Here is a 58,042-nt window from a genome sequence, read left to right on the forward strand (position 1 = left end):
TCACTAATGTTAAGTTAGTTTCTGGTGCACTTTCAAACAAATCTCACATCATTGGACTTCTGAACAGAATTGACAATCCTAAACATATTTTCCTCTCCTATGCATGATTTTTAATGTCCTGGTAAATATAACAGGACATAATTTTCATCCATCCATCCATTTTGTCCCATAGAAGGGTCAGGAGTGCCTGGTGCCTATCTTCAGCTAACGTTTCGGGCGAGAGGTGGGGTACACCCAGGACAAGTCGCCAGTCTGTCGCAGGGCGACACAGAAACAGACAGGACACAAGCCATGCACACACACCTCTAGGGAGAATTTAGAGAAACCAATTAACCTGACAGTCAAGATTTTGGACTGGGAGGAACCCACCATGCACAGGGAGAACATGCAAACTCCATGCAGAAAGACCCTGGGCCGGGAATCGAACCCAGGACCTTCTTGCTGCAAGGCAACAGTCCTCCCAACAGTGAGGGAGGGCTGTTGGACCACTTTTTTTCAGTAACGAGTAATCTAACGTTGGTATTTCAAATCTAGTAATCAGACTACAGTTACTTATCGAAGTCACTTTGCGTTACTGTACCTTACTATTTTATTTTGTAATTTAATTTTATTTCCTCTACGTGTCTTGGGGAGTGACCACCGTATTTATGCGACAATTATCAGCACCGACAAAAACATAAACAATGGAGATGTGCAGTTTGTTGCTGGAAAAATAGGAACTATTTAGAATTTCGGTGGCGGGGTGTGTCCTGCCCCAAGTGGAGGAGTTCAAGTATCTTGGGATCTTGTTCACAAATGAGGGAAGAAAGGAACGAATTGGTGCAGCGTCTGCCGTCAAGCGGGCGCTGTACCAGTCAGTCGTGGTGAAGAGAGAGCTAAACCGAGCCAAAAACCGAAGCTCTCGATTTACCGGTCGATCTACGTTCCCACCCTCATCTATGGTCGTGAGCTTTGGGTCATGACCGAAAGAACGAGATCACGGATACAAGCGGCCGAAATGGGTTTTCTCCGTAAGGTGGCTGGGCTCTCCCTTAGAGATAGGGTGAGAAGCTCAGTCATCCGGGAGGGACTCAGAGTAGAGCCGCTGCTCCTTCACATCGAGAGAAGCCAGTTGAGGTGGCTCAGGCATCTAATTTAAGGACGGATGCCTCCCTGGTGAGGTGTTCTGGGCACATCCCACCGGGAGGAGGCCCCGGGGAAGACCCAGGACACGCTGGAGGGACTATGTCTCTCGGCTGGCCTGGGAACGCCTTGGGATTCCTCCAGAGGAGCTGGAAGAGGCTGGGGAGAGGGAAGTCTGGGCCTCCCTTCTGAAGCTGCTACCCCCGCGACCTGACCCCGGATAAGTGGAAGAAGATGGATGGATGGATGGATGGATGGATGGATGGATGGATGGTCATCAAGTCCGATTATTATAAGCAGCTTTGGGCTTGTTTTTTTTTTTTTCTTTTTGTAAAGTTGCTTGCAGATTTAATAAGTCGCTGGTTTAGGTTTTTGAGCTCGGAAATAAGCAGACATAACCCCATAATTTGTTTGTCATCCAGTTCGTTTTAGTTAGACTCATGATTCGTCCAGCTGTGTCTTTGTTAATATCAAATTAATATATTTGCTGTGAATTACATATAGCTTCGCATTGCCCTCCAGAAAACTGCAAACATCGAGACAACGCAATAAACGTGAAAACACCCACGAATGAACGAGTCCGTAAAGTTGTGCAACTAAAAGCCATTATAATCAGTAATATTAAGAAAAGTGTCACAAATCTGTGCAGTGGGACATGTGAGTTGTGGAGTGCCAGGAGGACCGCTGTGCGCTGCGCTCTGACAACAAATGCAGGGCCGTAACCAGAACCTGGAGGCTGGAGCGGGGTGTGTGTGGGGGAGAGGAGGGTTTAAAATCCTTTTTATGGCTTTCCAGACCCAAAAAACTGCCACAAATTACTAAAGTTTTTTGTATTGTTGTAACCATTAAACAATCTCCCCTTCAGTTCAGCCATATAAGTGGAGATACATTGATGATGTAATTATTATAAAATAACTTGCAATTAAGTATTGGCAAAGATCAATGTAATTTTCACAGGTGGCAGAGCATTGTTGTTTTCAGCTGCTGAAAGTAACTAAAAAGTTACTTTTGATGTAACTTAGTTACTTTCCATACCAATTAATCAGTAATCTAACTAAGCTACTTTTCCAAGGAGTAATCAGTAATCCGATTAAAGTGACTTTTTCAAAGAAACTATCCCATCACTGCTCCCAACTTTGCCTTTGTGCAGCCCACATAATTTTGAAATACTGTAAATTAGTATTTACAGTAACTATCTTCAATAAGCTGGCATGTAAATTCACAGGTAGCAAATTTTATTACTAAAGTCATGCTGAAAATGGATAATATTTGAGTTCAAAATTTGATCAGAGTATGACATCTGTGTTATAACTGATCTTTGTCAAATTGTATTTGCAGAATGACAAAGTGAACGCTCTTAGAAGCAAAGTATCTTTGACGTATTTCTCTCTGGTAATCTTGGCAACAAGAATTTAGGCAGGAGAAAGCAAACGATTGAAAAGGCCCATACTTTATACTCTTTGTACCTTGGAAAGCTGTTGTCTTTGTGAGTATTTATGTGATTTTCTATAGTCCTTAAAAAGTAGAGCAGTGTACACATTCTTTGGGTGTATTTTTTAAACATGTTACAGCTAAGAATGTATTTTTTTATTTCTGTTATATTTCAGTTATACAATATTTTGAATATAGAAAAAATCTAGTAAGAACTAGGAGGAGGGTCTCAGTGTGTCAATCATGCTAGTGCAAATGCTACTTCATAGCTTATAATTGCACATTTGAAGGCGTATAAACGGGTTTTCTGTAATGGTAAATTGTTTCTCCGACATTAGCACATTTAGTTGTGCTTACATGAGTCTGACTGCCAGCACCAAGATCCTCCTCCTAGATCTAATTGGTTGTTTCTGAGTGGTGGATTTCTACAGACTACAATAGTAGGTCTGTGAGGAGGTGGAGAACAATGCTATTTTCACAGATTATTTGTCACAGCATGTGACAGTTTTGACAAATATGCACAAAGAAAAGAAAAAAAAGAACATTTTTCTACATATTACAAGTCTCTATCCTGCACATTTCTGTTAATTTTTTAAATTATTTTTTTATATAAACAATGGAGTAATGTATGACTTGTTCCTGTTTCAGGGTTGAAGATGGATTACTTCAACTACTTTGAGAATTTTAATGACAATTACCTTGACTATGACTACAATGCTGTTTTTACGGAGGTTACTCCTCTCTTCCAGCCAGCTGTCATTTTAGCTGCCTCATATTTGATTGCATGGATTGTAGTATGGATAGGCTTCCCACTCACCATGCTAGCAATTTGTGCATTTCACTCACAGGTGAATAAAGACATATCCTTTCTCTTTTGAATTGCAGAGGATTCATGTCATAGTAAAGGAGGAATAACTACTTATATTGGTCTCACTTTTAATATTTAATACACCTGGCAATGTAAAAGGGGTACACCCACTATATGGTATCTAACAGACATTCTGTTGTTTTTCTGCTGAACTGCAGATTAAAGAAGAAAAAGTTGCACCAGTCTTTGTTGTCAATCTCCTACTCTCTGAGCTCATCCAAATATGCTGCTTGTTGGTCTGGATTCTAAAACCTGACAGTTATGAGGCAATCAGTATTTCTAGACTGATCTACTATGTTGGTGTGAAGGCCAGTGTTGGCTTCATGATGAGTGTTGCCCTAGAAAGGTAGATTATGTATAGAAGAAAGTTTCACAGATTAGGCACAAAGGACAAGTATTCTAATTTAACCTGTCTGTCTTTACAGGACTCTGGTCATTGCCTGGCCATTGTGGTATCGCTTCAAACGAAGCATAAAAGTCTCTGTGGGGATCTGTGCTGCAGTTTGGGTCATAAGTCTTATTGAGTCTCCTATTGCATCGTTTCTGTCTTAAGTTTACAAGCTGGTTTTAAGATCCACCTTCTTCTTTCTCTCCATTCCACTTCTCATCATTTGTCTAGTTGGGACATTTAAAGATTTATCTGCTGCTAAGTCTGTCCCTCCAAGAAAAAGACTCAGGTTAGTTGTGATTTTGGTGCTGGTGTTGATGACTTGCACAGTGTTGCTCATGTCCTTGGTCATCCAGCTCCTACAAAGTAGATTCGGATCTTCAGAAAATGTTGCTGAAAAATATCATAATGTCTCACCTGTATCATTCATTCAGTTCATTCAACATAGAGAACTGGTGGTTGAAAACCCGATTGCTTGTAAGAGTTGATTCAACATTTTGACAAAGGAAAATGGTGAACACATGTGCTACAACTGAAAATGCATGAAATGATTTTTCCTGTAACTGACTGATTAAAAAGTTGGGTTTTACAGAATGTGGTATTTAGGAAAGCTACTTATAGTTTTGCTAGAGCTTAAATGTCAATCAAAATGATATTAAAGCTGCCCCTTTTGCCATTCCATTCATTCAGTGCAGTTCTTTGTGTATAAATTGTAACAATATGTTGAAAAAGGGCAATGTTTAACTCGGCAAAAAAAATAAAAAATAGACAATCTGTAGATTCTCAGCTCTGCATTCTTTCTTCAAACATATTAGCTATTAAATAGCCCAGAATGCTAAAAGACAACAGTTCTGGAGGTTTGAAACAAAAACAAAAACTAAATCTGGTGATTCATGAGAGCAGCTGCATAGAGGCTAAAAATTCGTTGTCTCAGAAAAAAAAGTGAAAAATGGAGAATCTGTGAAATTGCAGCTTTACATTAAATTTTAAGCCTTATTAGCTGTGGAAAAACTCAAAGAAACCATGAAAAGCAGTAGTTCAGCTTTTTTGAAACCAGAACTGACAACAGCTGGTTTCAAACAACACAAGTCTAAATATTGTGTTTCATGAGAGCTGCAGGAGAGAGGCCAAAAAAGCTTTATCTCAGCAAAAGTAGTAAAAAAAAAGTCAATATGTGAATTTTCAGCACTAAGTTCAATTTCCAGCCTTATTTGCTTTGGTACAGCATAGAAATGCTGAGAAACAGTAAATCTGGTTGTTTGAAGCTGGAAGCAGTTCAAAATTTTGAGTTTTAAGCTTTTTTACTGTTAGTGACCAAAAACGCTTTATCTCAGCGAGAGAAGCCAAAAATGGACAGTTTGTGAAATTTCAGCACCACAATCAAATTTCAGCATAATTTGCTTTAGTATAACTTGGAAATGCAGTGAAGCAGTGAGATTTCATGTCTTCCAGACTCTGTCTGAGGTTGACATACATGGGTTTCTGGCTGGCTTTTTTCTTTGTGATTTGAGACACATAATAGGAAAGATACAGTTAACAGATTGAATAACAAAACAACTCTTGATTCTATGCAGTATAATTGACTGTGGTATGTTTACCAGATAGTAGATGAAACGTTTATCATGTTTCAGGACAGCACACTGCCCCGGCATCCTCTCTATTAGGACATACATAAAAATACAAAACAGGATATGATTTAGCACTTGCTGTTGAAATCATACATTTGAACAAACTGCAAAAACATGAAACATTTTTCCAAAACAAAGACTTTTTAGTATTTGTAACCAGTGAATTATGTGGTACAGGATATTATGATCTCTTTGTAAATAAAATTTAAGATCATGATTTTGACAACAGCTTCTTCTTATTGCTTGGGATGACCTTTTACCTGCTCAGACACCAGGCAACGGTATGTAGTAAAATGCAATTGTAAAATTTTTGTTTTAATTTCTTAGTTTTCCATGAAAAGCATAGGTCATAAAACTTTGACCCTTAATCTTTGATGTACTTTCCTGCTAGGTGTCAGCTCTTATCTCCAGGCCATCTGCTCCCCAGCTCAGCACGGTTCCTGTTGCTAACATCACTTAAAGGCACACACACACACACACACATACTCTAAGAGCAGACATAATTTCTTACAGTCCTAAGTATTTATATTTGTAAATAACATAAAAACATTCGATTCCCGGCCCGGGGTCTTTCTGAATGGAGTTTGCATGTTCTCCCTGTGCATGGTGGGTTCTCTCCGGGTTCTCCGGCTTCCTCCCACAGTCCAAAAACATGACTGTCAGGTTTATTGGTTTCTCTAAATTCTCCCTAGGTGTGAGTGTGTGTGTGTGAATGGTTGTTAGGGTTAGGGTTAAGTCTTTGTGTTGTCCTGCGACAGACTGGCAACCTGTCCAGGGTGTACCCCGCCTCTCGCCCGGAACGCAGCTGGAGATAGGCACCAGCAACCCTCCCGACCCCATTAGGGAAGAAGGGTGTACAGAAAATGGATGGATGGATGAATAACATAAAAACCTGTCACTAGGAAAAACAGATTTTTTTTTTTAATGTTCATCTGTTTTCTGGGATATAAAGGTGTACATGCAGCATCTGTCCCCCAACTACCACCATCACTTTGTGGCTCATTAGCAACTTTTAACCTTGACCCCACACTTGTTGTATCCATAAAAAGGTACTGACCTAATTTAATAGGGTGGCTGTGGCTCAGTGGAAATGATTCTGAAAACCAGAAGGTTGTGAGTTTGATCCAGGATTCATATTTTCAAGGGTTGAGCTGCAGTTTTTACTGATCAGACTTGATGATTAAATATTCACTGTGATCTCTTCTTGAACCTGAAATCATCAAACCATTGATAAAATGGGTTATGCAATGTAACTTATACTTACATCGTATAAGTTTATTCATGTTAAATAGATTTTGCAGAGTGAGTTAAGTTTCAATTTTGTCAAATAATGCAGCAATGCAAGCTTGTTGTAATTTTTTAATTGTAATGGCAACATTTACATTTACGCTGTGTTTTTTTTCTCCAAAAAAATCTGGAATCATTGGGATGAAGGTGATATTTTTTATATGCTCTGGTAGTTGCTTGAATGTATATGTAAGTCTAGAACTATTCCATAGTTTTCCTCTTTAACTTTTAGTTTGAAAAGTTTTTTCTTGAATTCATTTCTCTGCAATCTGCTGTTTCTGAGCTAAACAACATACAAATTATATACACAATAATGTCAAGCATAGGCATTTATTATGCAAGATTAGTGGTAAAATGGGATGTTATTGATGCAGAAGTCAGGCTGCAGGCTCTCGAAGGTGCAGTCAGACGTGGCCATGGCACAGCCGCCACAGTGGCACCTCAAAGCAACTGGGTAGGTGACGACAGGGTCAACGCCAGGCAAACAGTCAGGAAACTCAAATGTCTTGTAGTACAATTCCCCATATGTGCACACATGCTGATACGCTTTGCTAAACAGTAACTTCCTGTTGGGATCCTGGAAAAAAGCAAATGGAAAAACAGGTGCTACACTGAGACTTTCAAAAAGGGGTCATGGAAAGTTGGTGGAAGTGATGGCCTAGTTTATGAAGTCAACTCAAACCAATTCCGAAATCTCTCCAACTGAAGTCTGTTTCTCTATGACCATGTCATGATGGTCCTGACATGATAACAGCTTGATTTCCAGGCAGCAGAGAAGATGCTTCACAGTAGCATGGCCTGAATGACACAATCAGCTGTTGGCAAGCACCTCTAATCTAAATCATTCTCATTTGCTCCTCTTTTAATCATTTACCTAACCCTGCCCTTCATTTGCCAAAGCCCCATTTCAATTGTTCTAAGATTTGGGTTATAATCTACTTCTGTTGGTAATAGTTTCTAAAAACAATACAGTACATAGTTGTTATGATTTTGCATTATAGCAACTGTCAGCTATCACTAGCTTCTTTTCCATTAACCATAGAATTGCACAAATTGAAATTACAAACATATATATATATATATATATATATATATATATATATATATATATATATATATATATATATATATATATATATAATATATATATTAAGGTTGATTGAACTATAGTAAATGAGTTGAATCAACCTTAATAAATTATATTGAGCCAACACATTTGCTGACATTTTTAATGGAAACATGTCAAGTCAGAAAAAAACTCACATTTTGGTAAAATGTGCAGACAACGATTTTCGCTCTGTTGTAAAGCAAATGCAGCTGTTGCCATGTTTTACATCACCAAACTAAACTGCCTACTCTAAAAGCATTTTGAGCTACATGTCATGATTATAAAGGACATGTAAGTTTAAAGAAATGTTCTAAATCATAGAGAACATCAGAAAGCCCACACTGAAACTGAAAGACAGCTTTAAATGACGTTTGAATTTAAATTGTACCAGCGGATGGATTATTATTTGCAGCAGTGAATAAAATGATTCACTCTCCACTGATAGCAAGATGTTTTCTCAATATCACCTGAGAAGAAATTTAGTGGTTATGAAAGAAAAGCAGGGCATTTTTTGCATGAATAATAGCTGCTAGCCAGCTACAGTCTCTTAAAGCAACATTGTCTCTGTGAACAAATTGCTCAAAATGCATTGATGACGTAATTTCTGTTTTTGAAATAAACCTAATTTATTTTAAGGCAAAAACAATGAAACCATGACTTGTTCTCATGAAAAATCCAGGACTTGTATAGATTTGTACTTTATGAATTCTGCTCATGTCATTCTAAGTTGTTTGTGCCCAACTTATATTCTTTTTATGCTGTTTTAACTTTTAAACATCTAAAAAAAAAAAAACACCAAAATACTTCCACTTTTATAGTCAGTACAGTATGCATTGACTGTAACATACTGTACATTCAGTGCATGTTTTGTGCTAGAGTAGGGTGCCAAAACGATAGTGGAAAAATTATTGTCTTGGAAAATAAAACTTTCACTTATTGACTGGGAAGAATGAGCTGATAATGAAGGTTTCTGAGCAAGTGTTATACTTACACTGTAAAAAATGAACTTAGGGGGTTATCAGATTAACTAAAGAATATTATGTACTTTTAACTAAATAATTTTATGTTTCAAACAAAACATGATACAATCATGTTGGATAAACAAAAATTTCAACAACTTCACGTTTATGAAATTGTATCATGTTGAGATAACATGATTCATTATAGTCAGACTGATATAGTGCTGAAGCCGAGTGAGATCATAGGATATCACGCGAGTTCACGTGAGACAATCATTTTGAGAAACGTATTCAAGTTGAGTTAATGTGATTCAATTTAGTCAGATTCATTTCCCTCCGAAGAGGATCTAGCGAGATCAGGCGATCGCGAGAGATTATGAGACATAACTGTTTTGCGCCTGGGAAAACTTCAAAGCTGTTTTAGTTACACATGAAACTATAGATATTAGTTTTTCTCTGCAGGATACTATTGTCATTTAAGAACTGCACTGTAACAGTTCTTAAATTTCTTTCAGCATTTAAGAACTGTAAAAAAACCTCTTTTTTGTGAAAAAAGACTTTTTTAAAGAAAAGTCTTTGAATTACCGTAATTAAATCATGGAAAGAATTTTCACACTATTAATTAGCTTTCTTTCAGCATGAAGCATGTTTGTTGAGCTAACTTAATTTTCATGAGTTGGATCAACTTAATAAGTAGTGTGAAGGTACCACTGTAACATAAGTTGGTTTCTCTAGTATGCTGTAGCTGTGCAGGTGGTTAGCACACTGCACGTTTGGAGTCCTTAGTCCTTGATGCAGATGTTGCTGGTTCGACTCCCAGTCCTTTGCCATGTCCTCACCCTGTCTGCCTACTGTCTCAAAAAAATATGAGCCACTAGCGCCGCAAAAACTCTTTGAAGAAAGAAAAAAAAAGTTGGTTTTAACTAAATTGCCATTAATCTTATTCAAGTAAATTATTTGGTCCAAAGCATTGCAAATTAGTTGGGCTGGCTCTTTTAAATTACATTGGGTCCAACTATAGTAAATGAGTTGAATCAACCTTAATAAATTATATTGAGCCAACACATTTGCTTTAAATTGGAATAACTATAATATATTAAGTTGAGTCAACACAATTGCTTTACATTGGAATAACCTTAATAAATTAAGTTGACCTAACACATTTGCTTTAAATGGGAGTAACAGAATTACATGGTGCTGAAATAAAGCAAAGTAATCAAGTGGAAAACATTTCCATGATTTTTTTATGTTCATCCAAAGAGGTATTTTTTTCAGTGTATGGAACTGATAATGAAGGGTTCAGTGAAGATGTTTTTTCTTCTTTTTCCAACCGAAACTCTTTTGAATCAAGTTTGATTTAGGGACGGAGGTATCAATTAACCAGAGACGGGAGAAATTGGGAGAAACTCTACAGGAGAGAGATGGGTGGAAGGCACTCATAAGAAATGTGACTGATAAAGAAAAGGAGAATTGTATGTGTTACGTTTCACTTCTTCTTTCTTCTTCTCTCCTACTTTTTTTTTCTCACCTGCTGATCTCTTACTGATTTTCTAAATAAAATATCTTAAGACAAATGCACATTTCTCTCATTGATTCAGTGTATCTCTCTTTATGAAAATGAAAAAGAATTTTCCTAAACAATTTCTAGTCTGAATTTTCTGTACTAATAGCTGTTGCATGTACAAATATCTTTAATAACTGATTAGATGGTATAATGAAGCTGGAGCTGCTGCATGCACCTCAAAAAGTACACAGTTTCACCCCTAAACCAGTTTATATTAGACACAGTATGTTTTCAATAATAAGAAAAATGTTCAGCTTTATAGATAAATACTATAAGAAATAGTGTACTACTTCGGCCAAGTTTGATAAACATACAGTCTTAACTTGTGTAAATTAAAGTTGGGAAAAAAAACAATAAAACATAATTCTTGTTTTCACAAAAGAACCTAAAATCTATGCACTTCATTCTGGAAGTAGATTGGTATAATTAAAAATCTCCAAAGCTAACAATGTATGCAAAGTTTTGAAAGGGAATAGAAAACTGGTTTTCAGTTTATTGTCTAAGAAAAATTGGAGCCCTCTTTTATTTTTTGGTTTACCCAACCTGTATGAATTTAAGATGAAATCCTTTCATGGATCTCCTGCAATACCACAACAGTCTCTCCAAATAGTAAATGAGCAGGCTTGACACTCTTCCATTTCATTTCAATTTCTAGTTTTTTGTTTTGAACTTCAATCACCACCCACCTTGGTGGTGCAGTATCCACTGCAGATGGTTGTTTCCACTCTGTGGCAGCGAGAGCAGCCTCTCTTCTCCAGAGATATTGTCTGGTTGATGAGCTGGCAGCGTGGAAGCTGGAAGGCTGTTGCTAACAGAAAAAAGGTCACTCACTCGTCACAGATTCTTCTTTGTGCTTTTCTCACCAAATGACATTAAACGACTGTTTAACGACCGTAGGTAACGACTGTTGCTCTAGAAATCTTCATATCAGAATACCCAGGAATGTTTTGGCCACCTTGATCCAAAACATTCCTCCACATGCAATGAGAATCTTTAGGACTAGATTTGGAGTTTAATTTATCTGGAGATTTTTCTCCTAATAATTTCAAACCATTTTCTCATTAGATTTTAAAATAAATCTAAAGGTGAACTTTAAGTGTTTTTTTTTCTCACTTTGATTTATAATACATTGTAGCATAATCAATGTTAATAAATATATGGTTGTCTTTATCTTCAGTCTTTTGAATTCACAGTAACATAGTGAATCTGAATGACCAGAAATTAACTTCTGCTGTCCTGGTGGGAATTTTCATACATGTTACAGTAACCTGAATACTCTATGTCACCACGTTAAACCTTTTATCCAAAGAAGAGCAGCCCTGCACAATTATACAAAATCTTAAGGAATAATGAGTGACAGTCTGATGACAACACACAAAAGTGTGTTTGTGTGGTAATGTGGCCTCGTTTTTCCTTTTTGAGTTAAATTTATGTTCTTTATATTTGTTGTTTATTGTTTGTTATATGTCCCACATTTGACAAAACACAAACAAACAAGCACACAATAAACAATGTCAAACAGACCACAACACACACTGTGCAACATGATGGTGGTTGCATCATAATGTGGAGTAAGATCATGATGCAGGGGTTCAGTTTTTGATTCTAGTGAGTTGTATGCAAATCAACTAAAGAATAACATCATAAAAGGAAATTCAAAGTTCTGGAATATCCCAAACTGTATTAGAAAAACAGTTTCTTCAGTCAGAGCTGCCAGGATTTTTGTGTTTTGCATGTCATCATTAAAACCATCATCATTATTGCATTGAACCTGGGTCTTCCGCTTTCATCCTCCCCATTCTACAACCGCACTTCAACATAGAAGGCCCTAACCAAACAGAGGCGAGGATTACAGTTTCTAAGGACCAGACTTATGGATACAAACCGAGAGAGGTGGATCCAGCAGCAGTTGGAGATGGCCCAGAAGGATTTAAATGAGGATGTTGAGACCTTGCCTTCTCCACTGCTGCTGGAGGAACAAGGACTGGAGTCAGATTATGATCAGCTGAAGAACGTGTTGCTCACCCCTCAACAGGATTACTTCACCCCTTCATCAATCACTATGATGGTTTCAACTGACTTTTCCCAGGTGCATCAGAACAATCCACCACACCCACAGCCTCCTTATCTTCGTCTGCTCCAGCTTCCACATGTCTCGCAGTTAAGGTCTCAGTGTCTCCTGCTGAAGTAGCAGCCCTTGCCACCCCAGTAAGAGGGTTCTTTGGCCCTTCTCACAGTGACTCCTTGGCTCCTTCCAGTGACTCCCCGGCTCCTCCTGCCGGCCCCTTTGAGCCTTTTGCCAGTTCCAGCCAGTCTTCCTTCCAAGGTCAAAGCTCCTCTGTCGTCGCCGCCTTCCAAGACCCGAGCTCCTCCATGGATCTGCCTCCTGCGCTGCCGCCATCCTCCAAACCCGCCTCCAGCACCATCGATGGTCTCCATACCCGCTTCCAAGGGTCCGCCTCCTTCATCACCGCCCATCGGACTCCTTGCAGCAGGCCCCACCCTGACCCACTTATTTGAGACTGAGTTTATTTTGTTTTGTTTTCCTTGTGCTTTTCCTTGAACTCTGGCCCCCAGTTCGGCCCAGCCTGGTTGGCTTGTTTTGTGTGTTTGGATTTTTGGGGGGGCGTCTGGTAGCCAGCCTTGGAGGGGGAATACTGTAAGGATTTGTTTTTTCTGTGTATTAATTTAAGTTTTTGTGTTCAGTTGAGTCGCTGTGTGGTCCTGTCTACACTTTGATGCTCCCAGCTGTTTTTTGTGTTCCCTGATTACTCCTTGTGTATTTAATCCCACCTAATCTGCTCCTTGTATATACTGTCATTTGTTGTGTCAGCCTGTGTCTCCCCAGTCTCTGCTTTTTTGTTATTCCAATTGCTACTAGTTCTGAGCTCCTAGCCTTCTGCTCACCTGTGCTGCCTGGATTTTGTATTTTGTATGTCATCATTAAAACCATCATCATTTTAGCATTGAACCTGGGTCCTCCGCTTTGTAATAGAAAATTTTATTTTTAGCCTTATTTCATTTTTGATGGAACTGATGATACTTTGTTATCATTTATTTTTTGTGTTTTGTAATTTCTGCAAGATGTGTTTTTTTCCATTGAAGAAGTTTCCTGATAATGTTTAGATGTTTCCAGAGCTGTGATAGCAGAAGAGATCTGAAGACATCTTGAGTAAAAATCTTGATCTCAAAATTGTCTTAAAGGACTGACCTGTGAAAATGTAGATGTACCCTTGTATGACCCTGCCCCCACGAGTAACTGACAAAGAAGAATTAGAAGTTTCTCCTACTCTCTTTCCTGCCACAAAACATCCCCTCCAAGAGGTGAGGGATAGTTCATGAGGTGGGGGTAAGGATTGTATCTGTGGTCCATTTGGAAATAGAGATCAGACTTTGGATGGGTCTTTGCTTTGCTGTGACTATATGATGATGTGATGTGTGTCAATAAGGGCTTTTCTCCTGACTGCTCTCAGTGAGATGGGTCTTTGAATGCTTTTGCCTTTGAATAAAGAAACTTAAAGACAAAGATTTATCTTTCTCTACTTATTGAAACACAATGTCATTCCTTAATAAAAAAAAATTCTATAACAGCTTCAATAATTTTGAATTTGAATGTGGACAGATAGCCTTACAGTCTGAGAGATTTTGAAAACTTTGGCAGACTGAACAAATATTATCTAGACATGGGAGGAAGATGGACTCCCGTTAAATAAGACTGAATGTTGGAAATGAATAAAAATTGTTGAGAAGATGTTAGTCTAAGTGTGTGAAAATGTTGCAAGATATTTATGTCTGACAGCTGCAGCTGATACAGAAAGCTGCTGCTGGCGTTCTCACTAAAGGTAGAGCACATTACTCCAACTCTAAAGTCCCTACACTGGCTACCTGTATCTCAGAGATACAGGTAGCCAGTTTATAAACTTTAAACTTTAAAATGTTTATAAATCACTGAGCGGTTTAGCACCACAGTACATTAAAGATCCTCTCAGGTCTTCTTCTTCTGGTTCTGCTCTGCATCCCCAGAACCAGAACCAAACATGGAGAAGCAGCATTCAGCTTCTATGCACCACAAATCTGGAACAAATTTTCAGAAAACTGCAAGACTGCTGAAACATTGAGTGCCTTTAAATCTAGACTAGAAACCCATCTGTTTAGAGTTGCCTTTAAGAATGATCAATTAAAAATTTAATGATGGTAGTTGACTATATGTAATCTTTTGATTGTTGTTTCCATGTTGCATTGTGTTTTTTGAGTTTTTATGATGTAAAGAACTTTGAAATGCCTTGTTGCTAAAATGTGCTATACAAATAAAATTTGATTGATTGATTGATTATGAATTTTTTGTTATTATTATTTGAGATGTGTTTGTTTTTCAGTTGAATTGTGCAGAATATGTGTCTCATTGCATGTAGAAAAAGTTTGGGACAAATTTCTTACGTCATAAAAACCTAGCATTTCAACAGAGATGTGTACATTTTTGAAGGCTATATCCATCACATATTCTCTCACAGTGTCTTTGAAACCCAAATGAGACCTAAACGTCATAAAACATTTTGTCTTCTACCTTCTATTAAAAAAATAATGTTCTTGTATTACAATTATTATAAAGATTACCTGTTGGGGCCAAGGACCAAATGAATAAAGAGGCTCCCAGGAACAAACACACCATCAGTGAGAACTTCACTCTCTTCTCCTGAGCCATCATCCTGAAAGAAAAAATACACTGAGTATTTAATTTTTAGTAAATATTTTCACCATCTCATTTTAAGTATTAAGCAATATCTTATTAAAATATTAATGTACATTTTTGACCCTTTACTTTCTGAAAGTACAGGGTTTGGTAACAAATGTACAAATAATTTAAAACAAAGTCCATAACCTAATCTTAAAATGAAACTTGGCATTCTCTTTTTGCCACTTCTTCACATTGTGAATTAACAGACATTAATATAAATCACTCAGCTAAGAATAGCAGCACAGACTTACCTCCTGGGTGTCTTCAGGCAGTGTGATGGGAAAAACAATCCTGATCTGATTTTATACAACAGAGATGAGTTTATCGGATCAACTCTGATTTCCTGATTTTAGGTACAAGGACGGAACATTTTTAAAACCTTTGTTCATCCCAGGGATCGATTTCTCATTTAATCATTTCTACATCCTGGTACACCAAGTATCAGGATTAAGAACTGAGCCTTGCTCAAGGACACTGGGACTGTAGCAGAGCCCCTAGGGCTTCAGATCAAACTGATGTTGATACACTGAAAAAGAATAAATTTAGGGGGTTATCATATTAACAAAAGAATATCATGTACGTTTAACTAAATAATTTCATGTTTTAAACAAAAACATGATATAATCATGTTGGATAAACAAGAAATTCAACAACTTAACATTTATGAAATTTAATCATGTTGAGATAACATGATTCATTATAGTCAGACCGATCTTGTGCTGAAGCCGAGTGAGATCACAGGATATCACACAAGACCACGCGAGAGAATCTTTTTTTTTCTCAATTTGAATAACATGTATTTAAGTTGAGATAAATTGATTCAATTTAGTCAGATTCAGTTCCCTCCGAATAGGGTCTAGCGAGATCAGGGGATCACGCAATATTATGGACAATCACGCAACATCATTTTTTTGCGCCTGGGAAAACTTCAAAGCGGTTTTAGTTACGCATTAAACTATAGATATTTGTTATTCTCTGCTGGGCACTATTGGCATTTAAGAACTGTAAAGAAAGTCTTTGACTTTGAAAAAAAAAATGCATTTGAATTAACGTAATTAAATCATGGAAAGGATTTCCACACGATTAATTAGCTTTCTTTCAGCATGAAGTATGTTTGTCGAGCTAATTTAATTTTCTTGTGTTGGATCAACTTAATAAGTAGTGTGAAGGTACCACAGTAACATAAGTTGGTGTCTCAGGCATGCTGTGGTGGCACAGGGGGTTAGCACGCTGCACGTTTGGAGGCCTTAGTCCTCGCTGGTTCAACTCCCAGTCCTGACGACCTTTGCTGTATGTCTTCACCCTGTCTGCCTACTGTCTCACAATAAACATGAGCCAATAGCGCTGCAAAAACTCTTTGGAGAAAAAAAAAAGTTGGTAATTAACCCTAAGAGTAAATTATTTGACTAATTTACTGTTAGTCAAGTAAATTATTTGGTCCAAAGCATTGCAACTTAGTTGGGCTGGCTCTTTTAAATTACATTGGGTCCAACTATAGTAAATGAATTGAACCAACCTTAATAAAGTAAATTGGAATAACCATAATAATTTAAATTGAGCCAGCAATTAATTGAATGACCATAATAAATTAAGTTGAGCCAACTCATTTGATTTCGAATCAACCATAGAATAACCATAATAACATAAGTTGACTCCCGGTTCTGGCAACCTTTGCCACATGTCCTCACCCTGTCTGCCTACTGTCTCAAATAAATACGAGCCACTAGCACCGCAAAAACTCTTCGGAGGAAAAAAAAAAGTTGGTTTCAACTTTATTGCCTTTAATCTTATTCAAGTAAATTATTTGGTCCAAAGCATTGCAAATTAGTTGGGCTGGCTCTATGAAATTGCATTGGATCCAACTATAGTCAATGAGTTGAATCAACCTTAATAAATTAGATTGAGCCAACACATTTGCTTTAAATTAGAATAACCAATATATATTAAGTTCAGCCAACACGTTTGATTTAGAATCAACCATAGAATAACCATAATAACATAAGTTGAGCCAACACAATTGCTTTATATTGGAATAACCTTAATAAATTAAGTTGACCTAACACATTTGCTTTAAATAGGAGTAACAGAATTACATGGTGCTGAAATAAAGCAAAGTAATCAGGTGGAAAACCTTCATCCAAAGAGGTATTTTTTTCAGTGTAGGTCCACTAAATCCTATGGCACAAACGTTGGCATCTTAATGTTATCTGTTGGACATCATCATCTTGTCCAGGCACGTGCAGGGGGGGGGCGAAGGGGGCTGGAGCCCCGGCCCTTTTTATCCGTGATGCCCCTAGTGCCCTTTTTGAATGTTTTTTTTTTTTATATATATTTTTTTTATTTTTAATCTGCATGTCAGAAAGCCTGTTTGTGCCCCTCAGCAATAATATTTAGCTAAATATAAGTTAGCAAAATAAACTAGACTGGCTGCCCTCAGTCTAATAATGACTCTCAGAGCCTCCATGTTGTTCACACTCTGGGTCCATGGTAAGGGAGGGGGGGGGGGGGGGGGGGCGCTGTGTCCTCTAACTATCAAATTATGGGCAAGAATATTTTTTATACATTGGTTTGTGAATAAAAACGTAGGTCTGATGTTGACGTTAAAAAAACTGTATATTTTTATAATCGTCCTTGCAATAGCGGGACAAAACCCACCTCGCCCCTAAACACAGAAATGCTTCAGGTGCAGAGAAAACTTCTGACTTTAACTTAATCATTCTGCTAAAACCCTGGTTCACTACAGGCAGCTTGAGTCGGTCCACCGCAAGTCGCAACGCAGCTCAAAGCCCCGGTACCCCCCGGTACCACCTGCTGACTGTTTGCTCTGCTTCTCCTTAATGTCATACCAGGCGGTTTAAAGCCGCTGCTGACGGGATCTGGGCTGGAGGTTCCCGGCTGAAGAAGTTATTGCAGAACCTTAAGTGTTAAAGGAAGATTCGGCCCAGAGCATTTGGGCCGAATCTCGGGGCCGAATTCACAAAATAAACATCAGAGAAAATATTGTAGCAATAAATAGAATCGCAGCAAAAAGCCAAACATGCCACAATGAAATGAATCAAAATGTCTCCAAAGCATCGGCGGACTGACAGGGGCCACCGGGGGATTCCAGGTAGATTCCAGGTAGATTCCAGAGATGTGTATCGCAGCAGCCGGTCAAAGGTAACATGGGGCCTTAGACAGAACCCCCCTCCCTCCGGAACCATCCTACTAAGAACCTCAGCATCACTAACATGTTTAAATATTAATAAGGTGAATCTGTGAGAGGGAGACCAGGTTTATTGGCCGAGTTTAAAATCCATCACTGATTATTGGTTGTTTGCTGTGATGTATTTGTGAACAAACCTAATTCAAAGACAAAGATTACACCATATTGTAGCCATGGTAACAACAATCAAACTATCAAGATGATTCTTTAAACTTCTACAAAGTAAACATCCTAATTAAATCCTAAATGTACTATTTATTTTTTTCAGCTGAATGTATTAAATAAAATTTAGTAACATTGTCATTCTCTATAAATGATGCTATAGGTTTAGATCTATGCCCTGTCTTATAATTTCTAGGGGCCCCTGAGTGTCTGGAGGCCCCTGAATGGCCCCAACCAGCAGCTACTGAGTTTTCTTTGCCTTGATATTCCAGTCTTATAATTCTAGGTCTCAGAGTTGCTAACATCAAACCCTTTGAGCTTTTTTTGATCTATAAAGCAGACTGCTGCCAGGTTGTTCTAGAGGTTAAATAGATATTATAAGGGCTTAATTAGTAAAATGGCAGCATATTTGCTTATTTCATAACTTTATAACCAGAGGCCTTCTCTTCTCTCTGGTCTGTTTAACAGCTACAGTCTCAGATCAACTCAGACCTCCAGGACTGTCAGCAGCAGAAGCAGAAACTTTATACCTGTTGGGGAAAATATAGATCATATTTGCTTTGCATTTCCCTGGATGTAGTAGCATAGTAGGATCCAATTAGATTCTTGATTAATATGGGTTGTTGCTATGTTTTTGTTCAATGTGCCCCTTTTTTAAATTTGAGCCCCTGCCCCTCCATAGGTCTCTGTTCCTGTCCCATTTGGGGAAGCGATTAGGTTTTCCTAATTTTCAACCAGGCGGACCGGGTTCGACTATCGGTATGGGAATTAAAATTTTCCGTTTCAGTTTACCCTGATCGAAGCGGGTGCCTGATCCCATTTTATAACAAACGTGCATGAGATAAATTGATTTTATAATACTGATTATGTAGTTATAGTATTCAGTATTATTAATCATTATTTCATGAACTTCAAAAACATTACACAACTGCTACTTTCGCTGCGATATTAAATAATGTTATGTTGGAAAAGAACAGGATGTAGATAGTAACGGTAATTGTTAATCACCTGGAGAGTTAATCCTCTTTTATCTTGAAACGATCGCCCTGACAGGCTTCCCGTTTGGCTTTGTTAACTTTAGATTTTGATCCTCTTGTTTAGAGCGTCCTGAATGGATGAGTGCGTTTGGAATTGGTTTTAAATAACACGTTACATGAGTTAGAGTTCTTTAAACCTTCCGCCTGAGGTTCGTCTTTATTACAAAAAATACTGTCTTTGCGGGTGAATGAAAAGAATATAGATTTTCTGTATTCGCTAGATTTTACAGAGCTATTATTTTCAAACTTACTTAGAATAGGAATATTAAAAAAAAACAAAAAAAAAAACAATTTTTGTGTTTAGGATCGCATGTAACAAACAGAAAAGTAGATCGAGAGAGAAAATTTTATTTTATTGTCCAGGATTCAAACGCACTTTTTACATACACATTTATTCCAATACATCTAATATTGTTTCAGTTTTTATGAACTCCTTTAAATGACCAAAATCGCAATCAAATAAACATTAACTAATAGTTGTTTATAAAATGTAACAGATTTGTACGTGGATATGTACGTATATTCACGTACGTATATGTCAGAAACAGAGCGTGACGTATCGGAAGTGGTGACCAAATACGTCCACGTGTCGGGTCCGGAACGAAGTATTCTCTGTACTTGTTGTTCAACGGCTACTACGATTGGGCGGACAACCTTAAACCTATTCGACCTGGTGCATGCGCAACAGCAGCTCAGTTACAAACATTATCGTTCAGTGTGGTTTTTTATCATATCAGCTTCCAAGAAGGAGAGCGAGGCTGTACACAGATGGCAGGAGAAGAAGGGGCAGACCAGGAAAAGGTCGGAGCTTGTGTTCCTTTTTGCTGGAGAAACAATGGCTTCGTAGCTTCCAGTTTTCATGAGGGTTATCAGTTGTTAACACCATTGGCTATTTTAAAATGTTATCTATTCTTATTTCATTCACGTTCTGTCTCGGTAATATTCTGTTCTTATTAATTATAAACTTAAAAACAAACGGCATTGACAGCTAAGATGAAACAACGCCAACGGGGTCAGAACCATGCAAAGTTACAAAAGTGTGGTAACCTTCATCACTTTATCTTGTCACTCCTGCTTAAAGAGACATACACGGATCTTTTAAAAGTAACACCACAACATTTTACTTCCATTACATTCATCTTTAAATAAGGGTTCTTGGAGTTAATGTGGAGCTGAAGCCAGAGACTCGGTCTGAGCCACATTAATAAAAGCTCCGGTGTTATGGACTAACTGATGACTAAATTAACGAGAAGGCCTCGTTGTAGGAAACAGAAAGGGACGGTGTCCGTCTCTTTTTTTTTTTTATAAGTTTCTTTTATTATTTATTACTGATCATCCTTGTTTCCAATTACAAAGAAAAATTGTATATGTGACAATTTAGTATATAAAGCATATTATATTATATGTTTATAATACACTTCATATAATATAAAGTTTGCCAGAGGCGTAACTTGTCTTCCCCCTTTCCTGTCAGCCTACTTTAGAATAAGGGACACTAGAGCCCACAAAAGACCCCCTGGCGGGAAAAAAAAAATACATTGGTGTGAAAAACAAAAAATAGATATTGCAGACATGAAAAATTAAAAATATTCAGAGATCTACAGCATTCATATGTGTTTACAGCTTTTTTGTTCATACTCTTGAAAATAGTAGATAAATAGAGATTGATTTCCTTATCCAAAACTGTAAAAAAAGGTGAAGATGATAAAAATTTACATTTGTGAATATGAAATTCGCCAAATATAATAATTAGATTGATTGCCAGTCTTTTGTCTGCATTAGTATGCTTACCATGAAAGCTAAAAATAATATGTTCATACCTCAGGGAACATATTGTATCAATATTGCAATTTATAAAGTTATCACACTTTCCAAATTTTTTTTGTGATACAACAATTCCAGAATATATGACTAATTGTTTCTGGATGCTCTTTGCAAAACGTACAGCATTTTTATGCTGTACCAAAGCAAATTTATTTTATTGTCCAGGGGGTTAGGCCTGTCACAATAGCAAATTTTGGTGAGCAATTAATTGTCTCAAAAATTATTGCGATAAACAATAATATTGTTTGAAGACCTTTTTACACTGAATTAATGGAAATGATGTAATAATGCATGCAATTTCCTGCCAAAGATAAATACACTTTATTTTCAAAAGAACAATTAACACTGGAACGGATAAAATAAACAAAAACAAAAATAAAATGGATTCTCAGTCTCCATTAACAAAAATGTACTTGAATAAAATCACCAAAGTGGAAATAAATTCTGCATTCAACCAAAAGAGTGAAGATTATGAAGTCTGTATCCATATTGCCCTTCAGTAATCATTAGATTTAAATAGAGAAGATGGGCACATGCAGTAGTTCACACTAAACATTAGTTCACACCTATATTTTCCCCTTGTGACAATCTTAGAACGTTGGTCGTTCTCTGATTGTGATTTTGCAACCGATCATCCTGTAGTGTGTGGTGTGTTATGGTAGATCGTTGTGGCCACTCTAAATCAGGGGTTTTCCCCCGACTGGGAGCGTTAATGCAGCCTGTTGCATTAACGCAACAGGCTTAATGCAACAGGCATTAAGCCTGTGCAAATCACTTTCTGATTTGCACAATCAGAAAGTGCAAATTCTCCTCCATGCTTTCTGAGGGGAAATTACAGAGGGGAATCCCAAACAGCTGACACTGTGCAATTAATTATGCAATAAACAATTAATTAATTTATCATTTATAAATTAATTGGGGTCGATTCCAGGTAGATTCCTAGTTGGGATCTATATTTTTAATATATTTCATCATGTATTGATTAGTAGGATAAATTTGATGTAACAATTTTAAAGAGACATCTTTCATTTTGTTGTTTATGAAAAGTTTCTGATGAAGAGTCCACACCTTTTTCCATAGTGAATCCATCCATTTTCTGAACACCCTTCGTCCCTAATGGGGTCAGGAGGGTTGCTGGTGCCTATCTCCAGCTGTGTTCCGGGCGAGAGGCGGGGTACACCCTGGACAGGTCACCAGTCTGTCGCAGGGCAACACAGAGACATACAAGACAAACAACCATGCACACACACACTCACACCGAGGGAGAATTTAGAGAAATCAATTAACCTGACAGTCATGTTTTTGGACTGTGGGGGGAAGCCGGAGAACCCGGAGAGAACCCACGCATGCACAAGAACATGCAAACTCCATGCAGAAAGACCCCCGGCTGGGAATCGAACCCAGGACCTTCTTGCTGCAAGGCAACAGCTCTACCAACTGCGCCACTGTGCAGCCCTCCATAGTGAATGAGGGACAAAATTCTTCCAATAAAAAATAGATGAAGGTACAGAAATAATATCTTGTTGAAAAAGGGCACGAATAGTTCTGTTATTCTTGCAAGTAGAAGAAAAACACCAAAACGGTGGTGTCAGTTACATTTAAGAAGGCCTTATATTCATCAAAAAGATTATTTTTAAAGAGTTCCCATATTTTATTAGTTACAGCATCAAACACAAAATCATATTCTTTAGAAGTTACAGCGAGGTTATACGTGACTTTGAACTCACTATAACTGAGCAAACACCCATTTTTGTTAAATAGCTGATCCACCAGAAGAATTTTATTGTCAAACCATTTAGAATAAAATAAAGATTTATTTTTGTGAAAGATCTATTGATTATTCCAAATAAAGAATTTAGGGGGAGAAAAATTATGTTTGTATTTAAGTGCCCATGAAAGAAGTGCTTGATTGTGAAATGCAGAAAGTTTTACTGGTATTTTCTCTACATTATAATTAAAAGAGGAGGAAATTAAGATATGTTTAATTGTAATGCAGAAAAAGACCAAATCCAAATTTATGAATTTATGACAGCTAAAGATAAAGTTGTGATTAATGGAATCAAATGCTTTATAAAAGTCTAAAAAAAAAAGTATGAAGTGTTGTGGAAAAAAACTATTTTACCAAGCACTGTCCTGGTGAAGTCCCTCAATCAGGTTTATTCATATATTGTGCACAATACAGAGAGCTTGTAGGACAATCAATAATGAAGCAGGTCTGGATGAAAAGCTCTGCCAGGCAGAGACAACACATGAATTTTATACAAAAGGGATAAGGGATCCAATCAGACACATGCAGCTGTGAAAAACAACGTCCAACCTTTTACATGTAACCCAAATAGATTTATCTTGGTGGGACTATACAGGAACTTAGAATAAACATATAGCAATACAACTAGCAGGTGTGATCTTATTGTAATTTTTCCATGTCATTTCCCCCCTTTTGATTATAAGTAAATATATAATATTTACTATTTGTCATACGTAAAATTTTATTCCATCCCACTGATTATATAAAAGGAACTTTATAATTTTTTTATGGTGAGAAGTAAAAATTATCCCATACATGTTAAGACATTACATATTCATTCAGTCTTTGAAACATTATTATGTACGATGAAACAAAAACACATACGCAAGATACAAAAGACCTACTTCCATTCATTCCTTTATTATTGTCACTTCTATTGGGTTGGAAAAGTTGTCCTGCAACATCTCCTTGGCTTTAAGAAAACTTCAAAAGGAGAAATTTGAAATAATGTGTTTGGAAGTTAAAGTACCAGTGGAATACCAAACCGTTTTCTAAGTAATATTTCTAATTAATTTACTAAGTAATTACTTTAATACCAAATTCTGACCTGCAAAATAAGTGTATGTATTTCAATCATTAGACCTCCCTAACACATAATATTTATGAATTATTTTATTCTATGTTGCTTATGTTAATGAAACTTTAGGTTTTACACTAATTTTAATAATAAATTTAAAGTTTATATAATAGTAAGTCATCCTCTTATGAATATTAATATTATTAATATTATATTAATGTTAGGGACTAAGATAAGATAAGATTTATTTGTCATTGTCATCAACAGATTACGAGATTGAGATCGTGCTTGACTTGAGTTAAAGTGCAGGTTATATACACATACACAAGACACAATATAAATATACATACATAAAAAGATAAAGAAAAAAAAACAAAACGAGAAATAAATAGACATATCAGAAGATGGTTGCAGCAACTGGAGGTGTCGCAGAGTATACTGAATTTACATTTTTAACAGAGTGGTGTCAAGAGCAGAAGTTCTTATGACTTTGAATTTAGTGCCATGATTGCCATCGGATCCCTCAACATCCTTTTGCGGATGATGTGGTCCTTTTGGCTTCATCGGGACGTGATCTGCAGCTCTCGCTGGAGCGGTTCGCAGCCGAGTGCGAAGCGGCTGGGATGGCGATCAGTGGCTCCAAATCTGAGGCCATGGTCTTGAGCTGGAAAAGGATAAAGTGCCTTCTCCGGGTCAGGGGGGGTGTCCTGCCCCAAGTGGAGCACGAATGGGATCTTGTTCACGAATGGGGGAAGAAGGGAGCGGGAGATCGACAGGCGGATTGGCGCAGCGTCTGCTGTAAGCGGGCGCTGTACCAGTCCGTCGTGGTGAAGCGAGAGCTGAGCCAAAAAGCGAGGCTTTCGATTCACCGGTCGATCTACGTTCCCACCCTCATCTATGGTCATGAGCTTTGGGTCATGACCGAAAGAACGAGATCATGGATACAAGCGGCCGAAATGGGTTTTCTCCAGAGGGTGTCTGGGCTCGCCCTTAGAGATAGGGTGAGAAGCTCAGTCATCCGGGAGAGACTCAGAGTAGAGCCGCTGCTCCTTCACGTCGAGAGGGGCCAGTTGAGGTGGCTCGGGCATCTGGTCAGGATGCCTCCATGGTTAGGTGTTCCGGGCACGTCTCACCGGGAGGAGGCCCCGGGGAAGACCCAGGACACGCTGGAGGGACTATGTCTCTTGGCTGGCCTGGGAACGCCTTGGGGTTCCTCCGGAGGAGCTGGAAGAAGTGGCTGGGGAGAGGGAAGTCTGGGCCTCCCTTCTGAAGCTGCTACCCCCGCGACCTGACCCCGGATAAGCGGAAGAAGATGGATGGATGGATTGCCATCGGGTAGAAACTATTTTTTAGGCGATTTGTCCTGGTTTTTATTGCTCTCTTGCCTGATGGCAGCAGCTGGAAGAGATCATGGCCAGGGTGTGAAGAGTCATTTAAAATGTCCATAACTTTCTTGCGGAGTCTGGAAGTGTAAATCTGTTCCTATGGTTCTCTCTGCTGCCCTGACAACCCTCTGGAGCGCCTTCTTGTCTGAGGATGTGCTACTGCCGTACCAGACACACAGACTGTACGAGAGCACACTCTCTATGGAGCAGTGATTGAAGGCCTGCAGCAGGTTTGAGGGGAGACAGTTCTTCTTGAGGATTCCCAGAAAGTACAGTCTCTGCTGTGCCTTTTTCAGCAGCTCCTTGGTGTTTGTGCTCCAGGTTAGCTTGTCCTCCAACTCCATGCCCAGAAACCTGAACACTGGGACTCTCTCCACACAGGTCCCACTGATGGTAAGGGGCTGGATGTCCGTTTTGTTCTTCCTGAAGTCGATCACCAGCTCCTTTGTTTTGGAGATGTTGAGGAGCAGGTTATTGACTTTGCACCACTCTGACAGCCGCTACTCACAATAGTTATCAGTAATAATTTTCCATGGCAGATATGGTTAATTGCTATTATGTGATCAGAAGTTCTTAGTTCAGAGTTTTAAGTTTCATTCCCCTTTGGAGCTTTTCTGTGTGATTCTAAATTGCCCACAAGTGACTTGACAGTGTAGACTGTTGCAGCCGTACAGCTGTATGAACTGTGAGATTTTCCTTTAAATAAAAAAAAGAAAAGTTATTATATTTTTTATTATCAAACCCTCTTTACTATTAAGAAAATTGTGGAGAGAAGAAAAAGATTTTGTGCCAAAACATGTAGCGCACATCCGTGTGAGTCTCTGGGGGTAAAAGTGCATGCCACAGCCTAAATCTTATTGGTCAGTTTGCTTTTTCTGTAAACTAAAAATTATGAATGGAGCTTGAATCTCCCATAGTTGTAAGAAGCCGCCTGAGCTTTTTACAGTGTGTGGTTCTGGCGGGTCGCCGGTTCATTAGTTTTTTTTTTAATGGTTTCGTGAACTTAAAAGGTGACGGGTCAGATGTCGAAAAAAAAAATGTCAGACAGATCGTAAGGTACAAAACTATCACTGCACCTGACCTGCAATAGACCACCTCTCCATCATGTGCGCGTCACAAAAAGCCGCACAAACCTAAACCACTAAACAGCGCACCCTTTTTTTACGTTTTTTTTTTTTTTTACACAAACAATGCTAAATCATACAACAGAGATGGCAACCTGTCCAGGGTGTACCCCGCCTCTCGCCCGGAACGTAGCTGGAGTTAGGCACTAGCAACTCTCCCGAGCCCACTAAGGGACAAGGATGAACAGAAAATGGATGGATGGATGGATGCTAAATCATAAAGACATGGAAGCAAAGCCTACCGTAAGATCCACGGAAAGAGGAGGATGTTGATTCCCAGGTTCAGGTTGGGTCAGAGTCCAAAGGAGGAGAAGGTGAAGCAACAATGTTTGCTTCATTCGGGAACGTTTTGACTAGATTAAATTGTTTAACCCCCAGTCTTAGCGCAACGGTCAGGAAGAACGGCAGATGTCAGTTAGCGGGTGACCCATCAGCTCTCCAGTTCAGGAAACATCAAAGAAGCTCATAAAAAGGCGACCCGCCAGAACCGCACACGGTAAAAGCTCCACCGGTATCCAAACCGCTCTTAGAACTACGGGAGGTTCAAACTCTGCTTATTCATTTTTATCTTGCAGAAAAAGTGCCAAGCCGCCAAATAAACAAAAGCAAACTGACCAATAAGATTTAAGCTTTGGCGTGCGGCCCCCCACAGACTCAGATGTGCGCTACGTACAAGATGTTTTGACACATAAGATCTTTTTTTTCCTCCACAATTTGGTTAATTGTAAAGAGGGTTCGATAATACAAATTTCAGAAATTATACTTTTCTTTTTTTACTTCAAGGAAAAATCTTAAGTTAGGCAGAGTGGGTGCAGCTGTACAGCTGCAGGCAATGCTGCCCTCCGATTAAAATCCTGCAGCCGTCTGCGCAGTTCTGAACTTTAACCATAGAAAAGTATTTTTTGCATAAAGCAATTTATTTTAAATGTTTTTATAATTAACTTTAAAACAAAATCTAAATATAAACAAATGCTATTAATTTAATGTAAAAACATTAAATTAATTAATTTCTTTGGCAGTGCTCCCTAATGACAATGGCTATTTTTAGAACTTGCTCCGCAGGTGACTGACAAGGTCCACTCGGGCGACCGGGTGCCCACGTGTTGGTGACCCCTGGTATACAGACTTCATAATCTGAACTCTTTTGGTTGAATGCAATATTTATTTACACTTTGGTGTTTTTATTCAAGTACATTTTTGTTAATGGAGACTGAGAATCCATTTTATTTTTGTTTTGGTTGTTTTGTGTACTTTATCCATTCCAGTGTTAAGTGTTCTTTTGAAAATAAAGGGTATTTATCTTTGGCAGGAAATCGCATGCATTATTACATCATTTCCTTTAAATCAGTGTAAAAAGGTCTTCAAACAATATTATCGTTTATCACAAAAATTTTGGAGACAATTAATTGTTCAGCAAAATTTGCTATCGTGACAGGCCTATTCTTATTTTAATATGGTAACGAGAACATAAATTTGTGTATTTCTGATGCTTAACTTATAATTAAATAAGTCTAAACTTTTAAACTTATCAGCTAAACTTTAATTTTTCACACATTTCAGTTATTTTAAGTTGACTTTGCTAATGCCTAGAAGAATAAATTTTAAATTCTTAAACTCTTCTGAAGTGAAACAACTAAAAATCATCATAATTGAGTTAATGAATGTCATGTGTTTCTAAGAAACCCGTCAAAAAATAAAAGAAAATAAAATTTAAAAAAAGATGACATGCAGTGAAGTTATAGATAAGTGTCAGTTCAAAACTCAACAAGTAAGTGTAGATTTACCATCCTCCGGCTTCCTGTCAGTCCAACTGGTTCTGGCGTTGGATCTTTGGTTGTCCAAATCGTCCCCAGTCAATGTCCATGTTGTCCACAGATGTAACAAGCGTCAAACAGTTCAAAGTCTTCTCTCACAGCTCTGAAGCTTTGTTTAGCTTTTCTTTCTCTACGTTGATACTGGACAGCAGACCAGCGGAGGTTGTTAAAGCTCAGTCGCACACAGTTTTCAGTCTGAATGTCCAACAGGAGACCGACAGTTGTCCCATGAATGGACAGGTGTCCCCTGAATGGACAGTTGTCCCCTGTATGGAAATGTTCCATCAGTTCTCTGGTGTCAAAAGAAAAATTAGGATCAACAGACACTTCAGTGCCTGGAGGTGATGGAGGTCTTCTTTTGTCTTCTTCATCTTCTTGATTCTCTGGATCCTCTCTGTCACTTTCATCGGCTGGTTTTGTAGGAGGGACAGCATCTGGTCCATGGGAGGACAGGTTTAAAGAGTTGAGGTCAGAGGTCAGATGCACTGCAGTGAGGCTCAGACAGAGGTAAAGAGAAGAAGCAAATAGAAATCGATTAGGGCTTGTTTTGTTTTCCTTGTTTTTTCCATACATATGTATTCATGAATATTATTTTAACCTTTTGCATGATCAAATAGTTTTAGTCATTTACTATCCATCCAGTATTATGGCTCCTGTTTATGGAATGGTTTGTCAGAGAAACCTGAGGGCTATTTGTTTGTACAGCTCGTAGTGAGAAAGGGTCCCTTATAAATAAAACTGATTGACTGATTGACTGATCCTTTTAAGAAATAAAATAATTTTGTTTATTCAAATACACAAAAACAAACAAAACAATTTTTAAAACATATTAAGGCCTGTAATTTATCGACAAAAGATTTATGTTCTGCATTTTTTCTTCTTTTTCGTTTTCCCTTGATTTTTAAAAAAAATATTTCATTATCATATAGTCAAACAATTCACCCTGAGGAGGAGATTGCAGTCTAAAGAGGATATCCCACCCAATTTAGAAAGAATGGGTCTACGTGGTTTCAGAACGCAAACTTCTTCGCAGAATCCAACAAATCAGCTTTGTGGTCACTCTGCCTCTTACTCCTCCTTTCCTTTATTTCCAATAAAGGTCTTTAGGATTCTCTAAAAGTTTGGTTACCTCAATTTAGAAAACCAAAACTCAAGAAAATACCTGCCATATTTACCGATAAGGACTTTCACTAGGACTCTAACCTAGAAAACCGTGGTTCCTTTTCTCTATGCGACTTTAACCCGATTTAGGACTCGATCCCAAACATCTGGGAGGGACTCTAACCCACCCCTCTTTTTTTGTTTATTTTATTTTATGTTTTTTTCTTTTCTTTTTTTTCTCTTAGACTAGGCCTGTCACGATAAATTTTACTGAGCAATTAATTGTCTCAAAAATTATTGCGATAAACAATAATATTGTTTGAAGACCTTTTTTGCACTGATTTAATGGAAATGACATAATAATGCATGCGATTTCCTGCCAAAGATAGATACACTTTATTTTCAAAAAAACACTTAACACTGGAACTGATAAATAAAATAAACAAAACAATCAAAAATAAAAATAAAATGGATTCTCAGTCTCCATTGACAAAAAATTTACTTGAATTAAAACTAAACAACATAAAGCCAAAGTGGAAATAAAATTCAACCAAAAGAGTGCAGATTATGAAGTTTGTATACTATATTGCCCTTCAGTAGTCATTAGATTTAAATAGAGAAGATGGGCACATCCGACTACCTGATGCAATAGTTCACACTACAAGATTTTTTACCCCTATTTCCCCCTTATGACAATATTAGAACGTCGGGTGTTACTTGCAACACCCAACCTTTACGCTAGATTGTTGAGGCCATTACGATCTAAATCAAGGGTTTTCCCCAACTGGGAGCTTTAACGCAGCCTGCTGAATGTGACAGGTAGCCAATCAGAAAGCACGGATTCCACTCCGTGCTTTCTGAGGGGAAATTACGAACAACTGACACCAAAGACCAGCGGACATTGGAGATGATATGTGGAAACAACATTAATGTTTATTCAACATTTCATGCAAGGAATATACAAATGACAAGGGGAGGAGTTGGAGCGAAATTGCTATCGCAGATGATAAACCCGATGTCTTTTGAGCTGTTCTTCGCTAACGTGACATAAATAGTTGTTGATCAAGGCCTGGTTTTAAAATTAGTTAGCCATTATTGTAGCCATTATTTTGTGCCCATTGTTGGACACCACACGGCACAATCGAACGGCACGTTCCTAGGAACCGTTATACCTAGGATTTCTGTCCGCTAATGTGTGGTCTCGTTTTTTGACAATCGGCCGACAACTCTAAGATCGTGTAGTGTGCCCTGAGCATTACACTAAAGAAATGAGGGAAGGAGAGGTCAGCGGAGAGCACCAGAGTTGAGCCTTTTTTCATTCAGTGTCATCAACAGAAATAAAATAAGCTCGGAAGAAATGATAAAGCCGATAATTAAAATGAGGTTGATAGTTTTAATTTATTGTGCGATTAATTGGTTTATTGTTTATCACAACAGGCCTATCTGGGACTTTATCTCAATTTTTCCTGTTAACATCGTCAATCTCTATTCCCCAGGGTGAAATGTTTATCGGATCCTTTATTATTTTATATTTAATAATTTAGAATTTGTGAAATTAATTTGTTAACCTGAGTGAGTATCCCACCTGATAACAGTGGTTTTGAGTTTGTTGATCCCAGCGCTGGAGTCCTGGAGCTGACCAACAGCCCTAGTCTCTCTCAAATCCTTATCGATGTTTGAGGCTGGAGGCTAGTCCAGGTCGGTACCAAAACGCTGTTCGTTGATGTCCCCAGACCTCCGGGGATCTCCCTCTTTTTCTTACAGTTAAAGTTTGTCTGGCAAATCTGTTAAACAATATTACCTCCAAAACGTAGGCAGCAAGTGAATATTATTTTTTTTAGACAATAAAATAAACTGGTCTAAAAAGTGAATCAGACGACTGCTAACTAAAGTTGTACCAGCAGTTGCTGAGTTCCGAGAGCGCCATTTTAACCACTAAACTATGACGACAGCTGAAAGTCCGATAATCCTACCTGTCATTGATTCTCATAACGAATACCTCGCACTTTAAGAAGCAGACCTGGATTAACTGGTGACACTTTCAGAATCTCAGTTTGAATTAAGATTTTAGCCCATTTCTGATGTAAAAGTGTAAGACAATTGTTTTTTCAGTGTTTATTCTTAAAGTCACTTGATGAAAAAAATAAAGACTTTTAGTTAAATTATGAGAAAACATGTCAACAGCAATGAAGAAATGACTCTACCACATATATTTGTCTTCTGTAAATGAATTAAATAAGCCATTACATGTTACAAAAACTGTTTAAAAAGGTTTTGCTATTGTTTTTGTGGATATCTATTTGAAATACCTTACAATATGAGGGAGATGTAAAATAACATAGCCAGGCAATCTTTTTAAACATTTTATTTTAAATCCCAAGGCTCTTCAACATTTATGTTGGCTTTCAGGGATTAATCTTTACTTTGAGATCTGTTTATGGCATCTTGAGATCTATTTCGATCTTCCTTTGACGAGTTTCAACCTCTGAAGCAACACATAAATCGGGACAAGTTTTGTGTAATTTGCATGTTGTGATGGTGTTGCAGATTAATAATAATTAAAAAAAAGTCAACATACCATATTAGACCAATAAAACCCTTCCTAATTAGTTATTCTAGATATCTTAAAAGGTGTGTTTTGGAATCGGATGGTATGGTAAGATTTGTAGTTCTTTAAGTTTATTGCATTGTTTATTTCTTGGTTCGGTAAAGGGGTCCTAAAACGCCACACTCACAGTAACATCTGTCCTTCCCTGCCTTCCGCCACCACTTAATTCATAACACCGACTGTTTGAAAAGTATGATTGTCAGTTTGCAATAAAAGCGGTGGATAGTTGTTTCGTTTGTAATAATTTAATTTATGGCATGAAAAATTCAAGCAATAATCCTCAGATAATGTTTTAAATTTTTCATGATTAGAATAAATGTCATGTTTGCTGCTGCTGAACATATTTTCTCTATTAAAATTGCATAAGCTTACATTTACTCATCTTGAGGTAGATGGAACCTGGTTTTATCAGACTGAAGCACAAGAATTAAGTTTGATTATCACAATAATGTCTTTACTTGTCTCTGTAAAATATTAATCAGACAGTTGGATCTTATCCAAAATGCTGCTGCTGCTAGAATCCTGACAATTCTCAAACCACAGTACTGCCTCTTCATATGAGAAAGAACATACTAATTGGTCGTGAGCCAAAATGTGAAAACATGATTGTTTACAGCAGCTTGACTATAGGCTTTTGAAACCCTTTGTTTCTTTAATGTATTTTAAAAAATGCTTTATGTGTTTGTTTATAACTGTTGTACAATTAAACTTCTTTTGCTGTCGTCTTACGTTTCATAAATGACTGCTTTAGACAGCAATGCTTACTTTGCTGATATTTGCCTACTCCTTTAGGTAAGGCTTACATTGCAGTGTTATGGCTTTTAGAGCTTCTTGTGTCATTCTTCAGGGATTTAAACTGTTGGGGATCCTGGATGTCCAGAGGATACCGTGTGCCCGAGACGCCATTCTGCATGGAGCCGGAGGCTCAGTAGCTGCTGGCATGCTTTTCTTTCTTTCCACCAGTAAGTTTCAAGTTAAAATTGGGTTTTCCATTTTTCTAAGCATCATCAATTGCAGGGGTCACCAACACGGTGCCCGCGCGGGCTCCCTGTCGCCGAGGGGACCTTGTCAGTCGCCCGCAGAGGAAGTTCTAAAAATAGCCATTGTCATTAGGAAGCACTGCCACAGAAATTATTTAAGTTAATCTTTTTACATTGAATTAATAACATTTGTTTATACTTAGATTTTTAAAAAAAGTAAATTATAAAAAAAAAAAAAGTAAATAAATTGCTTTACGCCTAAAACTCTTTTCTATGGTTTAAGTTCAGACGTCTGCAGGACATTATCGAAGGTAAAAAAGATCTTATGTGTCAAAACATCTTGTACGTAGCGCATGTCTGAGACTGTGGGGGGCCGCACGCCAAAGTAAATCTTATTGGTCAGTTTGCTTTTGTTTATTTGGCGGCTTGGCGCTTTTTCTGTAAGCTAAAAATGAATGAGCAGAGTTCTAAGAGCAGTTTGGATCCCGGCTGAGCTTTTTACCGTGTGCAGTTCTGGCTGGTCGCCGTTTTATGACCTTCTTTGACATTTCCCGAACTGGAGATCTGATGGATCACCCGTTAGCTGACATCAGCCTCTCTTCTTGAGCGTCGCGCTAACACTGTGGGTTAAACAATTTAATCTAGTCGAAACGTTCCCCAATTAAGCAAACATTGTTGCTTCACCTCCTCCTTTGACCATCTGACACCACCTAAACCTGGGACTCTACATCCTCCTCTTTCCGTGGCTCTACCGGGTAGGCTTTGCTTCCATGTCTTCGTTATTCAGCATAGTTTGTGTAAAAAAAAAAAAAAAACGAAAAAAAAGGGTGTGCTGCTCTAGTGGTTTAGGTTTGTGTAGCTTTTGTGCGACGTGTGGTTGTGCTCTTGCAGGTTTGGTGCAGTGATAGTTTTGTACCTTCCGATTTGTCGTACATTTTTATTTCAACATCTGCTGGTGTCAGCCAACAGGTGACCCGTCAGCTTTTAAGTTCGCAAAACCACAAAAAAAAAAGCTAATAAACTGGCGACCCGCCAGAACCGTGCACACTGTAAAGCTGACAGAAAGAGCAAACTGACCAGTAAGATTTAGGCTTTGGCATAACCTTTGACCCCCATAAACTCACACTGATGTGTGCTACATACAAGATGTTTTGGCACAAAACAACTTTTTCTTCTCTCCACAATTTTGTTAATAGTAAAGAGGGTTGGATAATAAAAAATACAATAGCTTTTCTTTTTTTATTTAAAGGGACATCTCACAGTGTATACAGCTGCAGCTGTAATAATCCATACTCTGTCACTTGTGGGCAATTTAGAATCACACAGATTCCAAAAGGGAATCAAACTTAAAACTCTGAACTAAGAACTTCTGATCACATAATGGCAATTAACCATATCTGCCATGGGAAATCATTACTAATAACTAGTGGGAGTAGTCCCTGACATTACTATGACCAGGCAGCATGTAACCATATATGCATACAGTAATCCCTCGTTTATCGCGGGGGTTACGTTCCGAAAATGACCCGCGATAAGTGAAATCCGCGAAATAGAAAACTTTTTTTTTTTTTACAATTAGCAAGGTGCTTTTGTCGGTCCAGGCCGTTTCGTCGACATTATGGGTTTAGGAGATGTTCGAAATTACAAGATAATTTGGCCAACTTAATGTAAATTTGCCAAGCTGTTTTATGTACGTACACATAACTGCACGAGACGACAAAATGATAGCACAATTCGTAGCATGTTTTGATACAAGAAGCGGGAGTGAGTTTTTAGCGAATCAGAATGCAGAGCACAATGCACCAAAAAAAAAAAAAAATGCATTATGAAAATCCGCGAAATAGCGAATCCGCGATAAGTGAACCGCGAAGTGGCGAGGGATCACTGTATATGTATTATTGTTATTAAGGCTGAGCCAAGAATATTTATGTCTGTATCAAACAAGTAACCCTTTGTGTTGCTCTGTACCCGTGAAGTAGCTCCCAGTCTCAAAAAGTTTGGTGACCCCTGTTCTCTTGCTTGTTTAATAATGCTCATTCAGTTTATTATTAGAGAAAACTATAACTCAAGACCTGAAAGTGGTCATAGAGAAAAGCCTTCTACTTTCATAAGTGCAGAGGTGGAGGAGTGAGGATTTGGGGTTAGAATCATTGAATTGATCCACTGATTCAGACTTAAATGCACTATGACTGTAAAGTCCTGTAAAGTCCTATTTTCAGTCAAAGATCAGTGATAGAGTTGATAATATATATATATATATATATATATATATATATATATATATATATATATATATATATATATATATTAGCTGGCAGGATAGCTCAACAGATAAGTCAGGGGTTTTTCACCCGGTCGAAACCGGAAAAAAGGGCGCTATCCTGTCTGGGTCCTTAGGCAAGATCCTTCAAGCTACAGCCTACCTCATAACATGAGAGACACAAAGAAGCAAGGAAACATGCCGGCTCAGACGTCGCCCGGCCAAACAAGGTCTGCGTCAGGTGCTGGGGAACCAGAGCACCTTGACGATAAATGGGCTACTGGAACAACGAGGCGGAAATGGGCAAGAGGTGAAAACTTGGATCTGTTGGAATGCTACTACTCAAGTAGCCCCGATCGGAGGGGCTATATGCAAAGACTGAGGGAGGAATGGTTACTTCGACATCCCCAGTCCACACTAAGTGCTAAACAGCTAGTAGCTCAGTGTTCCAACATCCGCAAACGGCAGCTGCTATCACAGCTTGAGATTGACGAAGTACAACACAAACGCTACGGCGAAGAGGAGGAACCTGGATGTCAGAGAGGGCGGGGCTTAATGCAGCCACAACCAGCCATTTTCCACTTCGGTTATTTGCAGGGGCTTGTCCTCCCATGATGGTTCCTCAGCTTCTGTTCCCCATTCACTGTCTGTTGAGGCTTTGTCCCTGATGTATCTATGGATCTTGGATGTCTCGTCACTAGTCCTCCATACATTGTTAGTAGTTTCCGGGTCTTAACATCTGTGGCCTGTATCTCCTCCTTTGGCCAGCTAATTATTCCTGCAGGGTATCTGATCACTGGTAGGGCATAGCTGTTTATTGCACGGATCTTGTTCTTGCCATTGAGCTGGCTTCTCAGGACTTGTCTTATTCGTTGGAGGTATTTGGTTGTGGCTCTTTTTCTTGTGATCTCATCAAGGTTGCCATTTGCTTGTGATATTCCCAGGTATTTGTAACCTCTATGTCTGCTATTGTTCCTTCTGGAAGTGAGATCCCTTCTGTGCGGATGACCTTCCCTCTCTTTGTAACCATCCGACCACACTTCTCTAGTCCGAATGACATCCCAATGTCCGTGCTGTATATCCTGGTGGTGTGGATCAGTGAGTCTATGTCACGCTCGCTCTTGGCGTACAGCTTGATGTCATCCATGTAGAGGAGGTGGCTGATGTTGGCTCCATTCTTGAGTCGGTATCCGTAGCCAGTCTTGTTGATGATTTGGCTGAGGGGGTTCAGGCCTATGCAGAACAGTAGCGGGGACAGCGCATCTCCTTGGTATATGCCACATTTGATGGCTTGCAATTGGCTTCAAGGGTGGTTTTCCACATCCGCATTGAGTTTGCAATGAAGGCTCTCAAGGTCCTGTTGATGTTGTACATCTCTAAGCATTCGATGATCCAAGTGTGTGGCATTGAGTCATAGGCTTTCGTGTAATCAATCCAAGCCGTGCACAGGTTGGTGTGTCGGGTTTTGCAGTCTCTGGCAACTGTGTGGTCTACAAGGAGTTGGTGTTTGGCTCCTCTGCTATTCACCCCGATGCCCTTCTGTGTCGTGCTCATGTATTGATCCATGTGTTTGCTTATCTTAGCCGCTATGATGCCTGACATGAGCTTCCAGGTTGTGGAGAGACAGGTTATTGGTCGGTAGTTAGATGGGACCGGGTCTATCTATATATATATATATATATATATATATATATACATATATATACATATATATATATATATATATATATATATATATATATATATATATATATATATATATATATATATGTATCTATGGATCTTGGATATCTGCCATATATATATATATATATATATATATATATATATATAGAATGGCAGCTAAGCTAACTGGTACAATAGTTAGAAAATTTATTTATTATTTATTGAAATCTGAAATTTGACTCAGTATGAAACTTTCTAGAATTTATTTTAAATAAATCCTTACACTTCCTCTCTTGTCAGTCGCATAATAGGTAAACAGACCATTTGAATGAAAAAATATTTCTGAATTAAAAATTGTTTATGAATTTAAAAATATTTGCATCTCTAGTGATCATTCATTGACTTTAATAAAACATTTTTATTTTAGTTAAAATGAGCTGTCCTTGATGACTCTTTCTCTCCTGCTATCGTCAGGTCGAGTGAGGCGCTCCTTTGATGTCGGCTTTGCAGGCTTCATGCTCACCACTCTCGGGTCTTGGTATGTTCTCTGGGATTATCACATGTTTCCTTGCCAAAAAAGAAAAGCTGTTTTTCTCACTGTTTTGTGCCATTTCAGGTTTTACTGCAGAATGAACAACATTAAGATACGGGTGCAGCAGAGGGTCATACAGGAGGGCATCCGGAACCAAGTAGTGTACGAGGGAACGTCTCTAGACCCGACTAACAAACCCAGAGCAGACGCTCCTTCTGGTTCCTCGTGATGCCCAGCACCTCATCTCTATGGCAGACAGAATCAAAGCGACACAGCCTGCTGCCTCTGTGGAAAGGTTTTATTTCTGTTGGCTTGAAAGACTCTCTAAAGTTTCTGCTACAGGGGAAGTGGTCTGTTAAAGCAGAAGTTTTCAAAGTTGCATTTATTCATAAAAACCTTTTCCAATACAAACAGGAAACTGGTCTTGAAGTTTAAACTGAATCGACTCCAATGACATATTTATCTGAGATGTTCATTTCTGGAACAATTAATAAAAAATAAAAATGCATAGAGGCTTGAGTGCTTGTTGAAGTTTTGAATCAGATTTGCTATATTATAAATGATTAGAATTATTTAAGTGAAGCTCCTTCAAAATTCTCATTTATGGTAAAGTATGTCTATTCTTTGTATTTTGAACATCTGGTAGTTAGGAGTGACGTCTGGCAGCTGAACATAAATGTACATTAAACTTTAAGGTTTTTCTTTCTATGGTAACCTAAATTGTAAAACAGTACTTCAATGTTACAACCACATTTTATGTGGTTGTAACATAAACATCTTTTAGTTCACACACACAGTGCACCTTTGTATTATTCACTGCTCAATAGCAGTATGATGAAATGTTAACTAGCCTGTTAGCCAGCAGCATAGCTGCACTAAAATTTACTAAGGCTCTTCATCAGTCACCCGAATCCCTGGAAGACTCATTTTGCTTTCAGTATTTTCCAGATAAAAGCCAAATAGCAGCTTGTAACAGCCGTATTTGTGGTGTCTCTTTAAGATGCTCTATTCTAGCTGATGACGTCACACGTATGCGCCGTAGCTTCTCTGTGGAGAGCGAGGGAGAAACATATTAGTCGGACATGTTGTTTGGACTCTGTTCATTTTATTTATGTTTTGATACTACAGCAGCCGTTCAACCGGGCATTACAAGGTTGTTGAAGAGTGCGTTTATTAAAGATAACACTGTGGAATTCTAGTACCAGTGTGGTTGCGAGTTTTTTTTGATCGACCTGATGACTCTGCCGCCTCCTCTCCTCCCTCAAACGTAACCCAAACGTTACAAGCTCTAATAAAGAGTTTTATTACTGCATAGAACAAACATTACTTACAAAATGTGCAATTGGTTTATGTGGTAGCACATCAGGATTTATCCCCATTCTCTAAATTCTGTATAGCTGGATGTCTTGAGAAAAGTAAACTTGGATAACCTGTGAATATCTTTTCTGTCAAGAACAGAAAAGCAATTTAACATGTTCATAAACGAAAGAAAAAAACATCTAACAAGACTTGCTGAGTTTAGTTTGATCACACACGCATACAGCCTTTGTATCTTAAACCAAGGCAGGTTTATTGGAGAATTTCTATGATTGTATTATTTACAATGACCATTCGTAAACTTATAATCAACTTTCTGCACTCATTGGTAAACAAAACCAGGCATGTACAGGGGATGGGGGGGCTGTAGGGGGCTTGAGCTCTTGCCCCTTTTAGCCTTGATGCCCCTAGTGTGCCCCTCAGCAATAATAATTTAGGAAAATAAAGTCTGGCTGCCCTGAGTCTAATAATGACTCTCAATTCATCTGCCTCCATGTTGTCCTCCATGTATCAAATTATGGGCAAGAATATTTTTATTCACAAACCAAATACACTCGTTTGAGAATAAAAACGTAGGTCTGATGTTGCTGTTAGAAAAAAAAAATTCTATTTATATTTTTGTAATTGTCCTCGCAATAGCGAGCCAAAAACCCGCCTTTCATATTCTGAAACAACCATGAGGGAGATCAACAATTTGACAAACATATCTGGGTTCTTAGTAAATGCATTTTTAAACGGATAAATTAAACAGGATAAGCTGTTCTCATCAGAGCAATTAATTCAACACTTGTGTGCCGTGCCTTTAAAACGAAGGTAACAAATTTAAAGATAAGAGGTGCTCTGGAATATTGACATTGGTTTGACATGCAAATTGCCACTTCCTGCCTCATGGCCAGATCAGGATGATCAGAATACATCAGAAGAGGATGTTCAGCACGTCCAGGTCTCATTCAAATCAGGTAACTGAACTCTGGCGATAAGGAAGCTGCAGTGTGGCAGCTGGCTTCAAAGGAATTATACCTTGTGTCATGCGAACACTTTATGCAGTTTTCTGCCGGACTGGAACAGCACTCTTCACGTCTTCATGTGAATATTTCTCGTGAATATTGAGAGCATATTCAACTACTGTATATTTTCCACCAAATGAAGTTTTTGCTTTAACTACAAACAGCCTGGGGTCAGTGAACGATGTCTGGAGTAGAAGGATGTTCACTCATTCTTCCCAGGTAAGAACAGAATGGAGTTTAGTTTTTCCACTATGTTGACATGAAATTTCCTAAGAAGGGATTAATTCCTTTGGAGGGGAATTAAAGTTAAAAAGGGGCACATTGAACAAGATCTTAAAATACTGTACATCAACATAGCAACAGCCCATATTAATCAAGAATTTAATTGGGGCCTGCCCCATAGCAATGCATAAGGAGAGCAGTGACTGACTTGCTTGGCAGGCACCTATTGTTCTACACCCAATAGAATGTCTCTTTAAGTATTATTTATTATTCTTCCGTCACCCGGAATGCGGCTCGTACCGCTGCGAGCCCACCCACAAAAGTGGTATCAAAACGTGCGGCCCGATCCCGGCAGGTGTGCTATTATTTTTATAAGGAATCGGACTTATGATGGCGACGTAAAAAGCGAAAAACGAGCAAAATTTCCAACTGCCGAAACGCAGAGCATAACTGACACCAACTGCCGCTTTTTTAGACTGAGAATTTAAGCTGATTTTTGACCCCAAAACAATTTTGAAATTGCTGCCACGCCCACAAATATCGCCCTATCGATATCAAACTCGGTCATGACATTCATACGCAACCGATTCAACACAATCACTGTTACACATGGGATGAATTTGGCCCTTCTAAATGAAGCTTAAGACAAATTTCAAAATAAAAGCCTTGGCAATTTTTACGTCATGTATTTGCTCTTTTTGGCTTTATGTGACTGGTTTATCCAAAGCACTCTTACACACTGGATTAGTGTGGGCATTTAATATGAAGCTTATGTTTATTTTTCAAAATAAAAGCCTTCATATCGTCCTCAGGTTAATGCATCGCCGTAAGGCGATGCAATAATATTAGAATGCTTTATATTCTTCTCTCAGGTTAGGGAACTGGCTTGCGCAGCAAGGCAGTTCATTAGCATTAGCATTTTATCTTAAATAAGCTATTAGCTGTTTTTCTTACTTATTAGCCATGTTTAGTATACTGAATGGTGTAAGTCAAGTATAGACAACATGCTAGTGATGCCCCACATGCTACTGACAGCATTAATGCTAACATTAGCTTTTGGCTAATTTTAGCTGATTCATTTAGTTGATCATGCTGAATTTTGCAAGTACATGTTAGTTAATATTCTTGTGATTCTCCACATGCTTCTTTGGAATTTTTGAACTTAGCTTATTATTGATGCTAATTTTTAGCATCAGAACGCTGGGTCCAAACCGACGGGCACACTTTGGCAGGCCCCAGTTAAATTTCTTCAGGAATTTTCTAGTTGGATCTTACTATCATTGCCATCATGTGGGGACAATGCAAAGCAAATGTAAAAAGGTAAACAACAGGTCCAACAGGTAAAAAGTTGCTGTTTCTGCTGATGGCAGTCCTGAGAGGCTGAGTTGATCTGAGACTGTAGCTCTTAAACAGACCGTGGGTGAGAGGGTCGCTGGTTATGAAGTTATGAAATAAGCAAATTTGCTGCCATTTTACAAATTAAGCCCTAATAATATCTATTTAACCTCTAGAGCAACTTGGCTGCAGACTGCTTTGTAGATCAAAAGGGGGTCAACACTACATAATTTTTTGATGTTAGCACCTCTGACTTCTAGAATTGTAAGACAGGAAAAGAAAACTCAGTACTGGTAGGGCCCTCATGACATTCAAGGGCCCCTAGAAATGGTTTAATGGACCTTACCAGAGGGGCCGCTTTTCATTGGCTGATGCCCATTCTACGTGGTCACGTGGGTGGCCGTCTCACAAACACGAGCTTCCCGTTAGCTAAGTACAGCATAATAGCAGTACTGATACAACGTCTACACCTTGAAGCCTGTCTGCTACACAGTCTTACGTTAGCTAAACAGATCAATATGCAACTGTTTACTGTGACTAGAAACCGCGACACGTTGGACCGGGTCCTGCAAAAAACAGGACATTTCCTCACTTTCTAAAAATATCCCGAGACGCCCGGGACAGGGCGTGGAATACGGACATTATCCCGGGAAATACGGACGTTTGGTCACCCTAGCAGAAAAGGCTTTGGACTAAACTGTTACTCGTGTTAGCCACTCGAGCACCAAGTACAGCTGGTCAATCAACCATCGCTGTGTTCAGGGAAGCGCTGATTAATAATCCAGAAATAAATATCAAGCCTGGAAACTTGATGTCGTAACGGACTGAATGTTTTGTTTTTAACGTAATCTTTGCTCGTCTTGCGGGGCGCAGGCGATTGATACGGTAACAAGTGTGCTTAAACTATAAAGAGAGAGTAAAAAGGTACGAGTGGTTTTGAGTTGATCACCTGTTCGGGTTATTTTAACTTTGTTTACCTTTGCTGTGGCTCATTACAGCCGCTGTAGTTTCTAAACGTTGGACTAATTACCCTGTTCGTTTGTGAGTATACCTCATTCATAACAAACATCAAATAGAACAAATAGATTTCATAAAATTTTAACAAACAAATGGCTTCTTTACCTTAACAGAGCTCTATGGTTCCTCTTATCAGTCTGTAGCTTCTCATATTGAGGTCATCAAACCAAATTTCAGATCTACCATAACTGACCGACTGACACCTGCTGGCCTCAGGTTTGCAACCAGCTTGTGACTGAGAAACCAGTAACCTCCTCCCAGATGATGACATGAACTTGTTATTTCCTCTGTCTATTGTAGTAGATGATATATTGTGAAAATCCGGTAGAAATGATGCACTAATGGAGTCATGTTTACATAGAAATAATGCGCTACGAGGCTTTGCTTGTGAGACTTGCGGTCACGTGGGTCGGTTGTGGGCGGAGCTTGGTAAGGTCCATTGTAACACAGACCATAGATCTAAACCTGTAGCATTCTTTTATAGAGAATGACAATGTTATTAAGTTTCATTTAATGCATCCAGCTGAGAAAAAAAAGTACATTTAGGATTTAATTAGGAAGTTTACTTTGTAAAAGATTAAAGAATCATCTTGATAGTTTGATTATTCTAAATAACCGGCCCAACTAAGGTGGATGGAGACATAGGAGGCAGAACTCCTGGAAAAAGTCCTGGAGCCTTCCACGGCAGTAGGGGCGAAGCCCACGGGGAGGTCCGGAGGTCATCCACAACACTGGAGGCCGGAACCACGGAGGTGGTCCAGCAGTCGTCCGCGGTGCAGGAGGCGGGAACCACGGAAGAGGTTAAGAGGACATTGACGGCGGCGGAGCCGGATGCCTGGAGACGGCAAAGAAGAGTCTCTAGGGGTCTTGGGAGGAGCACCAGGAAGCTGGGACTCGGGAGGAACACAAAGGGGAGGAGATCCTGAGGAAACACTAAGGAACACAAAGGGAACACTAGAAATCTCAAAGGGGACACTAAGAAACACAAGGGAACTCTGAAAAGGACACTGGGGGCACTAAGAAACTCTGGAGGAACACGAGGAAATTCTGTAGGAACACGAGGAGACTGTGGATGGTCCCGGGGAAGACACCCACTGTAACAGTTAACCCACTTACTGGAGCAGGAATAGCCACAAACTGCGCTGCCTGTCGGCCCGGTGCCGATCGGGCAGCTTGGAACCCCATAACCATGGGGTCTGTGGCTGGCAACACGGCCTGGGTAGGGGCTGGAGTGGAAGCTGAATCGGGCTCGTGGGTGGAATCAGGAACGTTCTCGATAACAGAATCTGGAACGGGCTCTGGAATGAATACTGGAACGGGCTTGGGAGCGGAGACTGGAATAGGCCTTGGGGTGGAGACTGGAAAGGGCCAGGGAGCGCAGACCGGAACGGGCCTGGGAGAGGAGTGCTTTTTCTGAATGAAGTGGTCATAGAGTTCAAACAGAATTTCCAACACCGCAGAGTTGGTTGAAAAGGTGAGTATCCAATTTAAAGATGTCGGATTGGGTTGGCAGGGGTTCTGGAGTGGTGACACTGGTGCTTCCACAGATCATAGTCCGATTCAAGACCCATTTGCTCCAGCAGCAGCAGAGATGGCAGGATCTCTACGTCCCTGTAGAGATCCCTCTGAGCCAACTCGAACTGCTGCTGGGTCCATACGTCTTGGTACTGCTGAGCCATCAGAGCTGCTTCCTCACTTTGGCTTGGTCTGGTCCTTCTGTCATGAGGTGGTGGTGATCGGTGGTAAGGAAAATGCAGCAGGCTCGGGATTTGATGAGAAATGGTGTTTTAATAAAGTAAATCCAGAAATAAACACAGTCCCAAAGGGCCAAGCTGAAGCCAGGGCTCGACGCCAGTAGCAACTGGTAAACGAGGGATGAAAAAAAAAACCAGACCGTTCACAGGATGAACGGAACAACAAACGCCAATGGTGGCAAGGACTCGACTAAGACACAGAGATGCAGGTGAGACTAAATACACAGCAGGCACACCTGAGAGCAATCAAGGAGAGACAGGACAATGAAGAGACTCAAGGACACAGGAAAACTCAGAAATAAACACAGATCACAACACATGCTGAGAGTGAAAATCCTTCCTAAAAGGTGAAGATATAAAAGAAAATAAAAACGGGAGGCCGTGGATATTATAGGAAAGAGCGCCCCCTTCACATCTGGATTCCAATAGTCCCATTTCCAAATAAGGTATGAGACTGTCAGTTGTCCGTCCCCGACTACCGTTTCCTGCAGCGAGGTGTTCTTTACGGTGGCCCTGAGGTGCAAACCACTACAATATTAACAAAAATACTACAACATTAACAAAAACGGAAAGGGTATGTCCCAGTTGGAGACCTGAGAAATCGCTGATTGGACGACAGTGCTTTTGAACCGGAAGTTATCGCTTGAACGGGTCGGCCAATATGGCGGACGTTATAGCGTCTGCCATATTGAAAGTGGCTTATCTACCAGCAAGCTAATGGACCAAACTTCGTAACGTGCCGAAGTTCGGTCGGCACTTTACAACCATTCTGCAAAGTATTTCAAGTTAATGAATGCCACTGACACAATCTCTCACACATTGTTATAAAGGAATGAATAAAAGGACGACGTTTCAAACTTTTTGATGTGATTATTTCATTGTTTTGGGGAACAATAATTACATTTGATACAGCTGATTCTGATAAATCGTTTTTATTGATGAACAGTTGATGAATACCTTTACAGTGATGTATTCATGAACATGTTTACACAATTCCATAATTCAATGTACATTTGCTATTTCAGGATATGAATTAAAAAAACTTTATGTAAAGGCAGTGGGTCCACTTTGTACAGTAAAACTGTTGAAACTAGTCCATGCAACAGGTTTTCTTGACGTAAGTAGGACCCAGCATACGCTGGGCATGAATAGGCATGAATACGTATTACTGTACACGTATTCATGCCTATTGTCCAATCAGCGATTTCTCATATCTCCAACTGGGACATACCCTTTCCATATTTGTTAATGTTGTAGTGCTTTTCTTAATGTTGAAATTAATAAATTCTTTGCCAAGTGTAAGTGGTTGTCATAAATTTTCCAATTTGTTACATGATTGGCTTGATATCCCTAGGAAATGGAAGACAACTGGACAACAGTAAAGCCTTGCATTCCAATGAAATTGCTGCCATATCATCATTTCCAGACCTAGCATATAGTATTTTATTTTGACCTACTACAAATGAACACTGAAAATTGTCATCATACCTTCAACTGAAAGTCTGCCAGACGTCTAATGGTATTTAATTTTTACATCAGGAAAACGTCGTCAGTAAGGCGAACCTTCAGCACAACATTCAGCGGACGTTGTCTGAACATTCGATGCTAGCTGAAGTTGAACCAGTGTTTCCTTCAATTCCAAAGTTATGTCGGAATATGTTATATGTTGATCATTAAACCCATCTCAATGGAATACATTGTGGTTTTAATGTGAGAAACTTGAAGTTTGTCAGAGTTAAACTAGATGACGTGTAAGTTTTATCCTTCGTTATTTCAGATGGGCGTTATGACCTGCTGCTGAACAGCAACACACAACATCAGCTGAGAAACAACATCACAGGAAGACATAAAAAGGAAGAGTGCTGCCTCCTATGGCTGATGCCAGCACACAGGTCACGACTAAATCTGAAATCATCAACTTCACCAGCAACTTCACCGGCAACAGCACTGCATGTACAGCTGTGCAAGTGGCCACTGTGATGAAGTGGTTGACATTCAGCATCGGGTTGCCTGTCCTCGTCCTGGCCCTTTACTCCCTCAAGAACCTCTCCAAAGGTATGACAGGATTTTTTTTTTAACTTTTATTACACAGGACTAATATGACATAACCCTACATGAGATGATTACTTATGCAAAATATGTAATAGGAAAAAACAAAAAACATTTTCTCTCAAATATCATTGGCTTTTATTTTAAATTTTTAGATGTTTATTTTTAATATATGCTTTTTTAAAAAAAAAAGTGTTATCCAGGCTCATGTTTAAAGTAGTCCGCTGTGTTCAGATGAGCACTTATTAATAACGAAGAACTATCAAGCCCAAAAACAAAACTGTAACACACTGAACAAGCAAAGAGAAGTCTTTGCTTGTTTTTTGGTCCTGATACCATAGTATCAGGATTCAACAGTGTCAAACTCCAGTCCTCAACTTTTAGATGTTGCACCACACCTGAATAGAATAATTAGGTCATTACAAGGCTCTGGGGAACTTATTTACACAAGGAGGTAAGTTCTCCTTGTGTAGATGATTCCATCTTTTGTACACTGGAATGCACAAAGCATTCCAGTGTTTTGTACCTGTGGCACATTTAAAAGCTGCAGGACACCGGCCCTTGATGACTGGACTTTGACACCTGTGCACTGGAGGACAGTGTTATTTCTAAGTGTTGTTAGTCAGTTGCTATGGCAATGCATCTGTGTGTAATGTAGCTGACACAGAGAACAAGAAAAAGGAATACAAGTGGTTTTGTGTTGTTCTTTAACAGTTTTTCTGCGTTACTGTCTCTCTGCTGTGGCGCACCAACCTGATTTAATAACACTGACATTTCCAGGTCTGATTTTGTGGTTCCAGTTAAATTCTCTGTAGAGTTTGCCAAAATTATTATAGTAGGAACAAAACTGTTTTGTTTTTAATCTGGCATTAAAAATGCCAGATTAAAGATAAAGACAAACACTTGTTGTTTTACGGCCAAACAACAGGTTGACTTATTAAGGTATGTCTGTACAAAGAACAAGACAGAAATATTAGATTTGTCATCGCCTTCACAGTTGACATGTCTCCATGCTGTTAGCATATAAAACCAAAGTTAAATTCCTTATTAAAGCTGTTTCTGATTAAGAGAGGATCTAATATTGAAAAGATGCTAAGCCCAAGATTCCAATCTTTTCTGCAGGTATTTAAAAAATTTTTTGTGCCTCTTTTAGGTAAAAGAGGTAAAAAAAAAAAAATTGCCCAAAAAAAGGTTTTTGCCCAACAGCTGAGAGCTGGAAATAGATTAGCTCTTGAGTCTGGTCACAGTTTACTGCAGGGAAACAGAAAGTCATAAATTACTCTTTTGAAGCTACTAGAAAATCTGATACACCCAGAAAATGTTCAAATAAAAATAAGATGATTCTGTAATGTTCAATTATTATAGAACTATATATATATGCATGAAACATGTATGGAACATATATATATATATATATATATATATATATATATATATATATATATATATATATATATGTATGTATTATATATACATACAGTGGGGAGAACAAGTATTTGATACACTGTTGATTTTTCAGGTTTTCCCACTTGCAAAGCTTGAAGAAGACTGTAATTTTTATCATAGGTACTCTTCAACTGTGAGTGATGGAATCTAAAACAAAAATCCAGAAAAATACAATGTATGATTTTTAAATAATTAATTTCCATTTTATTGTGTGAAATAAGTATTTGATACACCAGAAAAATGAAACTTAATATTTGGTACAGAAACCTTTGTTTGCGATTACAGAGATCAGACGTTTCCTGTAGTTCTTGACCAGGTTTGCACACACTGCAGCAGGGATTTTGCCCCACTCCTCCATACAGATCTCCTCTAGAGCCTTCAGGTTTCGGGGCCGTCGCTGGGCCACACGAACTTTAAGCTCCCTCCAAAGATTTTCTATTGGATTCAGGTCTGGAGACTGGCTAGGCCACTCCAGGACCTTAAGATGTTTCCTACGGAGCCACTCTTTAGTTGCCCTGGCTGTGTGTTTTGGGTCGTTATCATGCTGGAAGACCCAGCCACGACCCATCTTCAGTGCTCTTACTGAGGGAAGGAGGTTGTTGGCCAAAATCTCCCAATACCTGGCCCCATCCATCCTTCCCACAATATGGTGCAGTCGTCCTGTCCCCTTAGCAGAAAAGCATCCCCAAAGAATGATGCTTCCACCGCCATGCTTCACAGTTGGGATGGTGTTCTTGGGGTTGTACTCATCTTTCTTCTTCCTCCAAACATGACGAGTGGAGTTTAAACCAAAAAGTTCTATTTTTGTCTCATCAGACCACATGACCTTCTTCCATTCCTCCTGTGGATCATTCAGATGGTCATTTGCAAACATCAGACGGGCTTTGACATGCGTTGGCTTGAGGAAGGGCACCTTGCGTGCACTGCAGGATTTTAATCCTTGACGGCGTAGAGTGTTACTGATTGTTTTCTTTGAGACTGTGGTCCCAGCTCTATTCAGGTCATTGACCAGGTCCTGCCGTGTATTTCTGGGCTCATTCCTCATCTTCCTCAAGATCAGTGATGCTCCACGAGGTGAGATCTTGCATGGCGCCCCAGACCGAGGGACATTTTCCGTTATTTTGTATTTCTTCCATTTTCTAATAATTGCACCAACTGTTGTTGCCTTCTCACCAAGCTGCTTGCCTATTGTCCTGTAGCCCATCCCAGCCTTGTGCAGGTCTACAATTTTATCCCTGATGTCCTTACACAGCTCTCTGGTCTTGGGCATTGTGGAGATGCTGGAGTCTGATTGATTGAGTGTGTGGACAGGTGTCTTTTATACAGGTAACGAGTTCAAACAGGTGCAGTTAATACAGGTAATGAGTGGAGAACAGGAGGGCTTCTTAAAGAAGAACTAACATGTCTGTGAGAGCCAAAATTCTTACTGGTTGATAGTTGATCAAATACTTATTTCACACAATAAAATGGAAATTAATTATTTAAAAATCATACATTGTATTTTTCTGGATTTTTGTTTTAGATTCCATCACTCACAGTTGAAGAGTACCTATGATAAAAATTACAGTCTTCTTCAAGCTTTGCAAGTGGGAAAACCTGAAAAATCAACAGTGTATCAAATACTTGTTCTCCCCACTGTAAATGGCAATGCATTCTGTGCATTGGTTGTTTTTGGTGCATTTTTTCAGACAGCAGTAGCAACTCAGGGAGGAGATGGAGAAGATCCATCAAACTGTCACGACATGGTGACAGTTTTATGAATGTAAAACCCATGTTTTTTTTTTATAAAAGTGACATATTACAGATTTAAATAAATTATTCACACAGACACAAAAAGCTGTGCCTATGTGAATTTGCTTTAGTTTCAAAATATTGGAATTTGGACTTCAACAAGTTTTCTGTACCGTATTGTAAGACTGGCATCTTTATCAGCAATAAAGATACCAGCAAGTTAAAGCAAGTTAGAATAATAAAAAAAAAGAACTAAACATTTAATGTTCTTTTGTTTGTGTTTTTGCATAACATGTAAACATGCTCTCATCTAGATATCAAAATATCTAGATGAGAACCACTGACCGCGATATGTCTGTATTTGATCAAAGATATTTACATCTTTGATGTTTGTCTTAAGCTGTAGACAAATAACCAAATAGTCCTGTTTATTTGAAACCTAGGCAATATATTGCCTAATATATGCAATCTTCCTGTATAAGTTATTTCCAATACTGTGTTTTATTTCTAGGTGAGAGCAAGATTCCCATGCACATTATGTTCCTCCTGGTGTCGGACATCATCAGCTTCTTCAGTCGTCTCTCTGTAGATCATAGCACGGAAACTGACCCGGTGTTCTCCAGAAATGGCACAGACATCATCTTTTACTTTGGGGTCATTTCCAACATCGCCCTCATGCTGTTCATTGCCCAGGATCTCTATCTGCTAGTGGCCTACCCACAGTGTCTTGGTTGTTGCACCAGTATCAGGCAGTCACCTGCAGTGACCTTCCTGGCGTGGGCCAGTCCTTTCGCCATGCTCACCCTCGCCTTGCTAGGCTACAACCTGTGGTTTGCCATTTCTCTGCTCGCTCCTTTTCCCATCCTCCTTTTTTTTGCTGTGGATTCCTGGCGGGCCCTACACTGCTCCCAATCCAACTCGCCAAGCTCAGAGAAGAGGAGGACAGTGTTTGGCATCGGGGCAATCTGGGCCAACTACACTTTCCTTTATGCCCCCTTTATCCTCAGCATCCTCTTGGAGGCTCTGTCCTTCAAGGACAAAGTCCCCTACCTGGGGCAGGTGTCTCACCTGCTTCTCTACCTCAGCCCACTGGTAGACCCCTTCCTTTATATCTTCATGACTAAGGGTCCAAAAGAGGTACTGCGAGCTCTACCCTGCTGTCAAAAATTACAAAAGAAAGAAAATACGACACCCACAGCAGAAACTGTGGCTGAAACTGTAGAAACAAGGCTCTGAAGATATGTATGTTCAGTAGAGATCATTTTGAGCATCCTGTTCTCTCAGTGGGATGAATTAAACCCTTGTTGGACTTCTTTCATTAACATGGAAAATAATTCTGTACATTTTTAGGACTATAGATGCTATTCATTGCAAAATATGTTCAAAAATTGAGCAATGGGAGTAAAATCAGTTTCAATAAATCCACGTTGATAGCACCTGCTTTGTTGATAAGAGAAATATTTATTTCCAGATGGACCTCAAATTAGGAGTAAAAACTACTGTGGATTCTTGCTGGAACAGGACTGAATGTCTTTTACAATCTTTAACCAATTTTTCTGCTTGTTGACAATGAAGACTTGACACGTTTGTTGGCCAGATTCTCCTTATTCAGAGTTTCAGTGTCAAGTGAATGCTGCAGATTTGGTTTCTAATCATTCTTTTTTCTTCCTGTTATTTTTCTTTATCTTGTGATCCCCGTCTACGGTCAGACTGAGACCAAGTGTAAATGTTTCTAAGTAAATGTTTCTATAAGCCTGACTAGACATAAGCTACATTGCCAAAAGCCTTCAGTCAGCAAATTCAGGCTTGAAACATTCACTTGTTTCAAGCTAATTTACAAAAGGCAAAACTGGGATTTAGTCTCATCAGGATAAAGTTGGCAAGACAGTTACATTAGCAGGAAGAATTCTTTTACCTATATTACACCAATTGTCAACAACAAAGAGGAGTGAATTCAGCAGTATTTGGAAACTGCCATAAAAAAGGTATCAAAATAATATCAGATCTATTTGACAATGATAATAAATGCATTATTATTATTACCTTTGCCCAGCTTCAAAATAAATTTGGGCTCTCACTCAAGGATTTCTATGTTACAAATTTGTCACTTTGCAGCATCTGGTGTCCAGGGCCAATAGAAAAATTCCTTATCAAGTTTACCTTAAACAAAAGGTCAAGATTTTATGTTTTATAATGAAGCAATTATGTTGGGATGTCCTCAGATCCTCAAACCTTGCCCAGATCTGGGCAAGGTCATGGGAAAGAGGTTTGGGAGAACTGCTTCAAATTATCCCATTGAGTAATAATTTTAAAGAAAATTTAAAATTTCTTTAAAATTTTAAATTTTAAAGAAATTTGAGTAATAATTTTTGAGTAATAATTTTAAAGAACTTGGACATAGATAGCAGAGGATTCCATATTTTCTTAATAAAATAAATTCCTGTTGATCACCATTGTGTTCCAAATGGAGGACAAGCATTGGAACTTATTTTCATCTTTTCTGGGAATGCCCTTCTATATCTAGGTTCTGGAAATGTGCAACTAACAATTTTTCTGATGGAAAATTCCAAAGGGATTAATAAAATTTCTATCTAAAGAGATCAGTGCAACTATAAGGACTATAAAGATCCAGGGCTAATGGGGCTATCTTCCCTAGATAAAATAATAAAAGGTACACGATTCCAGCTGGCCAATAAACTACTACTATTAGGTCGGAAATGTATTCTGCGAAACTGGGTTTGTGATAAGCCTCTTACAGTAACTCAAATGATACAGGGAAATATTTGGCACATGCCACTCTTCCAATGGAGAGTCTAATTGAAAATTTAAAAAGTAATAGTCTCAGCTGTGTGTGTCGCTGGCTTTAGCCGATCCCGCAGATGGATGAGCCGGATGTGGCAATCTTGTACTGGAATGGTCACACGTGGCCGATGAGGATGAGGTCGGCACAGTAGTGCCAGTCTGTTGCAAATGAACTCTTAAATGGCCTATGGTTCAGAAATTGATATTGAGCCGTGCAGCTACTGCTCTGATGGTCATCCCTGCATCCAACATGCCAATGGCACGCTACAGTATAACTTGCAATATTTGAAGCAATATGATTTGTGACAAAATATAACATTTTGGGGTGGCCTCTTATTGTCCCCTGTCCAACTCGCAAGCCCCACCTATGCTCTGAGTAAAAAAACAAGTCAGTGAGTTGTTTTACTCTCTGACAGCAATTTGGATTAAAAATTATTCACAAATCAATATTACTTTTGTACAATAAAATGTCCGCAAAGGCTCATTTACAGTTGTTGACTCCACATGGCAATACTATTTGACGTGGGGTGTTTATTTGCCATGAACAAATAAAAAAGCTTTTTAAATTATTTTAAAAAGTTTACTTGATGATGTTCTGACAACTGACAAATGTAGAACATTTGAGCTAAACAAAGGCACACCTATGGACATATTTTAAGACAACACCTCAAACATATCACTTCCTCCTGTGACATCATGGAAAATTGAGGCAAAATTCACCCATCTGGGTGAAGAGAACTAGTGCTTCCAGATGGCTGGCTTGTTTTGGAGGATAATTTCTAGAAATCTCAAATTTGTCTGTTTAGACATTTTCAAACCCTATGGGAGTTCTGTCACGGAGCCTGGTCCATTGCCTCAACAAATCAAAATGTTGAAATTATTATAAAGAAACAGGGCATTTTCTTCATACAAACATAGCTCATGGTGGCCAAGTGGCCAAATGGACAAGGCATCAACTTGTGGAGCTGAGGTTTGTGGGTTCAAGTCCTCTCTCGGTTGTTAATGGGACTTTTACAGTAAAAGTAGAGACAGAACTTCATTCATGAAAAGGATCTATTGGGATCCTAGTTTTCATTTGTGCCACAAAAAAGCTTAAAATTACTGTAGAATAAATATTTCATTCAGTAAAATGTTGGATGAAGGATTTTGTCCCTCTGGCTGAAAATGGCTGAAAATAGATCTCATCATTCTAACTTCAGCTGAACATATAGTGTAATTGTCAGGTTCAGGCGAAAGGAACAATAAATGTGAGATTTTAAAGAAAATGAATACAAAATTACTTTGTATCAGTTTGTATTAATGTTAAAACTCTGCACACCTGCAGTAGTCAGATCTAACCTGAAGGTGGAGGTAAACTTCTTCTAAAGAATAACCACTTAAAGTCAGTGACATCCTCAGAGTGAAACTTTAACAGGAAAAGCTTTGTGGGCTGATTGAGTTTGAGTAAAAAAACAAATGAAGTTTGATAATAATGCTGCATGTTGACATACAGTTTTGTTTGTGTGCAAAATAAACTGTTACAGTTAAAGCACGAGTGGAGTGAAACAAATTATACTTGCTCAAGACTCAAAGGCTGAAGCAAAGGATAAACAAAGGCAGACCCCTGACAGCTTATCCAGCTCAAATGGACATTCAGCTTAAACAAAAGCTGTTTGTACCAAATTGTCCCCATTAGGTAAGTGCCATAAACATTCGTCCTCATTCAGCCAAAATATGAACTATTGGTATCAACACCTGCAATAGGAAAACTTGCAATGATTGAGCTCTATTTCCAGTTTACACTCAGAATACACTGTCCAGTTGCCAAGAAAATAAATGGCAAATACATCAATCAGCATACACAAAAATTTTACTCAAGTAAGAGTAAAAAGGAGCCATGCAAAAAATTACTCAGGTAAGAGTTGAAAAGCATTTGGTTAAAAGGCTACAAGCACTGAATAATATTAACAAAGTTTGAGTTCTTTCAGCAGGATGAAGAAACATCTAACAAAGCATAAATGGCTCTTCAAGGATTTTACTGTACTCCAGACCTCACAAGTCAAACTCGTGATAAAATACATCTTTGCATCACAGATCTGCAGCTGACATATCAGCAGCAAAATCAAATCAATATGAAAAGAATAAAAACATCTATGTGTGTTTTCCAAGTTCCTCTTGAGTCAATGCCAAAAGCATTAAGGTTCATGTTTCTATTGCTAGTAAGCATTTCACAAAAGATGATTCAAAATGACTCCGGTGAGTCTCTAAATATCAGAACTGAAGAAACCTTTTGATTGAAAGCTGAAAGTCTTCATGAAACAAGAGAACCTACTTGCCATCACAAACCCATTCAACAAACTAGAATGTAATTTGACATTTCTTTTATTTCAGATACACAATTCACAGAGTGGAAAATGTTGTATAGATTATTTACACCCTTTATTTTATGATTTCAACCTTTTATTTAGGTGAATTGTGGTGATATTCCACTGACAGCAGATGAAAACATGATATTTAAGATTAGAACAGCCTTCGAGCTGAAGGATGTCGCTGGGAGGATGGATGTTCAGAGTTTCCTTTTGGGTGGATGGATGGATGGACGGACAGATGGATGGACCTAGCAGAGTTAAAAACTGGTGTGGTTTAAATGAGTCCGTGTCTTAAAGACCGTGGGAGGATTAAAGGTAGTTGCCAGATATCCCAGATTACTTTTAATCTGGAATATTCTAACTTCTTCAATATGGCTGTATAAAGGCACTTAGAAATGCTTTGGATTTCACAAAAGATGATTCATTTTGAATCATCTTTTGTGAAAGATGACAAGATTTGAGGCCTGTGTGAATGAAAGCAGACTTCATGCATCAAATATCACAATATTTCTAGTAATATCAAAACAACTTGCCAGGGCTGGTGTTCTGACTATCAGTGATAGACAGAACTAGATATTTAGCTAGATATTTAGCACGGTTTAATAAAAAAAAGAGTATAATAAAACTAAAATATTTTAAAATATAAGGACAAAATAGCCCACAAAACAATGTATTTTGTCCTGATTAACCGCCAAACAATGACGTGTTTACAGTAGTAACGACATTGCAGATGGCAAACTAAAACCATTTATAAATATATTTACAAGTTGCCTGTCACAAAAAACATTACGTTATTACTTAATAGATGTATGTCCTACTGTGGTAGGTATAAAATAAATTAAACAAAGCCTACCGTAAAACGCATGAGATGAAGCTTCCACAGGTAGGTTGTATTTCTGACATAGCATTGATGTGTACATGTGCATTACCACAAGGTAGGAAAGAACACCTTTTTATACCTAGGTATAAGAAAATTAAGTTATAAACTATATTAACAAAAACACACAACTTCCTTATAAAGTTGTGATTTTTTTCTATATATATATATATATATATATATATATATATATATATATATATATATATATATATATATATATATATATATGTATTTGATTATGTATGTTTAAATGTTTCTTATGTGGACAAAAAAAAGCTTTTGTGGGGGACCCCTGCCCATATGAGCAGTTGTGCAGTGCTCATCCAAACCTCCAAAGCACTGGTGGAAGATAAGTTATCAAAACAATGTCGCAAAAAATGATTTATCAATTGGCAGCGGAGAAAACTATGGAGTCCTCTAGAGGACTGGGGATTTTTTTTCTTTTGCGTTACCTCGCAATACTTTTGCATCACTTCGCAATAAGTTTTGCATTTCCTCGCGTTACTGCAATATTTGCTGGTCTATGTTGTATACGATCACAAATGTCATTAACATATCAAATATATACATATTTAAAGAGCATAAATGTGGGCTGTATCTAATATCTATAATTAAATTAAATATATATATAGATATGTAGAATCTTAGAGGAGATTCTCATGAGAAAGCCAATGTTTACTCTACAGCTTTGTAGTCTGCACTGTCGATGGCTTTCACTTAGACCAGGGGTCTCAAACTCCAGTCCTCAAGGGCCACAGTCCTGCAGTTTTTAGATGTGCCACAGGTACAAAACACTGGAATGAAATGTCTTAATTACCTCCACCTTGTGTAGATCAGTTCTCTAGAGACTTAATTATTCTATTCAGGTGGTGCAGCAGAGGCACATCTAAAAGTTGCAGGACTGCGGCCCTCGAGGACTGGAGTTTGAGACCCCTGACTTAGACATACACTTTCATACACACTACTAGAATGAAGCACTGTTTGTGTACTTCCTTTCCCCAGAGGAAGTGTCTCCAAGGTTACGGACGGGTTAGCAGAGGCAGAAAGATGGGATAGACACACAAGAAAATGTAAGAAAATGTTGCCTGGTGTAAATGTATTTCTTACTTCAGCTTTGAATAAGGGAATCAATGACACTCTTCACAAATTAGAAGAAAAAAGGAAATGAAAATAAATTATGTATGCATTGTTTGATTTTCCAGTCGTTTTGAATAACAATCAATTAAAACAGATAATTTGGCCTGTTCATGCTTTTAAAGTAAAAAGAAGGATATAATAAAGTAAAGAAACAGATCATGAACCGTATGGGTTTTCATTTTTCAAATGAAACACAGCAAAGCAACATTCAGCCTTTATTTGAAAGAGTCAGACAGGAAGGAAGATCCTCCTTAAAAGAGATCCTCAGGAGAGGGGGAGAGACATGTGACAAAGGTCATCAGGCCGGGTCTCGGGCGGCTTCAAGACGTGGGCTGGATTTCACCCTGCACCACCACAGCACCACCTCTGTTTTCTAAAGGTTATAGATTTAATCTGCATTTTGTGCATTTTGTGTTTTAGTCTGGGCTAACGTCAGATGTCTGAGATGCAGCTGGAATTAATTTGATTAGTTTTATTTACTGAGATAAAACAAATGTGCAAAAATCTTTGGAGATTTTTTTTTTACTTTTGGGGGAGTTTTTTTGGATTAGGCAGATGTACATTTATTAAACTGCTGTTTTCCTGAAATGCTGCCCTACTTCACTGCTACATCTTTTAGATAACCAACATTATTTCCATTTGTTAAATACCAGAATACTGAATATGTATTCAATATGTTTTTTTTTATTCCCTACACTAGCACTTCCATTTTGTGAGTTTGTGAAGGTTGATTTAAAGTTTCTGTTCCAACAGGTTTTGGGGGAATCATACTTGTCATAGTTATGCAACACAACATGTTGAATTGACACATGTTGTGTGAGTGTTTGGTGTGTGAGCAGGAGGGAAAAACGTATTAAAACAAGAAATGGAACGGTCAAAAGCCCCTTCTCCATTGTCAAGTCTCACTGTTGTTGGTTAATGTAACCTGAGTGAAGTTGGTCCCCCCACCTTCTTAACTCAGTTATTAATGTCTGGTTTGGGTCTAGTCTGGGATGGAAACGTGGCATAAATGTGGATGGGAACGCAAACCGAAACACGGGTGGGAAGGTGGGCTGCGGTCTATCTCTGAAACTTCTTTGCATTTTTGTACACCCCATCCAGTTTGATTTGAGCCACAATTGATAAAAATGGTTTCGATGATGGAGTTCACCATCTATGGTTTCATCACAGATTGAAAATGGCGGTTGACACGTTGTTGTTTGAAGAGTCTGCCTTCACTGACATAAATCAACGAATGCGGTCTGCTGCTAATCAAACTGCATGCTTAGAGTGCATGGTTTGGAGTAGCTGTTTTTCAGAACCATTGGTGGTTCTGAAAAAAAGGGAGGAACCACACAGGTGGACACTGAAAGTGAAACAGAGAAAGTAAAGTTATGTGTTTTTAT

General features: G+C 38.6%; 3 protein-coding genes and 1 long non-coding RNA gene across 7 annotated transcripts; 3 read left to right on the forward strand and 1 right to left on the reverse strand.

Moving 5' to 3' along the window:
* Nucleotides 1-2,519: 2,519 nt before the first annotated feature.
* On the forward strand, nt 2,520-4,401 carry LOC122842458. The gene is made up of 4 exons (XR_006372556.1): nt 2,520-2,608; nt 3,202-3,401; nt 3,580-3,767; nt 3,847-4,401. It is a non-coding gene; the product is annotated as an uncharacterized LOC122842458 (long non-coding RNA).
* Nucleotides 4,402-6,779: 2,378 nt separating this feature from the next.
* LOC122842651 (gonadotropin subunit beta-2) lies at nt 6,780-15,413 on the reverse strand. 2 transcript variants are annotated; one of them, XM_044136718.1, is made up of 4 exons: nt 15,342-15,413; nt 14,970-15,061; nt 11,042-11,157; nt 6,780-7,301 (listed from the first exon to the last, which is right to left on the reverse strand). In XM_044136718.1, exons 2-4 carry the CDS (start codon nt 15,058-15,060, stop codon nt 7,068-7,070), a joined length of 441 nt encoding a protein of 146 aa, XP_043992653.1. In that variant the 5' UTR covers nt 15,061; nt 15,342-15,413; the 3' UTR covers nt 6,780-7,067. The 2 variants fall into 2 exon arrangements, with proteins under 2 accessions (XP_043992653.1, XP_043992652.1); XM_044136717.1 differs by having other exon boundaries at nt 11,042-11,163; nt 15,342-15,405.
* Nucleotides 15,414-20,110: 4,697 nt separating this feature from the next.
* On the forward strand, nt 20,111-38,810 carry LOC122842572 (cytochrome c oxidase assembly protein COX20, mitochondrial). 3 transcript variants are annotated; one of them, XM_044136564.1, is made up of 5 exons: nt 20,210-20,295; nt 28,889-28,973; nt 33,023-33,137; nt 37,555-37,618; nt 37,697-38,810. In XM_044136564.1, exons 2-5 carry the CDS (start codon nt 28,947-28,949, stop codon nt 37,839-37,841), a joined length of 351 nt encoding a protein of 116 aa, XP_043992499.1. In that variant the 5' UTR covers nt 20,210-20,295; nt 28,889-28,946; the 3' UTR covers nt 37,842-38,810. The 3 variants fall into 3 exon arrangements, with proteins under 3 accessions (XP_043992500.1, XP_043992498.1, XP_043992499.1); XM_044136563.1 differs by lacking the exon at nt 28,889-28,973 and having other exon boundaries at nt 20,121-20,295; XM_044136565.1 differs by lacking the exons at nt 28,889-28,973; nt 33,023-33,137 and having other exon boundaries at nt 20,111-20,295.
* A 240-nt stretch (nt 38,811-39,050) lies between these two features.
* si:ch211-132e22.4 lies at nt 39,051-51,676 on the forward strand. Its single transcript, XM_044136562.1, has 4 exons — nt 39,051-40,015; nt 40,101-40,155; nt 46,042-46,319; nt 50,002-51,676. Exons 3-4 carry the CDS (start codon nt 46,136-46,138, stop codon nt 50,724-50,726), a joined length of 909 nt encoding a protein of 302 aa, XP_043992497.1. The 5' UTR covers nt 39,051-40,015; nt 40,101-40,155; nt 46,042-46,135; the 3' UTR covers nt 50,727-51,676.
* Nucleotides 51,677-58,042: the final 6,366 nt, after the last annotated feature.

The sequence above is a fragment of the Gambusia affinis genome, linkage group LG13 (assembly GCF_019740435.1).
Source record: "Gambusia affinis linkage group LG13, SWU_Gaff_1.0, whole genome shotgun sequence".
Lineage (NCBI taxonomy): Eukaryota > Metazoa > Chordata > Actinopteri > Cyprinodontiformes > Poeciliidae > Gambusia > Gambusia affinis.

What these genes read in the sequence shown, in the direction of transcription:
- LOC122842651 (XM_044136717.1), bottom strand. Translation starts at nt 15,060, where the DNA reads ATGATGGCTCAGGAGAAGAGAGTGAAGTTCTCACTGATGGTGTGTTTG. An exon ending in TTGGTCCTTGGCCCCAACAG is followed by an intron (nt 11,164 to 14,969) that starts GTAATCTTTATA and finishes TTTTTCTGTTAG; the next exon opens with CAACAGCCTTCCAGCTTCCA. An exon ending in GTGGATACTGCACCACCAAG is followed by an intron (nt 7,302 to 11,041) that starts GTGGGTGGTGAT and finishes GCTTTTTTCCAG; the next exon opens with GATCCCAACAGGAAGTTACT.
- LOC122842572 (XM_044136563.1), top strand. Translation starts at nt 20,263, where the DNA reads ATGGCAGGAGAAGAAGGGGCAGACCAGGAAAAG. An exon ending in AAGGGGCAGACCAGGAAAAG is followed by an intron (nt 20,296 to 33,022) that starts GTCGGAGCTTGT and finishes GTCATTCTTCAG; the next exon opens with GGATTTAAACTGTTGGGGAT. An exon ending in GCTTTTCTTTCTTTCCACCA is followed by an intron (nt 33,138 to 37,554) that starts GTAAGTTTCAAG and finishes TGCTATCGTCAG; the next exon opens with GTCGAGTGAGGCGCTCCTTT.
- si:ch211-132e22.4 (XM_044136562.1), top strand. Translation starts at nt 46,136, where the DNA reads ATGGCTGATGCCAGCACACAGGTCACGACTAAATCTGAAATCATCAAC. An exon ending in CCTCAAGAACCTCTCCAAAG is followed by an intron (nt 46,320 to 50,001) that starts GTATGACAGGAT and finishes TTTTATTTCTAG; the next exon opens with GTGAGAGCAAGATTCCCATG.